General features: G+C 42.5%; 2 protein-coding genes and 1 long non-coding RNA gene across 5 annotated transcripts; 1 reads left to right on the top strand and 2 right to left on the bottom strand.

Annotated features, from left to right (window-relative positions):
• Positions 1–26,480: 26,480 nt before the first annotated feature.
• Positions 26,481–34,784, bottom strand: spata2 (spermatogenesis associated 2). 3 transcript variants are annotated; one of them, XM_086141462.1, is made up of 4 exons: positions 34,724–34,784; positions 33,335–33,764; positions 32,934–33,249; positions 26,481–31,570 (listed from the first exon to the last, which is right to left on the bottom strand). In XM_086141462.1, exons 2-4 carry the CDS (start codon positions 33,376–33,378, stop codon positions 30,215–30,217), a joined length of 1,716 nt encoding a protein of 571 aa, XP_085997588.1. In that variant the 5' UTR covers positions 33,379–33,764; positions 34,724–34,784; the 3' UTR covers positions 26,481–30,214. The 3 variants fall into 3 exon arrangements, with proteins under 3 accessions (XP_085997588.1, XP_085997587.1, XP_085997589.1); XM_086141461.1 differs by having other exon boundaries at positions 33,512–33,764; XM_086141463.1 differs by having other exon boundaries at positions 32,934–33,764.
• Positions 34,785–34,832: 48 nt separating this feature from the next.
• LOC147214458 (uncharacterized) lies at positions 34,833–46,051 on the bottom strand. The gene is made up of 3 exons (XR_015104385.1): positions 45,994–46,051; positions 44,919–45,008; positions 34,833–34,854 (listed from the first exon to the last, which is right to left on the bottom strand). It is a non-coding gene; the product is annotated as an uncharacterized LOC147214458 (long non-coding RNA).
• Positions 38,982–44,397, top strand: rnf114 (ring finger protein 114). The gene is made up of 6 exons (XM_086141893.1): positions 38,982–39,161; positions 40,163–40,313; positions 40,539–40,645; positions 43,187–43,301; positions 43,431–43,538; positions 43,660–44,397. The coding sequence occupies exons 1-6, from the start codon at positions 39,025–39,027 to the stop codon at positions 43,723–43,725; spliced, it is 684 nt and encodes a 227-aa protein (XP_085998019.1). The 5' UTR covers positions 38,982–39,024; the 3' UTR covers positions 43,726–44,397.
• Positions 46,052–72,089: the final 26,038 nt, after the last annotated feature.

Here is a 72,089-nt window from a genome sequence, read left to right as displayed (position 1 = left end):
TGCGGTTGGTCTTGTCTTACTTTTAGATAATGTTTCCCTTCCCGTAGCACACCGGTGATATGCTCACTTCTCCTCCGGTGAAAATGATGGAAAAATTCACGAAAGATCCGATTGTCCGACAACCAAATATCACTGAATTGGCCGTATAAGTAAACAAATTCTTTTTTTTTTTTTTTTTTAATTTCTTTACAAACAACAAGGAAAACCATCTGGCGTTCAAAGTGAAGTCATTCACATCCCAGACATAAAAGCATTAATGTGCCGTCCACGAACTCAGGATATTAGACTAATTTAATTTTCTGCTTGACAGTGTGTGTTGAATTGGATTAAATAAATTCCAATAAACTACCCTATCCCATCACAACACAAGAGCTTATTTTCAGAAATACAGTATGAATAAAGACATGTTGAAAATAAGTAAATATCACCGCTCGTCAGTCTTTAATAAAACCATGCTTCTTTTCCAGTTAGTTACAGGGGGGAAAATAAACAAAACATGATGAAATGTAAAAATAGCCAAATAACACGGTTCGGTATGAAAACACAATTCCGTGAAATGCCAGCGGGGTTTCGCTCAGGAAACCGAAGGGAAATATAAATTTAGCCCTCGCATCATGTTCTGCTTGTCATATGAGCCGAAGCTTTTGGCTCCCTGTGAAAACACAGAAGCATTCTGACGCTGATATCAAACCAAAATCGGGACCTTGTTGAACCATGAAAATTTTTAATCAAGCCTGCAGTTCATCATAATCTCCCGTCTGTTATTTCTGCATATGGACGGCGCTGAGGAGGTTCGAGCTGTGCTTTCCTTTGTGCCGATGACAGTGGAACCTGGAACGATACCAATGTCTGTGAAATGCGGATATTAAAACATCAGGAGAAGAAAAGAATAATATCACGAGTGCCAAACTGCCCTCTGTGCAGGACCTTTACTCTCCCCAAGCGAGACAGCGTTAAGCACTTCCACCTCACAACAAGAAGGTCCCTGATTCGATCGCGGTTTGCTTTGTGAAGTTTGCATGTCCTCCTTCGATTTCTTCGATTTCCTCCCGCAAAAACATGCAGGAGGCTCATTGGAAACCCAAATAGTGCATTTGTTTGGCGCATTTCACAAATTTGGTGCATCCCAAGTGGCATAAAGACAATATTAGTTTCAAGATATCGGAACAGCTTTTTCCCACACGCCGCCAAAGTCCTTGTAGGTTTGAACACACACAAAAAAAAAAGCTGATTCTGATTCTAATCCTGAATATAATCGTTCAATAATTACATGTGTTGATGTTCGGTCGGCCACATCTGTTAGATTCAAAATATCAGATTCAGCTTCAGATGAAAACATCAATATTGTCGGCATCCAAATTTTTTTTTTTGTTTTGAGATATCCGGCATGTATCTGTGTCGTTCACGAGCCATTTCTTCTAATCATATTCCATCCTCAAAACTTGCGCCAGAGGTCTTCTTATCATAATCTAATGAAATCAGTAACTGAGATAAAATGATAAACTTTGGGTTTCACTTTCTGTTTGAGATCAAACGTGTGCAGTCAGTTTGCTGTGTATGCCCGCACATATTGTGTGTACCAAACCTGTACTGTGTGTGTGTGTGACAGTCAGGCCTGCCGCTTGTCCGTGCGCGGCTGCTGTCCGAACAGTTTCACCTTCTCAATCATCGTAGACGCCTCCAAATGTTCTTGTCATTTCAGCATTTTGGCATGTTTGTGTTTCCTATGCATTTTTTCCAGCCATTGTGCATTTTGGTGTCATCACCATGTGATGCGTGATGAGATTTGAATGATGCTTGTATGTGCGCACAATAAAGTGGAAACGCTTTATTGTCATTGTAAAGTCAAAATACTACCATGTGTGTGTGTGTGTGTGTGTGTGTGTGTGCAAGCTCTCTCGGCTGTACCACTGAAATCGACTCATCACGTCCTCACGCGTCAAACAGAATTCTGAAGTAACGTATGTTACGTCTGACCACGTGATCGGGCTTTTATGCAACTGTTTTCGTCGAGTATTGTTTACGCTTTGCTAATTTTGAACAAACCCAATGAAACCCCAAAGGTCAGCGGAGGTTAAGTGCATTACGCTGGAGATGCTTTGGCTTCACCGACATAATTGCACAACTATTTGACAAATGAACAGAACAGAGGGCCGCGGCGGGTTTAATGAGAAGTTGTTTGTTTTGCCAATACCGAAGCAAATTAAAATATTCTCCCCACACATGGTGTTCAATAACCTCCCGTGGTTCACATTAGAAACTGTGATTTGATGTTATTACTTCAGACATATCAACACACAGGAAGGAGTTTTGTCTTTGTCTCCTCAAGCAATATTTAGTTTTAGTTGACTGGGCTGCATGTGATTTATGGTAACTCAGTTATTCTCAGTTTGTCTTCCTAAATATACATCTAAATTATATTAAATTTAAGTCGAGGATACGACTAGTGGGTGGGAACCCGTCGCCGCTTGAAGATTCTCGCAGCAAATCCGAAAAGGGGAGGACAACGAAAGAGAAAATAAGTTTGATTTGGAGATAGTGCCGGCTGCATAACAATGCTCTTATTCTCAGGATGTTTTCCCAGGCTAATATAATCAAAATTGTTATGGTTTGAAACTGCAAATGGAGGTCGACTCTGCAGGAGGGAGCTCCGGCTTTGTGTTTCCTGTCTGCAGACATCGACGCCGCAAGCCAGCGCTACGTATTCGTCCGCGTATGTTTGCGAAAAAACATCAGTGGAGAGACGGTATGCAAATAAGTCGGCACACGCAGCGACATTTTTTGGGGGGACTGAATAAATGAGTCCAGATTAGGGGAGACTACATGAATGTTATAATTAAAAAAGCAAACAAAAAAAAAAATTTAGAAAAAAGAAATGATCCATAAAAATTATACAAAAATTACATATATAAATTATAACTTTATATACATTTAAATCTAAATTAAAATGTGAAGAATAACTCAAGGGAAGATTGGCACAACACAAGGATAAGTCATTATAACGCATAGAATTTAGATTATTCCACTCAGTACACAGATATGACTGAAAGTCATTGTGTGTGTGTGTGTGTGTGTGTGTGTGTGTGTGTGTGTGTGTGTGTGTGTGTGCGTGTGTGTGCGTGTGTGTGCGTGTGTGTGCGTGTGTGTGTGTGTGTGTGTCTTAGATGCTGTACTTATAAGCTTTTGAGCAAATCTCGATCCCGCTGCTTGTCTGCAATGTGTTTATTTTTCTCTAAATACACTCTGTTGTATTAATTGATTATATCATTCCAAATGATATTGATGACATTCAATTATTATGTAAGTAGTCACGACAAAGAAAGTCGTCATTGATTTCGGTAGAGCTTTCAGACACATAATTATCACTTTTTACACGCTGACCTTCTACACTCAGCTGACATTCCTCAGAGTGGATTCAATAATCTGAAAAGTACAGATTTGATCCAATTAAACAGTTAAACAGGAACATCTCATTATAGGGACCTCTTAACACTGAGCGTCGTTCCAGGAGTCTGTGAGACGTCTGTGGCTCGATTCCTCCCCATATCCGGGTCATCGCGGCCTGCTGCTTTTTTTAGTCCTCCCTTTGACGGTCCAGAGCGTCCGACAAACTTTTTCTCCGAGACCTGTGCCATCAGGAAACTTCACGAAGACAAATTAACTCTAAATTACTTTTATATCTTATCGTGCTGAATGTAAGCGTTGACATAAAACATATCCTTCCAATCATTCATTTATTCTTGATAATGCTTATCGGAGCCGATCGCAGCTGTCATTTTGGACTCATTAAGCAGTTTTTGATTTGTTCTTGCAATGCCAGACCAATTTCAGGTTTAGAGTTAGTAATATTATACACATGTAAAGTCTTCCGCCTGCTTAAATTGCACTTTCGCTAATGTGAGTTGCACACTGAGCTGCACTCAAGTGTCATATTGCACTGCCACTGTTCATTTCCATATCTATAATCATATTCATAATAATGTTTATACAAAGTTGGAATATCACTGTACAAGGAAACACGTTTCTACACCTGTCAAAAAATGCTTTTAATCTTGACTTTATATGAATCGTTGGGATAAAATTGAGGATCGGGGCTGAGAGTTGGACGTTTGGGTTCAAGCGGCGGTGAAATGATCCTACAGGGGATCCACTGTGCAGGAAGAGACCCTGTTTGGCTATTTTGTAAATATTTCTTTGACACGAGACCCACGCCGGAGGGTGTCTGTCCGTATGTGTCACATACTGTGTGCACAAGATGGAAATGTGTCATGGGAACAGGCTGGATTTGTTTGACAGCGGCTCAAATGTCACAGACGTCGTCCCTCTTACCGGTAGAACAGTAAAACCCGCAACTGACTGTGTCACTGGGAAGTCAGGGAATGGAATATATTGCAAAATGTGATCGAGACGTGTAAAGGAACGAGCGGAATGAAGTGATGTTGTAAAATCAGTTAAATGCAATAAAATCCTATCGCCACCAGGCTATCAGGAAACAAGTAGGATGAACGAACACTGTCTCAAACAGTAAAAAGTGGAACACCTTGAATAATGAAATATCGGAAGAGTAATTTAAGTGACGGTGACAACGGGAGTGTGATTTAATGTGATGGTCCGGGGTCGGATGGAGAGACGGGAGAGGAATCTTTAGTAGTTTCTCAAATTCATGTCTTTATACAGTACGAGCAAAAGAGAATGAAGGGTTGTCTGTCTGTATACAGGGCTGTCTCAGAAAATTGGAATATTGTGATAAAGTTCTTTATCTTCTGTAATGCCATTACAAAAACAAAAATGTCATACATTCTGGATTCATTACAAATCAACTGAAATATTGCAAGGTTTTTATTATTTTGATATTGCTGATTATGGCTTACATATTAAGAAAACTCAAAAATCCTATCTCAAAATATTAGAGTATCATGAAAAAGTCATTTTTGTTTTTTTTAATTGCATAACAGAAGATAAAGAACTTTATCGCAATGCTCTAATTTTCTGAGACGGTCCTGTTTGTGGCTCTGTGATTGGCCGGTCCAGAGTGAGCCCTGTGATTGGCCGGTTCAGGGTGAACCCCGCCTCTTGTGATTGGCTCCACACGTTGAGCGCAGGGTACGCGGAATAGATGACGAATAAGTGGATGAATTAGTGAATGTTCTTGAAAAAAAAGGAAGTTGTTATACTTTGCGTTCACTCCCTCACATATAGCAAACTTTTTTGCACCAGGGATCAGTTTTATGCATGAAAATGTTTCCGTGTTAGAAGTCGTTTCCTCCAGAAAAAGCTTTTGTTTCTGGCTGGTGTTTGTCACGGGTTAGCTTGTGGTAGCTGATGTGTGAGATGGAGTTAAGCGTGGCAGTAAGGCGAAGGCGGAAACAGCCTTTTTTCAAAATAAGATCCGGAAAGTCTAATGAAAAAACTAATTTGTACCAAGCCAGATGGGGTTTGGGTTTTGGATCCATGACATCTAGAGACAAACCGACAGGCGTGCTGAGCATCAGGGCCTGGAGGAAATCCACATGTTCAGCCAAACTCCACACAGAGAGACCCTACTTGAAACTGCTACTTTCTGTTTTTTAAAGGAAATACATTTATTCGTTTCAGCTGCACAGCGACCGACCAAAGGGTATAATCCGAGCTAATGTTTTTTTTTTTTTTCCTCTTTTTGAGCGAGCGTTTCTGCGGAGTAGCCCGAGGGTCGGAGAGCGGAAATTCTCATCGGTCGGTTTCGTTCACATGCTCCGAATCAGATGAGAAGCCGCTTGATGCTCCGGCCAGCGTGCGAGCAGATGACCGGTCTTATCAATATATTCATAGTGATTCCTGTGAGAATATTAAGTTGTGCACGCTGCGGCCGAGTGCAAATCAAATTCAGCTCGCAGGCCCCTGTGTTCCCCACACGGCTCAGGGCAAGGATTTGTGGTATTGATGGTCTTAGCTAAGATTTGAGTTCCCGGGTTTGATTTCTTGTGCCCCGTGGTCAGTTTTGGCCGAGCAAAAAATAATTTGACCTCTGAGAACGGCTTTCGGAAAAAATATCGGTGTTAATAGGGTAACAAGTTTGTCCTGAACTTTACCACCTGAGGTCCCAGAGCAGAAGGTAACGCATACCAGAACGCTTTATCGTTCATTCCAGTTTTAGGAAATAAAAAGGAGGAGACAATAAGATAAACTATGGATTAAAAAGAGACTTTTAGAGAAAACAGCCAACGCTGATCTGACTGACCACTTCTTAAGGACAACTCCTGGTATCTGCAATTACAAAGCAATTCCGCAGCACGTTTTATTCTTTGCATATTAATTGCTATTAGAATAATCCTATTTAAAACATTTTGTATAATCGTGAATAATAAAAAAAAAACAAGCCCTTTTACTCACATCTTACCTACCAAGAGGTACAAGGTGGTATTTATTTCAAGTTTTCCAAAACAGTCAGTCATTCCCTGTGAGTAATATGTACAAAACATCACATTTTAAACAAATTCATTTTAATTATTAAATTCATTTATTTAATTAATCCATTCATTCAATTAATGAATAAATAAACAACATCAAATAATCCCAGTCTCAACTCATACTTGAAATTTAAATCCTGAAAAAAATAATGAATAAAAATGAAAAAGTAAATAATCAAGGATTCAAGGATCCAAGACTTTTATTGTCATTACACAGAGTGCAACGAAATTTAGAGAAATTTATCTCTATATATTTATCCAACCATCCATCCACCTTCCATCACAGGGGATAAATACAGCAGCACAACCATTTATTTTTAGAATATACAAATGAATACAGTTGTTGTGAGGGGATAAAGGTTTTACAACATCCCTGCTGTGTAAAAGATACAACTAAATAAAAACTTGAGAGTTGAGGGGGAGGAGCAGCAGTCTTGGGGGTTAAATAATCACCCCTTTGTAGTAGAAATGTTTTTAAGCCGACTGGGACACACTGTCCATTTCCTGGGTGTGAGACTCCAGCGAGACTCCCCCGAGGACGTCTTTGTCTCTGTTCAGCATCTTTTTTGGACCAATTAGATCGTCCCCTATCCGCCCGCCCGTGCAATCGCCAGGCCGTCGTGGCGCGCAAGACTCTCCGTCTCGTTTCATCTCGCCTCTTACCAGAAAAGCCGCAGACTATCAGAGGCAAGGGTGTTGAAAACACACACACACACACATGAGGAGAGAGCTTCTTATAAGAAGCCACTGGGCGTTTTCTATATCTTGCCACAGGAACCAGTGGCTCTTCACATGGCACAATGTGTTGCAGTCAGTAAGTCCAAGATAGAGTGTTAGGTAATTGCTGAAAACCTGCTGTGATCTGTGGAAGGAGTTGTAAAGTCCACTTTTATACTTGTAATTGTTTCACTTGATCATCAGTCCTGCCGGAGTGTTTTGAGTCAGCGGTACGTCGGGGTTTACAGGCTATCTTTGACACATCCAGCTCACGGAGGGGGCGGGGGGATGATTCTCGGTATCTGCGAGTCCCAGTTTCTCTCTTTGATTTGGAGGTTTTTGGAGCTCCACTTTCAAATTCTTGCCCAGTCTTTTTTTTTTTGTTTGTTTTGTTTTTTTTTTGGTATTTCAAATAGATTTTCTCTCCAGCCAGGGGAATCACCATGTGTATAAACAAATGACGAAAAGCAACACGTTCATATTACAGTCACCGCAGATTTTCTGCGCGGCCAATTTCTGTTGACTGCCTCCAAACAGACACAACCGGGCATGATTGGATTTTTCTTTTTTTTTCTTTTTTTTTTTTCAAAATCAAGTTCCTCTTTCTTTCTGTTCAAGCCTCATGGGCCCTCTCATGTTGGCAGACCCGAGAGCTCGAGCCTCCGTAATCTTCTGTATTAAAACAGCAGTGCCTGCTCACACAGATAAGCACTCATTTATGGTAACTCCTCTTCTTCTTCTTTTCTAAATTTGATATTGCATTGTTTTTGTTGCTGTTTTTTTTTTTTTTTAACATTGCATTCTTGTAATTATAATGTGATGCAATATATGATTAAATAATGCACACTTACATTTCTAGTCCATCATCGTGATCTAAACACCATGTATGAATTATTCACTGACAGCAATGTATCACCAAGAAATTTGCTTTTCAACATTCTGGTGAGGTGATTGGAAGTAGAAAAAATATATGTATTGTCACATTTATACATATAGAACACACCCTCTGCAAAGGTTGACTGCTACATTTAAACCATCATGGGCAGAAGGCAGCCAGGTATCTTGCTCAACAACATTTGAAACAGTAGTAGCTCGGAACTTTTGGTAACAATGAACTAAATTTGTTCCCACACCGGGAGTTGACCACACTCAGCGGTAACCAGGGACAACAAAACTGTCGCTGGTTAGATTCCGCATCTCTGTGTTTTCCCCGTGTCTGCATGAGTTCCCCCGGTTTCCTCCTACAGCCCACAAACTGTCATTTTGTCATTGCTAATGTCACTTAGACAATGTTCTTATACTTGTTGCTGTTGTCCTTTCCTTCGTCTATTCTCACCCATGTTGTTGTTGTTGTTGTTGTTGTTGTTGTTGTTCACTATGCTGTCTTTTGAGATCTTTTGCTATTTTCTAATTGCCTTCTATTTTCTCTCTATTTATATTTATATTCATATTTATTGACACTATAACTGTTACGTTACTGCGACAAAAGAATTTCCTCTATGGGGGGAGGGAGTATATCCCCTAAAGCAGGGGCGGACACATTTTGTATTTAATTATTTTTCTTAATTACTTTTTTTGAATTTTTTTATATCTAATTATGTGCGGCTAACTAGGTAAAAAATTCAAATTTTGGTATTTGAATTTTTTTCTTAATTTTATTTCAACTTTAAAATCATTAATGATCATATTAATGGACTGACATTACTTTGAGTGTGATCATCCCTACAAAATCAAACAAAAGGAAAAAAAAAAAAAGGAGTTTCTAAATTCAATATTGATTGAAAATACTTGTTAAAACATTTAAAGAAAATTGTTTGGTGGGCCAGATAAAAAAGCAAAACGGGCCAGCTGTGGCCGGCGGGCTGTAAAATGCCCAGGTCTGCCCTGAAGTATATCTTATCTTATCTTATCTTATCTTATCTTATCTTATCTTATCTTATCTTATCTTATCTTATCTTATCATAAACATGCAGTAGGTTCATTGGAGGTCCTAGGTTGCCTAGACATTTAAATGACAGAGCGAATAGTTGATTGACTGCCCATCAGTCCACAGTGAATGACTTAACTTATTGCATGATTTGGGAACCGTTGTAGAAAACCCCAACAAAAGATTCAAGATTCAAAGATTCAAAGCGTTTATTGTCACATCTACAGTGTAGAAACTAATTTCCTGTACAGTGAAATGTGCATTTGGATATGTGCTGATAGGAAGAGTGTAAACATTATTACAAATATGATTATAGATATGGATATGAACAATGCAGTAGAGCAGTGGCAGTGCAATATTTGAACGCAGTTTGATGTGCAACTTACAAAGTGCAAGGATGAGTGCAATTTCAGAGGATATTAAACTTTCATAAAGATGGGAATACGTCTGTCAGGGTCTAATCGTAGGACCAACATGATGCCGCTCGTGAGCAGGTATTTGCCACACACCTCGTTTTCTGGTTCCACGTCCTTGCGCCTTGTGTCTGTAAACATTGTAAGTTGCAGATTTTACTTTTCTGCAGGATGTCACTGGATAGAAGGGACAAAAGGAGCGTTTCTCTCCATGAGTCACTGATGATAGAAGAGCTCTGCGGAACACACAGGCGCGAAATCTTTTAATTGGCCAGACATCTGAAGACTCCAAAATCCCTGGCACTGGATTCCTTCTTTTCATACTCATCTAAACATTTTAGTCAACTCCCATCCTTTCAAAGGTTTATTTTTATTCATTTTTTCTTTTTGGCAGTTTTTCGTCAACCGCTTTGATATCCTCATTTCCGACGTGGGCTCTTTTGCTCACGTTGTTCACGATGTCTCGAGGTGCTTATTCAATACATCAGACACAAAACACACACAAAAATGAGGACAAAAAAAAAGACCACTTTTTTTTTCCCCAAAAGTTATCACAGGCTGAAGAATCTCCCCATTATCATGTGATAGTGAGCTTCCAGCTGTCACACCCTTACCAGTCATCCTCCGTACAGGGATTTTGTTTCCTCAAGGCTGATATGTAGTTCCATCCCCGTGGTGGATGATTTCGGGTCCTAATCTTTTCACTCCGTTCGTGTCTTTATCTTGATTCTCCGTACTCGTCTGGAACGTCTGTCTTAACTTTCATCTGTGTTCATCTCATTCACATCCTTGTGGCATGAAACAGTGGTAGATGATGACAAATGATGGAAAGAAAGAGCCAGGAGGAGAAGAAACCAACGGTAAATGTGTTGATTTATTGCAAAAAAAAAGACAAATATAGTGAGAATGTTGATGATACGTGTGAATGTAGATTATGTGTGTCAAACTCGAGGGCCGCGGGCCAAATGTGGCCCGCTATGTCAATTTATGTGGCTCGCGAAAACGTCTTAAAAGGTCAGATTGTTTTGAAATAAATAAGTCAGACATGTGCGTTGACTATAACCTACATTTCTCGCAATTCATGCCGATCATGTTTCCCGCAGAGTGACGACATCCCGCCTTTGGATCGCAGTGGATCCACATCAATGCCATTTTCAACACGTGCAATTGAGAAATACAAATGATCCCTAAATGTCCAGGAGGAGAAAAGTTGATGCAGATGGAAGGCTGTTTCAAGAAAGATGGGAAGGTCACTACATGTTTGTGCTTCAAGGAGAAAAAGCGGTATGTCTTTTGTGTTATGAGGCAGCATCGGCTGTCAAAGAGAACAATCTGCTTCTGCATTTTGACACCAAGCACGGAACTAAGTATGCCAAAGTTAGCCTTCCAGAAAAACAACAGATTAATATTAATAAAAATAAAAGAAAATGATATTTTTCTTTCTTCCCTTGGACAGTTTGATCACTGATTGCTGGAATAATGTGACTTTCTCAACCTGGCAATATAAAAGGATTTATGTTGCATTAATGCAACATTAATGCAAATGTATATGTTAACACTTTGGATTTGAATGAGTAATAAATTCAGAGATATTTAACATTAACATCAACCATTATGCTGATGTGGCCCTCGGTGAAATGATGTCGATGATTAAATACAGTATGTGCATAATTATATCATATATGCATTTCTCTTAAAGATTATCCTTGGCCATTCTATGTTTGAGGTTTTCAGTTATCCAGATCATATTTCAGGATTTTTGAATAGAATCAGTGCTTCTGCCTCCCTGGTAGGGTTCCCGTAGGCCTTTTCGTGTGGAGTCTCTATGTTCTTTGCCCAGTGTGGCTAATGATTGAATAGAATAAAATAAAAAAGAATAGTCTTTATTGTCACTGCAGAGCACCAGTTGTGCAGTGCAACAGGATTTATTTTCCACCATATTTCCAGAACATGCTCTGTTTGAAAATAAAGACGGCGGATCCGAGGAAACGGTTGACGTCAAAAAGTCAAAAGTCAATGTTGCCGATATATCTTCAGTTACCAAGGTCCAAGTGAACTGCTCAGGGGGGAATCGGACCTAGCCTTGATGTTTTTTTATCCCTCCGAACAATATTGATAATATAAGTACAGAGGAGGGGATCTTCAATTAATCGAGCAGGTTGAAGCTACGGTTCGGTGGCTTCGAGTACGACCGCCTTGCGTCTGATGACCGCGTACCTGGACGGGTCTCTAACTCTGGAGGCGAGGACCGTCCTGCAGGTCCCACTTACTGAATATCCAAGCACCGCCGCCGCCATGAGGCATCGTTGCCATTACAATCAATTATAGCTGCTCTAGTGTGACTGCTCCATGGTACCTCATCCATTTAAATCATGTTTTTTTGTTTTTTTTTCTCCCAGCCTGCTCGTAAAAAGGAAAAGCTCCGAGGGAAAATTTAGATTGAGGGAAAAATGCAACATGGAAAGAATGTGCTTTTATTTTTAAGTAGCGACCACCTTAAAAATGTATTTAAAATGAAGAGAGTTGGCAGGATTTTAATAACATTGTTGTCCTGGAGTTTGGCCCAGAGGGATAGCCTGAGGAGTTGATCATAATGGTGTTGATATATCAAAATATTTCTCTTTTGACATTTCATTTCAGGTAGTATTTGCATGAAATCACAAAAAAGACGCCGGCATAGTGTGAAAAATCTGAATGTTATATTTTTTATTCAAAAGCTCTGATGCAGTGGAAAAACAGCTCGGCTTTCAGAGAGCGTGTGTTGCATTCGTAATAGTGCTCAAGGGCACATGGTCACAAAAGTGCCATCTCCAGTGACACGGGAACGGTTGACTCCTCATGACTCTCAACTCTCCGTGCATCGAGTTGAGAAATAAACTTCAACATGGCAGTGTCAAATCCCATCGGCAGAACTCCGCCGCGATTATTGTCGCTAGCGAGGCTGCTGTTGTTGAATGGAACGGCGTTTTCTGAGCGAGGCTTCTTCGCTACGACAACGGGCGCGGGGTAAGATTGATGCACTCCATTGATGTCGAGAACGCATCACACCAAGGTTTTGTTATTTCGGTTTTTTTTTTTTTTATTTCGACCATACTGACTCTAGCTGCTTCTTTGTCTTCCTTGGTGGGTTTTCAAAATAATAAGTTCACACGGGGGGTGCATCGCGTCTCTCATCAACTTTTATTCTCCCTCCTTTGTCTCTCTCAGCCCATCAAACTCTTTCAAGAGCTACTGTCCCAAAAAATATAAATATACTTGTATGTACATGAACACAGCCATCTAGAACCACAATATGATTTGAACAAGTTGGAGGGATCATTTCTGCTGAGGGTCGTCGCCATCGCCATCACTGAGGTGTTTGACTTTCAGTCAATACAGTAAGTAAGTGGAAGCTCAAACTAAAAATAAGATATTTGCACTCTTTGGCTGTTCTTTCTGACTACATATCTCTCATAGGAACAGCTTGCTGACTTTATTTCCTTGTCCATGGGGTGTCATTTAACATCCATTTATTATTATCATTACTATTATTATCATTATTATTATTATTATTATATTATTATTATTGTTGTTGTTCTTGTTGTTGTTGTTGTTGTTGCTGCTGTTATTATTATCATTGTTGTTGTTGTTGTTGTTGTTATCAAAATATAAGAAATATAGGAAAATATAAAAGTTAAAAGAAAAAATTCTCAGCGGGTTGAAACAGTTCATGATCATCTTTACAAGTGGAATTAATATTAATAATAATATTGATTAATAATAATAATAATAAGTATTTCATTATTGTTGTTATTATTATGACAAGATACAATATATACTTCATTGATCCCCATTGTAGAAATTATATTATATACACAATTTTACAATTACAATTTTTGTAACAATTACATGATCAATATAGAGTGTAAATATAAATAGAGAGACAGTTAAAAGATAGCAAGGCTTTCACAAATAAAGAGACAGCGGTGTGAATAACAACAACAACAACAACAACTACAACAAGGATAAGATACATACAATACAATAGATACAATAGATACAATATAAAACAGAATTGAAGGTAAAAAGACAAAAAAAAGCAAGGGTGAGAATAGACAACCAAAATGACAACAACAAGGCTAAAAACAAACAGAGACAATAGCAAATAGCAATGACAGAGAGACAATAATAATTATTATTTTTATCATTGTTGATGTTGCTGTTGTTATTATTGTTGTTGTTGCTGTTTTTGTTGTTGTTATAATTATCCTTATTATTATAAACATTATGACATTATTTGTGTGTGTTATGGATATTACAAATATTATTGGTGTGGCTGTTGTAAATATAAATACAGTTATTATTATTATCATTACTATTAACAGCCCTGCACAAGAAAATTAGGAATGTTGTTGTTGATATTGCAGTTGTTATTTTGTATGTTGTTGGAACTATAAATACAATTCTATTCTGTGTAGGTTCCCAGTCATCCAGGTCAAGAGGAATTTTTGTCGAAAGCTTCTTGTCTAAGGAGAAGTAAAGAAGCTTCTGGATAAGGGGTGAAGTCCAGTTGCCAAGACAAGAAGATTTCAACAACGATTCTACAAGTACTATTGTTATCATTATTATTACTAACAGCCCTGTTCAAGAAAAACAGGAATCTCCATACAGAGTGAAATCCCTCCTGTTGTACATTATACACTAATTATATCAATATTGGCCCCTGATACAGATATCAGATTGCAAATTGCAATTACATCCAGTCTCACAATTAACGTGTCCAATTGGTTGGCATAACAAGGCTACAGGGTGCCTTGGAAAGTAATGTATCGGATCCCCGGTGCTTTTTTTAATACGTGAAGAAAATCCAGGGAGAATATAGTTTTTCACTCCAAAACATGATGGCCTCTGTCGTGACCTTCACCAAGTGTGCTGGAGGAAGGGGCCTTTTTTTTCCAAGGAGTTTGAAGGAGTTGAGTTTGTTTTGTGTCCTTTAAAAGCGAATAGCAAATTATTTCATGGTGAAAACATCGTCCGACGATGACGTTGCGGCAAGAGTTTGAAAAGGAAGCAGCGGGAACATCATCGTCTCGGTGTCAACCGGGAGCGCCGATAGAGACGAAGGAAGATCCAGGCTATCGCTTATCTGCTTTCATGCTCCATAACTCGGCTGCAAGTCCAAAGCAGAGAAAGCCACAAGGTTGATCCCCCTCCCCCATCAGACCGCTTTATTTCCTCCCTACCCTCATTCTCTCAAGTCACATTTCCGATCTCCTTCTCCCCGTTTCCGCCGTCAGTCTTTGTCTCTCTGGCTGCCGACACATCTGTCCGTCTCTCCGTCCGTCCTTGTGAATCAAGTCGCCCCTTTTAACTTGTCTCCATTGATCTTCATTATCAGCCCGTTCCTCGTTTTCCAGCATATCCCTCAAATCCCATTTCCTCCATTGCATCAGTGCACTTCATCCTTCCCATCGCTTCATTTTATCTGCGAGCCGTGTCCCAGTGGCTACTCAACCTCCCCTCAAGGAACCCGCAACCCTCTCGCAAACAAGCGCGCACTCGTTCTCGCGTTCACATCGACTGATCCTTTAACACCTCCGGGCTTCTCATCCTGCCGCGTCTTTCGGCGGGGACGACTAACATATAGCATCGCGTGCTCTGTGTTAACGCTTGCAGAATTCTGAAGTTATATAACCGCTTCTTCTTCCTTTTTTTTTTTTTTTTTTTGAGCTCGCTGCCCCTATTTCGATGTCAAATTAACTAAAGTTTGGTTGCGTCCCAATGACTACATGCGCGCACAACGACCTGTTTAGCCTCAAATCAAGGAAACATATGGTTGATGACTGGTTTATTATGCGAAATGCATGAAAGGAGAAAGGTGAACCACCAAACATACTCTGTTGTGTATAATATACACAACACATTGTCACTGTTGCGCTTCTGCGACAAAAGAATTTGCCCTTTGGGAATCCATAAAGTATATCTTATCTTATACCACCATCCCACAGGGGACAGCAACTGCCGTGAGTGTCTTACTCTGTCCGTTTATAGCTTGATTAAATGTTTACATGTTTGTTTGTTTTCCCAGCTCGTAAAAGGGTCGCCCAGGTTTGTGGTTCCTCAGCCGGGTATCTCCATCCTCCCTCCCCTCTGACCTCCGACCCGGACCAGACATCTCCTGGATCGGTTCTTTGTTAACACGGAATGAAATGGTGAGGAAAAAAAAAGATGCTAACATCTATTAATTTTCCGTGCAGCTATTTCTTGTTCTTTAAGGATGTGTGGCAGAGAGAAGGGATAATTTAGAATTGAACACGCTTACTATAGACATTTTACATTCACAAGCGCTATATGCTTTTTTAAAAAAAAAATAGTAATCAAAATATAATAATAATGTAATTCTGATGGTGATGATAATAATTGTATTATCATTACTGTTGTTGTTTACGGTTTTGTGTTGTTATTATTCATATCATTATTTATTAGCGTTATTATCATTATTTTCAGCATTGCAATATATGTTATCATCATGGTCATTAAAATCATTATCATTATTGGTGTTGATGACATTGGTGTTATCATTATCATCATTATTGTTGTCGTTGTTGTTAAGGATATTGCTCGTAATATCATTATTTTTATCATTTTATTTTGTTTTGTGTCGCACTACAATAAAAAAAAAAATCTTCAGAAATACACTCAGTTCAATATGCAAAATATAGCTCGACAGCAATATTCAGATCCCTGGAGTTGTACACACGAACCATTTCTAAAGAGAGAAAGAGGGAAATTAATTAAAATGTAAAACGTGTTTGTAGTCCTTTGATAGAATCCTCCTTTGTGAATGAATCCTCCTTTCAATCCGTTTGAGTCCTTGTGACATTCTTAAGCAATGAAACAAGTAAATCTCAAGTTTCTGACCTGAGACACTCAATAAATGTATTGTGACATTTCATAAGGACTAACTATTATCTGCTTTGCATTATGTAAAAGACCACCAGTGAGCGCGTAGACATTCATAGATTTGTTCCTTCCATAGCCTTGTTTTTGGTTGTTTTATCTTTAATGTCTATAGCAAACCGTGGGTGAAGGAAACATGTCATAATGTAGAAGTTAAACGGAAGATATTATTTCTGCCTTCAGCTCGAATTCTTCCTTTGTGTTGTTTGGTTCCTCAGTTCTCTTTTCTCTGGCTCATCAGAGGGTCATCGGTGAGCAGAAAGAAGAGGACAGATGAGAACCAAAGGAAATACATGCAAGGATGCAAGCGTACATGCACACACACACACACACACACACACACACACACACACACACACACACACACACACGCACACATCAATCCAAACCTTTCAGCATCACCGGTTTCCACAATAAATCAATAGCTCTTGTGAGTTCATATGTATCTACGGTGATATGAATCCATGTATTCCACACGAGGTCACAGCATGGAAGCCGGCAGGGAGGAATCAAATAATTGTTTGACATTCTTTGTGTCAATACTGTTGCGGAATTTTGTTAGAAAGCGGGTATTTGATCAGTAAACAGCGACATGAAATTAACACGACCGTTGACAAGCCGCTTGATGATGAAATCTTGAGAGGTTTCCGACACGTGGGAGGTCACAGCGTTAATTACAGATCCAGTCAATAGTCTGGTCCAAAAACTTCACGCATTCAGTGGAGATGCTGGAAGGTACCACATAGATTCAGATGGCTCAGATGGTACAGTAGCCATCTCATTATTGAAGGATTACTGCTTCAATCCCGTCATACTAATCTCCAGATAAGAGCATCCTCTGACATTGCGACATTTGAAGGCTTCGTCCTTGGAGCTCAAGCGCAAATGAGTCCGACTTCGGAAATAAACAAAGCGAAATGCGGGAACCGTCGTCACCTGCTCGCAATCGTCCAACAACCAAACAAACCGAACGAAATTAAGGGTTAGAGGCAAAAGCTTGAGGATCACAAGTCAAAGGAAATGATTTCTTGAAGCGGTAGCACAAAACTGATATCAAGAAAAACAAAATTGTTTATGACATTTTTGCTGTATCACTTAGGTTACAGTACAGTGCCGGCAAACATCTCATTCTGATCCAAGTCATGATTTCCTTCACAGTGCCTTCTGTGGCCATAACTATAATTTAAGTTGCCGTCAGTTGCCGGCAATAATCCAGAGCTTCTTGCGAGTTGGTAACACGGACGTATTGGGAATCAATATTAAAGCAGATGAAGCCATTACTCATTTTTAGTCGATATTTATTTCATAACGGCGAATGCAAAACTTGCGTTTTGTCGATGTGAATCAAAGGGATATCATTGTCAGCTATCATCACCTGTTACCGCGCAACGCGGCATCGGCTCCAACAGAAAAAGAATTGTTTAATCGCGGCCGTTGGAGGTCAATCGGGTTTTGAGGGACGAACTTGAGCCTAAAACACAGTGCTATTCGCTCAATCTTCTTACAAAACCTCAATAGCTCTCCGCAAAAGTCCCAATTTTCTTTTCAACAACAACAAATCGAACCGTTTAAATAAATCAAACCGACAAAGCAATGTGTGTTTTTCATGAATTTCCCTCTTGAACATTTTGATTATAACTGTAATAATAGTTAGGAGGAAAACGTGAAGAGGTCATTTGACAACTTAGATATGTGAAACAATGAATTCTTCCCATTAACAAATGTGTTATAAAATATATATAACTAAAGACTATTGGCTTTCTATTATCAATCCCGGATGGTAAAAAAGGAATCGTGTGAATTTTGTGTCTCACACAGGACTGGTCTCTGCACAGGCACCGGATTTTCGCTGCACTAAGTAAATTCACTGGTGTTTAACATGCAGAAGAAGAAAGAAATGTTTTTTTGTAAAGTTGCATCTTCGCTTTATTTCTTTCAATTGATCATGATTCTCGTCCAACTTTGAGGTCCGAGGGAGCGACACGGACCGTGCTGCACATCCGACATCTCCTGCTTTCCATAGCAACATACCAACCATTATTCATATTGGCGCTTCATAACATTCCTTCAGAATGGTCAGTTTAATCCCAGGAACTTAATCTCAACATTCTTTACATAGAAAAGGCATTGCATCCGTCTTATCCTGGTCATATGTACATTCAAACATCTCATCCTGTATATGTGTACATATATACACGTGTATTTATATATGTGTGCATATGCATGGTTGTATATATACACACACATATATACGTATGTATATTTATATTTAGGTGTGTGTGTGTTTGTGTGTGTGTGTGTGTGTGTATGTCTGTGTGTCTGTGTGTCTGTGTGTCTGTGGATGTACCTGGTTGCCATGACAAGCTCATTTCCCTTTGGGATGAAGTCCATCCATCTATCTATCCATCCGTCCCTTCCTCCCTTCCTCCGTCCGTCTGTCTTTCCGTCTGTCACCCCCCAATCCATCCATCCATTTATCATCCATCTACATGTCCCTCCTTCCCTCCCTGTATCTATCTATCTATCTATCTATCTATCTATCTATCTATCTATCTATCTATCTATCTATCTATCTATCTATCTATCCATATTGTGTTGTATTGCAGCCCTTCCCTACCTGCTGTGTTGAATCAGATAAAAGTGTGAGATCTGTTGCAGGGTTACACATTTTCTTATGGTTTAGTCACTTAAGTTGCAATCATGAATATATGATTAGATGATTAGCGTTGCTTCATATCCAAGAATGTGATTGGAAGATGTGGGTGGGACGCCTGCTGGCAAGGTCCTTCTTCGGTATGAAGCTTTCAAACTGTACTTGCAAGTTTAATCCATATTCATGAAAACACACGTTAACAGATTCAACCTGTTTCTGTCATTTTATGCAGCGATTAAATGCATCTGAATTGAGATTTCTTCATATTTTAACATGTGTCTATTTCTCCAGGACCGTCGCGGAGCACGACTTCAAATATCAGTTGAAACTTTGCCGTGCATGAACACCCTGACGATCGCTCATCTCTTTTTTTTCTTCCCCTGAGGTGACGCGAGCCATTCGCATTCACAGTTACACATTCATTTCTCTGAGAAATGAATTTCTACTGTAAGGGATTAATAAAGCACAAGTGTATTTTATATAATGAATGAGTCGATCCAATATATTACTGTGGCATTAGAAAAGATCATTGCCGACGGTGTGTTAATTCCTTTGACTAAGAGGAAGTAAAAAGAAGACGTTGTTCAAAACAAAATATTCCTGTAAAAATTCACGAGCTGGATAATTAAAGCTCTTCTTCGTTTTAATCCGTAAATTACTACAATGTATAAAATTTCAGGGTGAAACTCAAGGTAATCCTTCTGTCTAACAGGACAATGAATTGCATACATTTCTGATAAATTTGCCATTATTATATTCTTTATTTTTAAGATGCAGATGTTTGGAGGAAATATATAACTTTTTCATGCTTTTCCCCATGTTTTGCACTTGATATGTAGTTTACTGTAGTTTTGCCAATCACACACACACACACACATACACACACACAGACCAGCATTCCTAAATGACCTTGTATGTAATTGTATAACAGTTCCATACGCATCTAATTTATTTGCGCTGGAGGCTGGCAAAATACTGGAATAAAATCGCAGCTTTCAAAAAAAACACATTATTTGTTGTGTTGAAAGAGTGTTTTATTTTGTTATTTTGAGCTTTGGCTTCTTCCCTCCACAAAGCCAAACACAACTGAATTCCTTTTATTATTTTTTTTCCATGTGGGCAAACGTTCCCCGTGCTTATCTGCCTCCGTCTTGAATGCTTTCTTTGTCCCATTACTGCGATTCAGAATGAATATTTGTGTTTGTGTGTTTTCTATAAACAACAATGCAAGCTTTTAATGTTTATGCTTTATTTTTTGTTTGTTTTTTTTTTAAGATAGAAAAATCCGTGGGATATTGTATGTGTGAGAAAAAGTTGTGGACCTGTCTTCGTACTCAGCTTTCATTGCAGCTGAGTTTTAGTTGCAGGACTTTGTGACAAGAATGTGAGCATCTGAAAATCGCCTCTGCTTCACTGCTGTGATCTTTTCCTGCTTCCTGCGGTCACAATAGTAGCTGTGGAAAGAGACGCCAATAAGAAGAGAAGCAGGGATGGGTGTTGAATGGAAGTATTGTTCGGAGAAATCAGAGAAACGGCACAGAAGAGAGTATAAACAATATATTATGCTGTTTCGCCAGATATGAAGCAGCTCAGGAGAGCTAGTTTGTTTTTATTATTCATTTCTCATTTAATAACTTGCTCTCAGGGTTGCACGAATAGAGATATCCAACCGTTCATTCACTCATTCAAACATCATATCGAGACATCCGACATTTCGCTCTCTCATATAGAGACATATCATTCACACATTTCATAGAAACATAAAACCATTCACTGTCATTGACAAACAACAATTAACTCATTCAAGTCATACAAAAACAAGACTCTCTTATTCGCACATCATATTATTCACGCGCTATGTAAATATTTACGCTCTCGTTCACAATTTAACGTTCCCAACAATTAACTAATTCACTCTCTCATATAAAAACATTCAGACTTATTCACACGTTATATAGATCCATACAAACGTTCACTCTCTCTTCCACAATTAGGAACAATTCGATGCTTCCAATTAACATTTTGCTTTTTTTTTTTTTTTTTTTTTTTTTACAATGCTTGCAAAAATCTGAGAAGTAACATTCCCGACAATAGACTCATTCCCATCATACAAAAGCAGATGACAATTCACTCACTCATTCGCACATCATATTATTCCCACAAGCCGTCCACCACGGATCCATACAAACACTCACAACTATGAACAATGAACATTTTACTTTTTTTTTTTTGTTGCAAAAATCTGAGGAACAATGTTCACAAAATACACTTTTGAAAAGGATTCATTCAGCGACTGATATCAAAAATGCACTTTCTGGGAACTTTTCCTCACTTCAGAGGATGTCTGCCCGCCTTCGTTTCTCTCACCGCCGGTATAACGGCACTTTGATGTTTTTGCTTTCAAGCAAAGCAAAGGCCCAAATGAGGAGCACGTTGGTGATAAGGTGTTCAAAAGTAAACCGTCTAAACACTAGAACAGACTGGAAACTGACTCAGATGTCAGATGGAGTTCTGTGTTGATTCATAATTAAAACTATGCTCGGGTTCTGTACGAAAAAAAAAGTTAAATTCCACTTGTAAAGCGATTGTGCTTTCCAAAGTTGGGTAAACACACCCGTGCATCTGGCCTTAAGCCAGTCTTGTAAATAAACTCCAAAACAGTAAAAGTCACACTGCCTCTCATTAATCAACTGTTCTTGCTTTTAGGAATCTTCAAAAGATGCAAAACGCGCAGAAGGCTCATCAGAGCGTCAAACTTGTCCAGAAAGTGTATATCAGTATCTGACACCTGAATGAGAAGCGAATGTTTGTATGTTTCTACGCATGACTTGAGTGGGATGGCTTTATGTCTTTATATGTGACCAATAATCAAGCGGTATCGATAATAAATCAACGAATATCATTATCTTACAATGCATTATGACCCGTTTTTGAAATAAGCGTGTCTCTTAGATGTACATATGAGCTTTGCACTTGCATGAGTCACAGCTGGTGGTTGTTAATAAACACATTTCATAACGTTTTAAGTCGGTGACTCGTCAATAGTTGGTGTTTGAAACTATCCAAGGGACCTTTATCAAGTTGCGTGTCGTTTTTCGGGTTGGCTTCGTATATCATATTGGCACCGCTAAACGGGACAGCTTTTCGTTTGTTAACTCTCATTTTCAGAATTGCTCGGTCACTGTTTGAATTTTAAGCGGATGATAATGAGGACTACTTAAAATTGTTTATGAGATTCTTGTATTTCATCGTACATTTTGGGAACAGACAAGAAATGATGACAACAACAAAAACACTGACTAAAGAGCTAATTTAGTTAAACATGACAATATGATAGTTTTAAAATTCTGCCTAATAAAACAAACAAGAAACAAAACTAATGAAAAAATGCACACACGCGTCCCCAAACACAAACACAAAGCTATTTTTTGATAAGAAATGAACTGTGAAAAAAAAAGTCTAAATAAAATCCCGACAGCTCATTTCATTGAGCTGACAATTTCTAAAGCCAGCATTGTTCCATTTCCATTTTGTTTTCTAAAATATTTCAAAAGTAGCAAAACCTGAGAAATCTCTGCACGACATCAATATTTTAACTTGCAGTAAAGACAAATATTGGTCCCGCCTAATCTGCACCTCTCCGGGTTTTGTCTCGGATCAGGCAAACAGCCCAATTCCACTTGGCCTAAATCAATACTGTGAATATTCACTCAATTTGACGACTCGAGCTTGTCAATTAAGTAGCGAATGCCGTAAATGCTCTGAGACACGAAGGTCTCTCAAGTCATCTGGCATTTGGCTCCTCTACAAGAGCTGATTACAAACACACAGCAACTCGCATGTAGTTCTTACACCACTTGTAACCAAAATGACCTTGTTTGTGACTCTGTTTGTGTAGAAGTGTTACTCGGTTACACTGTGACAATATATACATATATATAAATATATTTAAGATTTCAAAGTGTTCACTGTCATACGTCCAGTGTGGAAACGTGTTTCCCTGTTCAATGATATTCTTACTTTGCTTGTATTTGTATTGACAATAAATAGGTATTGTAAACATTATAGCTCACATTATAATGCAGCTCACAAAGTTAAGGTGTCTGAATCTGAATGAGATCTGAATGAATGAAATATTCTTATTAAATACTTTGTTCTTTACATAGTTGAATGTGCCCTCAGCAAAATCACACCAAAAATATCAATGGAAATCTAATGTATGAACCCATGGAGGTCTGGATTTGGAGTCACACTCCAAATTGAAGCATAAAAATGCATTACAGGCTGATCCAACTTGGATGTAATGTCCTTAAAACAAGTCAAAATGAATCAGTGTTGCTTCCCGAGTGGACAGTTTGATTTCACAGAAGTGTGATTGACTTGGAGTTACATTGTTTTGTTTAAGTGTTCCCTTTATTTTTTTGACCAGTATATATATATATATATATATATAATCAGCTACAAATGTATGCACATATACATGTGTATACAAATGTATGCACACATGCATATACACATATATACATATGTGGGTATACAGTATGTATATATACTTTAACATACATACACACATATATAAACAAACATGTATATACATACAAATACATATGTATGTGTGTGTGTGTGTGTGTGTGTGTGTGTGTGTGTGTGGATATAATGATGTGATGATATCAATATATGTTCATTCTTTAACCCATCAGTTATATCCCTTATCCTGCACTTCATATGAAGAAATACATCCCTTCAGTCCCTCATTCACGCGTCATATGGAAACATGCACGCACTCACCCTCTCATTCATAACTCTGGACAACTTACAGTCTCCAATGAACCCCCTGCATGTTTTTGGACTGTGGGAGGAAACCCACGTTGACGCACGCTGAAAGCCCCAAGAGATGTTAAAGGTTAGATGACCAAAATATGCATATGCAAAATATGCCAAAAAATATGCAGGATAATTGAGAAAAGTTGCCTAGCCATGTGAATGAATGTTTGTTTTTCTCTATATGCGGCCACAGCTGGGATCAGCTCCTCCATCCCCATGACCCCAAGTGTAGGATAAGAGGTCAATAATGCATGAATTTGTGTGTGTGTGTATATATATATATATATATAAACAGTAAATGGCATATCCAGAGACATGGAACAACTCACTAAATCAAACCTACAGACAATCTGGATCCTCAGAGCCACCATAACTCCACTCCAAACAGGGCTTCTGTTGTATCCTTTCTATCACTCGTTTCTTTAATTCAGGTTGTTTGAAACCCCACAACCCCGTTTTGCAAAGCACAAAGTTACTCTTGTTTCACATTTAAATCAGCCAGTGGCCTTGTGACTTCTGGCTTTAGGCAACTATGGTGATTACATGTTCACTAAAGGGAGAAACAATCAACTTCCTTAATACTAAAAAGTAGTTTCCTTATTTCAAAGGTTTTGATTCAGTTTAATTTTTAGCTATTAAATTGTATGCCTGGTTGAAAAAAACCCTGCAGGGACTAACAGCAGATCTTCAAAAGGTGGAAAAAGAAAACCAGTGCTTGTTGCATGCCCCCCCCCCTCCACTAGCAATAGGCAAAAAGCTCACTTAATGCACAATTTCCTGCCATAGCTGCACTAAGTACCCCCAAATTTACACAGGGTTTGTGCAGATGTGCATGCTTTAGTATCCAAAATACACAGTAGACAACGTTCTTGGTTACAACTGTCTGTTCAGGTGGAATCAGAGCAAGTACATTACAAATGCTGATTATAGGTTCTTCTCCTCTTCCTCTGCTGCGCTCTTCAGCGGTCGGCACGGCGATTCGCATGCCTGCCATCTAATCCTCTCCTCAGCATCCCCATCTATCATCTGTATCCTCAAATGCCGATTATACGTGATGGGCTTCTAGGATTGTAATCACATCTCGACGCAATTCCTTGCAGGGATTAATGTTGAAAAAATTGTGAAATACAAGAACATGAAAAATAGTTGTGTTCTGCTCACCGCTTTGCTTTTTTTGTCCCCCAGGGATAATTTACGATACTGGTGGTGGATTTATCGTGCTAATATATGCTTGAGTTATAAAGCACTCACAAGATAAAAAAAAATATCGTTTTCGGCATCGCTTCGACTTATATTGGGGATTTTTTATTTAGTACATGCGCATGCGCTACCCGTCTACCAAATTAGGTGAAAATAGGTTCAATGGTTTTAGAATAATCCTGTTGAAGGACAAAGAGCTTTTAAAATATAGCTCTTTGGCCACAATCCACAGGCAGGAGGTGGGCACTGATCCAGAAAGGGATCCCATTAATATGGAGGCTTAAAAAAAAAAAAAAAGATGACGAGTCACAGGCTTCTGACTCTTATTTAATAAACCAACGTGCAACAAAACAAGTCTGGAAGTTTGTCCACGCCCCGTCTCCGCTCCGAATGAATCTGAGCCTGGGTGGAAATTACATTTAAAAGGGATGTTGATGTAAAAAGCATCACCGCGGGACAAAAAAAAAGGCTAATTTATTGCCAGTACGGCAACTTTTACATAATAAAACATGGCAAAAAAGATAAACTGAAGTCCAAATTTGTAGCAAATCAACAGTCAGCAGTGCATAACTATTGTTCTACTCGTGTGTCCTCCATGTGTTTAAACGCATCAGGTCAGATTGTTCTCATTTTGACCCTATTTTTCACTGTATTAAAGTTTACAATGATAAATTTGAACCACTTCAATATGCAACAGACACTCTACGGTCGAGTAATTTAAACAGATTTTAAAAAGAACTGATTTCCCTCATTTAGGTGAAAGGCAACATGTTGCACGGCCCAACTTTGATTATCTTGGACGCTACAGTACAAAACATTGTCATATGACAGGATATGGTGTCCAGTGCCAATATTTCCATTTTCATTATACTTTGAGCCTTGGCTATTTTGAGTACACTGGATTATGCAAGAGGTAATATCAGAAGGGGTTGCTTTCAGTGCGTACAGACTTTGTCCCGTTGTCCATATATCACTCAGATAAATAGTGGCAAAGTGAAATATTTGGCACATTTGAAGGTGTGAACTCATGTCCAGCATGTCTATCGATCAAAAGTAATAATGCCAGTAACACAAGGCATTCCAATTAATAACCTTTCCTGATGCACCTTGAAAGAAGAGTAGTTTTCCGAAACAGTCGGTGTCCCACGTATTCATGGGCTGATATCGCCACCTACTGGCCGAACGGGGGGGGAACGGACCATTCATGTCAAAAGCCTGTTTTAAGCAGGTTTAAGTCCAAATGTAAGCGAAAAGAGGGTTCGAAATAAAGTGTTTCACATAAAGCGTAAATTCTGTTTTCACTCAGCCATTCAGAATACTTTCATACAGTCACCCACAAAGTTGACACAGACCACGTGCTTGCTTGTTTTGTTTTTTTTTTTTTTCCAGAATTTTATTCTTTAAATTATTTTATAAAATCTCATTTATGTTTCAATATATATATATTTATATAATTATATATTTTTCACTGATTGACAATTTTGGCTATTTTCCCTTTCTGCCCCCATGTATGCCCACATATTGATCATAATGTCCATACCCCTTCACATTGACATTGTGCAGTGATCTTCAGTGCCGAGGGGGAGGAGAGAGGGGAGAGGGCACATGGAGGGTTTCTGGGAAAAGAGGTATGGGTTTGGGCCTTGTACAGAGCATGCCAAGAAAGGGTCAGGGTAATAGGGAATGATAAGACTTCCTAACTACACCACCACTGTTAATATCAGCAAGATAACCACACAAAGAGGTTAAGGGAGTATTGACTTCCACAATGATTTGAGTGCGTCCGGCAATGGGTTAAAACCAATGTTGTTCAAATGGCTCAATGTATTCCATGATAGAAAATAAAATAGCTCTTTTGTTATTTCTAAACACCAACAATTCATATCCACTGATGACTGTAAAGTAAGCTCCACAGCAGATATTCACCATTATTACCATTGACAAGTCACTAAAAGATTACAACAGTGCCCAAAAACTTAGCAGCAGCCCTGAAGACTGTTTAGCCCTTTATAGTGACCTGCACAAATGATCAGTCCACTGTTTAGACTCCCAATCCACATCCCACGGTGTGCAGGGTAGGTATCGCTGTCCATGTTTTTACTTTCTAGGCTTTGAAAAAAGGCCAACACTTACAGACAAGTCTAAACTTTAGCAAACCCACATATTGATTTAACATTGACTATACATCCGGGAAAACTACAAGATTTCGCTCGCTACTCCGGTAACATTTGTTCTTCATTTGGCAACGCGAACACTCTTGCAACATGGCTCAATACTTCTAAAAGTCATCTTTGTTGCTGGTATGATATACAATTAACAGAGTTGAGAAAGTAAAATCTATGATAAATATTTAAAGTATTTAAAACACCAAAAAATTGCACACCTCCCGAAGGTCACTCGAGACTACAGTGATACTCAAATTGCGCCCCCTCATGTTGATGTGTGGACCAAGAGGCCTTCACTACTGCAACATCCCAGCACTTTGAAGACGTCCCTTTGTTTTAAGCATGAAAAAGAAAAACAAAACAAACAAAAAAAAAAAAAGCAAACCCATTAATCACAAGTGAAGAATCAAACACAATGGCAAGGATGAGATAAGACATCACTCCCCAAAACCGAGTCTGTGTGTTAAGAACATTTCAGCAAGGAAAACAACATATATACTATATTAATTCCAGGTAAATCATTGTTTACTTCATTATTCATTTTAAGTATATGGATTCTTCTAACGTGAATTGTTGCGTAAGCATCGTAGGAAGTGTTGATAAATTCATTCTTAAAGGAAGTTCTGTTTCTGTCCCTACCTTGACAGGTTACATGATAAGCTGCAGTGAGAAGCCGCCGAAAACATAAAATATTGCAGTATAATAATATGGATGAGTGAGATTAAGGCATTCGGGTTTTATCTGACAAAACACAGTGGCTAAAGTAGCCAAAGCAGTCAGGTAAAAAAAAAAAATTAGAAAAAAAAAAAAAAGACAGACTCCTTCACGAAGGAAATGAAATGATCCCTTTAGCTTCAGTAAACTACACTATTTCACACTAATGATAGAGATTTATGACCATTTATGTTAAATATCACATTTTATTTACCTGTAACCTCCATAGTCCTTTCGCAGCAAATGGCAATGACTTGCTTAAGGAAATTCAAGCTTACCACACACACCTGATCAACAGCCTGAGAGGGATATTAGAGATGTTTTGAAAACTACCTGGGATATTCTCTCCCGCGCTTGCATTCACTGCACTGCCAGGTGGACACAAAATGAATCCCAAAACCCAAAAATACTGTATATTGTCATACAAACGTGGCCCTTGTGAATCTCATACTACACCTTAATCCAGGTGATTCTCTATCATTTGGGAATATGTCGTCCGTGTTGGTGAACAGCGCTTCGTCTTGAGGGAATTGCGGTTTGTGAATTACCAAACAACTAGCGGTAGAAATCAATCGATTTAAACCATCAACACGGCGCGATGATGGCTCTTCACTGTCATCTCACCGTGAGTTGTAATGACAATTTAGATGTCACACAAAGCTGCCATACAGAGCTTTTGAAGCCAATTTCACAATTATCAAGTCTAAGTTTAAACCAACTGAATTCATAGTGAGCAGCGAATAGGATTAAAAACTAGTGGGAATTTCATAACGTAACTGCTTGGGTGAAATAAAAAACCCCCGCGCCATTGTCAAACAGCGATGCTAATGAATCTCAGGGTTATGTCAAAACATAATAAAGCTAAGCTAAGCTAAACTCGAAAGACGTGACCAAAACTCTGGCGTGGGATGTTGCGTTTTAAACCAAAACGCGATTGGCAAACTGAGATAACACGCAACAAAGGGTTTTGCGGGTTGCTGATTCAAAAGCCAAAACGTCAAATCGGCTGGAGCTGTTTGAGGTAGACAGAAACGGTGTCGGACTTTGTCGGAATTAATACTGCCTCAAAGAAAACCCATGGGCTCGTATGCTCTTAAAACACTGTATCCGTTGGATTTGTGGCCACGTGTGAGATTCGCTATACCTCCACATGGGTCTGGTAATGGGGCACTACGGCAACCCGGACCGTGGAGGCTTATTGATGGCGGTGAAAATGAGACGGATGGGCTTGAGAGTGACAGAACTCCAACAGGCCATTTACGAAAAAAAAAAAAAAAAAATGAAGTCAATACCACACATCGTCAGAGTCTTAATTCAACAGCAGCACTGACACCTCAGCTGTGTTAAGAAAAACAGTTAAGGGTTAATTTACAAGGCATACTCTTTTAAATAGACTATAACATCTGATCGTTCACTTTCCTTTTTTTTTAAGATACAGTGCTTCCCCTCTTTTCTTTACCACCGAAAGTCCCAATGCCAGACATCATGCCTTTAACAGTCACATACTTTTGTGAGTAGATTAAAAATATATAATATTGACTTCGACTTCCAGTGTATGTTCTTCTTTTCCCCCCATTTTTTCCAAGTTTAAAAAGAGCTCCGATTTCACAATGAAAGCTCTCTTATACCTACACTTACAATGGCCTCCTGCCAGAGGCGCATATATAATTATACATATATGTGTATCAATTTACATATATGTATATATAAATTGGATGAGAAGTTAGACAAAGTATATATGTTCATTTGGACGGAATTCACTTAAAACGAGAAGGGTTATTTCTCCAGTTTCCCTTTTGACAGAAGGACAAAAAAAAATAAAATAATCCTAAAAAATAAATTATAAAAAAAAAAAAAATCAAAACCCGGGGGGATTTGGTAAGCGCTACAACATCACATAACTACTCAAGAGCAGGTCGCAAGGTAAAAAGGAAGAATTAGTAGGTAAAAGGCCTGAACGTGTACAAGGCAGAGAGATGGCGGGATGATATGGCTCTCTGTGGCATGTGCATTCTAGGGCCCTACTGCGAGTAAGATAAAATATACATAGGTTCAAGAGAGGAATACAGAGAGCAAAAATACCAGCCCGTATAAGCGGAGAGAGGGCGGGTGGGTTGTTTTTAAGTGGGGAACAGAGCTAAAGCAACAGGGCAAGACTACTCCGCGGATTAAACGAGGGGACTAAAAGGGAGAAACGTATATTCTGTCTGCCTGGATCATCGGTACACCAGGTGGGATATGGTGCCGGATTTGAAATTGAGCTGATGGTTGGGCACAAAACTGTGTTGGGGATTCTTTCGCGTGCACACATCCTTGGCGTACAACCCCATGCATGAGTCACAGGACACCTTGGAGCAGTTCACGCAGGTGTGCGATGCACCTGGCTTGTTGCAGAACCCGCAGCGCGATCCCCCCATGCTTACTCGCTCGCTGTTGCCTCCCTTTGGCGCTGTCAAGCCGACGGACTTGCTCGGAAACAGCTTCGTAGACAACAGGGGTTTCTCGACCATCTGGGGGTGAGGGTGGGGGTGAGAGTGTGAGTGGGTCAGTGTTAAAGGGTGAGGGTGTAGATGCGAGTGGGAGTGAGTGTTTGAGTAAACTGAGAGCTTTTCCTTCACAGGAATATATCCATCGAGCGGGCGCGGGGATTTGGGGTGATAATCCTGGAGGCTACAGCAAGGGGAAGGGTCCACATCGTGGCAGGCGGAACAGATGATCATGTCGCACCTCTGGCAGGAGGCCATCGTGGAGCAGCCCAGCCCGCAACCCTGGCACTTCACGCTGCCGTGGGCTTTGAGCAGCCACCCGTCCCTGGCCTCGCGAGGCTCTCTGGACGGGGGTCGAGAGGGGGTCTGCCTTCCGCCCGTCCCCGCGCCGCCCCTCTCCGTGTACAAGTCGATCTCATCCAAAGACGACAAATGGTATGAAGTGTAAGCGTCGGCCGGGGGGGGCGACTGAATGGGGAAGAAATCGGCGACGGGGCTGTACGACGGCGGTGCCGCCACAGAGAAGAGAGACGCCGAGGTGCTGGGCCTGATGATCTCATCCTTCATATCCTCCTCTGCGTCCACAAAAAGAGGCTCCTTCCTCAGACTCAACGAAGCTTTCAAGACAGGTTTGTTAACCGCCGCGTGCCAGTGACCGGCCCCGTCTGTAACATCCACAGATTTGGACGGTCGGCTGCCTCGCCTCAGATGGTGACCGTGGGGCCTCTCGATATCCAGTGGCTGCACAGACAGCCGGGTCATGTCTACCCCGAGGCTATCGCGTCTGCGGAGGGCCTCGGCACAGCCGGCTGCGTCATCCCTGCAACCCCGGCGGAGTTCCAGGGCCTCCAACTCAGATGCCGAACCTCTTGCCAGAGCCACTACTTCTCCCAGAAGACGACACTCCGCTTGGGCCAGGAAGAGCTCGAACGCTAACTGGCGGAGATGATTCGGGCCCCCCGGGTGCTCCTGCAGATAGAACTGCGAATCGTGGTCGCTGGAATAGCCGATAGTGCGCATTAGAGATCGTAGTTCAGGATCGGGAATCGCAGATTTCAGATGGTATACATATGGGCCTGTGAAGGTCTGCGGGGGAGAAAAAAAAAAAGGTTAACCGCAAATAAGTATGAATCAGTGTAATCAGTGTGAATCAGTGACAGAAAAATCAATACCGGTAGCATGAATATTTTGGGACAATAATGTTCACGTTGAATAGTACCTTTTAGATCTTAATGATAAACCATTAAGCTTTCCCCGAGTCACGGTGGGTTTTGGGGACTCAACTGTGCCACAACCAATTTCACACAGGAATGGCAGATTGTTATTCAAAGTCATTTTAAAAAAACAATCCACTTCGACTCAACTACTAATCATGAATGATGATTATTCTTGTACTTTTATTTTTGAATATATTTTCTGAATTTGAATTCTATTTAGCTTGCGACATCCTTAACGGCAGCCAAATTGTATTTAAACCACGAATGTGTCATCATTTATTAAGCAGTAGCTGCGGGGGATGATGCCCATTTGTTAACTCAGCATCCAAACTCCTTTGAAACTACACTGCCTTGAGAAAACAGCATAGGGTTAGTTAAACCGGATGGCAGCAGGAAAAACATGATTAATCACCATAGGCAGGAAGAGGTGGGCTAGAGGTTCTGAATGTTCATTTCAATAGCTTTTCAGTTGATTTAGCAACTCTTGTGCAACGGCCCACATAAAGTTGCCAAGGGGAGATCTAAAGCTTGAATCAGAATCAGGGAATGCTGTTGGTACATGGATTATCTTTGCAAAACAATTTGCCAGCAAGCGAGTTGTTTACAACTTAAGATCCCCGATTATTGCCATAAAAACACAAATGCCTAAATGGGATATTTATGTTTTGGATCATTCGTTTAGAACGAAGCAAACAAGATACAGGTAGGAATAAATGAAAGGCTGGAGAAAGTGCATGTGCACCCCTCAGCAGGGTAATTAAATCTATACCCAGATAAAATGAGATAAATGAGTGAGGACACTAAAATAAAACACGGTGATAACACAATTGAATCCGTCTAACATGTAAAAGCAGAACAATCCTATACAGTGTGACTGAAGATTAATGAGTAATAGCTTTTTATCATTTTCCAGTCTTATTGATAATGCAGCATTCTTTGTAGAAGAAATCAATTCAGAATTAATGCTCTTTTCTATAGATAATAAAGCTTGTGCATTACCCGTGTCTGAGACAAGACATATGACTTTTTAAAGGCAAAAGCAAACAATAATGATACTCACAAATTTTTAAAAAGAGAGTTATGTCAATGGTGGTGCACAGCACCTTTTAGAACAACTGCTACCAATAGGCTCATATTGTTATCAGTGACAGTTTTATGTCCCAAACAATGTTTGAAGTGAGCTCTAAAGACACTTCGGTGAGACGCCATAACAATCCAGATAATAAACTTACCTTTATACATTTGAATTCCTTCTTCCATGGAAACAGTAAGAGGTTGGTACAGATGGTTTCCAGGGTGTGGAAGGCCCTCTCAAGACTCTTGAGGCTGGCCCCTCTCTGGCAGCGAAGGGAGCACTCCACCACCTCGTAAAACGGAAACATTCGGAAACGTTGTCCCGGATCTGGCTGATAGGCCCCGAGTAGAGCTGTGGCGGTCGAGAGTAAAGCCTCACTGTCCTTGTGTTTCCCTCTGTCCCCGTCCTGTGCATTACCAATCCGTGGCTTTTCCCCTCCATTTTCCAGATGTCTCTCCAGTGCTCCCACATACCTGCGGAACAGGTCCTCTTTTAACTTGGCATCCATTATGTGGAGCAGATGACCAGTCAGCTGTTGTACTTTTCCAAGAGCCTCACCCCTTTTGCATATTCTCCAAAGCGATGCCACATTCAAGCACCATTTTTGGCCAACATAATGCAATGTACCCACTGGCACAGGCTCAACATTAATCAAGTTTTATATAAGTGTGGAGGAGGGATGGGACTGCATATAATCAGCAGAACATCCCTATCAGTAAGAGATGGTGCTCTCACTTGGTGTAGCAAGGCTGCAGCCTGCAGGGATGCCTTCTTATGGGCATCTCTGGTCCTGGCTCAAAGCCGGATTTGTTTGCAGACAAACAGGCCTATGTCATGAGAGATGAGGTCAGGGGGGAGCACTTGCTTCATGCTCTGTTAAAGCAGCATTGTATCTGATCCACTCCTGGTTTGACGGCATGTGAGTCCAAGGTCAATCACACATCAAGACAGTTTCACGGTGGTGCGAGTCTCCAGAGCCGCCTCCAAACTATAATGAGAAAAAGGTGTGTTACGAGATGGGAAAGAAGTGATTTTCAGTGCACAAAAAGACACGAGATAATTTAAATTGAAAGGAAACGGGTGTTGAATTGATACACGGTGCACATGCTACGTGCAATACTTTTTATTTTGATTGTGTTTTCAAGGGATGCTGCATGATAAACATTATTCTTCAGTTGTCTGCGCTTGCGGGGGATTCACGTGGAACTGATAGTTGTTTGGAGAGTCTCAATTCAAACGAGACATGCGGAAATTCAGTGTCAAAATACACTGAAACCAACGACAGAGTCGATTTTGTCTTTCGCTTGTCTGCACCAGTGTGAGCCATCAGCATTATCAGCGACACATGCATGCGAGTCAACCCGTAGCCTGCGTTGAAACCGCATTCATCGGAATCAAAAAAAGCAAACTGGAGGTGACAGTTTTTCCCACAGACGACTGCGAAGAAGCCTAAAATACAGCAGAACACTGGCTCCCGAGCTACTTGGCTGTCCGTTCCAGTTACCTCACAAACCAAATCTCTCGAGCATCCATTTAGCGAGTTAGCATGCAACAAAATAGCTAACAACATCACCATGCCCCACTGTTGCGCAACGAACGCAGCGGCAAATGCCAGCCGATTGAAAAAAAAATAAAAAAAACAACCTCGAGATGATAATTTTGAGTACGTGCACTTTATATTCTTATTCAATCCCAAACCTGACATGACCCTTTAGTCTCCCTAGCAAGGCCCCCCAAATGAGCAAATGTAGTGAACGCCCATTTCAGCGCAGCTGCTCAGCTTTAAATATGGGTCCTAAATTTCAAAAAATCCAGCCGAAAAACAATCACACATTTAAATCAAAAGCTTTACTATGCTTGACTTATTAGTGGTCATGATTCAACTCTGATTCGGGTGCGGTTTAACACCGTTTTACGAAGGCTAACACCAGCATCCGCACACCTTACCTTTGACAAGTGCTAGCACTGGCTAGCGACGCCTCCTCAGCTGTTGGAAATTCCCATCGTCACAGTGCGCATGCGTACGATTCCAAACGTTTCATCGGCTCCAGAGGTCCGTGATTGTTTTTCTTCTTCGTCTTACAATAAAAATCACAAAAAAGCACATTACTGCCATCTATCGATGTGGAGTGACGCTCGTCATGTAAAAACGAAACTAACCTAACATGCCAGAAACAACAATATTGGATTGATCTTTTTTTTTTCCTCACACGTTTATATATATGAAAAAAAAATCAATAGCTTTCCGTTATTTTTCTTGATCAATTCCAGTCTCATCTGTATTTTTCCAGTTTTTCTTCTTTATCACTGCTATCATTTACACAGTTGAGCTGGGCTTGTTCTACAGCAGGGGTGGGTAATTATTTTTGGCTGGCGGGACACATTTCTTATTTCATTTTTATGCGTGGGCCAACAAGATATCATCTAAATTGAATAAAATGAAAATTATAATTGAAATATTTAAATTTTGGGGCATTTTATTTCAACTTTAAAATCATTAATGATCATATAAATGTATAGACATTATTATGTATGTAATCATCCATACCAAATTAAACAAAAGGAAAAAATAAGGAGTTTCTACATTCAATATTGGTTGAAAATATCCATCCAAATCATGCATTTTACACCTAGGCCTCAGTAGTGCTCCGAATCAACCCAACCCCCAATAATTAGTTTATGGCTATAAAAAAACATCTTAGTATGCAGAAATGCAGTATAAAGAGAGGTGCATTGCAGATAGATAACTCATGTTGCCACAATAAATGCCTTTATAGCAAACATGCAAACATGTTATGTGAAACATGAAAAGCACCAATAATAACCTTATAAACTTGCAGTATAATTTCGGAAAATTGCAGCATTTTACTCACCAAAAATTCTCATCATTTGTAGACAAAACCCATCCTCCTTTTTTTTCCCTCAAAAAGAGTTCAATTATTCTATCGCACAGATTATCCGTGCACTTCAGCTCCAAGCACGCCCAGTAATATAATTTGCTGTGTACCTCGGAGCCTGTGAGCCAGGGGTACCAGTCGTAGTTCGTGGCTTGAAAATGCCGAACAAATCTTTTTCCTGTTTGTCACAGGTTCGGGAGTTGCCCGACCTTTCTTTACTATGTCCAGCTTTTCTTCAAAACTACATCTATATATCTAACGATATATTAGCAACTAAATCTGTTTTTTCACCTCCTGCGGCCATTGTGGGTTGACAAAATCGGTATTAAACAAACACAACTATATTTCTGTTCACAGCTCGCTCGTCGTTTCTCCTCGCTAGTACACTAGTCCACTCTGACTATCCAATCAGAGGGTGTGAATACGCTAACCTTGCTGTAGCCTGCAAGAAGGCTTTGGATGTCGCCAACTCAAAATCTGACTTGTTGAAGCAACAGCGTCATCAACGCTCTTTTCTTTTTTTTTGCGTAAAGGCCTTGTAGAACTGATTGTGCAGGGCCTCCACCCCCAGGCAGATTTCTTTGACTTTGACCCTGCCTGGCAACAGATGATGGCTGAATGTGATTGGTTAAAGCTTTAACGTGAAAATGCATGTCTGGAGGCAGCACAACCAGGGGAAAAGCTATGAAAGGAAATGAACAGACCATTTGGAACTATTCAATAAATATTCATGGACAAAATATAATTAACATCTGTGATAAAGATATTTTTTTAAGCCAGCAGGGAGGGCCTTGCAGGCCCTTACGGCCCACCACTGATCAAAATATTCAAAGAAAATAGTTTGGCGGGCCGGATAAAAAAGCAAAATTGGCCGGAAGTAAAATTCCCAGGTCTGTTCTATAGTCTCTTCTCGGTTGCAGCATTCTGCTTCTTTATTTCTCCTCCATGTTATACAACATAACTTAATCCCGTGTGCCCTAAATATCAATTTGAAATAACTGACGGATGATTTTTCTGGTTCACATTTTCCCGTCCTCTCCTCCTTCCACCACTGCAGCTACCTTTTCCTCTAATTTGGTGATCGTAAATTAGTTTTATGTCAGTCAAAGATACTGCGTCCATGCAGTAAAACCTATAAAACTGGCCAAAAAATGCAGCAGTAATGCTACTGCATTGCTTCCAGCCGCTGTAAAACATCACTGAAATAGAAGAACGCCATCAGCAGATGACCCCTGCTGGATGCATCAATGGGTGGATCTGTGACGTTGCGTCACAGAAATAAAGTATAAGGCTACGATTTGGGGATTTCACAAGATGTATACATCTTTTCTATGAATCAAATTAAAATACTAATTGCATGAAATTCGTATATGTAATAACCGCGACTGGAGTAGGAACTGCACTAGCTCCCAGCTACCCAATAACCCATACTCAGGTACACACTCCCTTCCACCACAGGACTGAAAGTTGCATCTCTCTGTCCCCTTTCAAATCCCTTTCTTCATTTTGTTGTATCCTGAGAAAAAAATGTTGCCTGTGCTGCATGAACAATCTGAAGAAGAGCCTATTTTTTGCTCCAAACGTCATGTATGCAAGAACAAGTGTTTTGTGTTATATGTAAAATAAATCATCTTTTCTTTTTGGAGCCTTTTTTGGTGCCAATTTTGTTTTTGATCCAGCACCAATTCCTAACTGGGCAATAGATGTGCGTGTTTTTCTTTTTTTACTCTGTGCTGCATGAACTGTCAAATGCATGGTGCTGTGCTTATATTGTGTACTTAATTGATTTGTTTATATCTTGGGAAACTTTGTGACTCTAGAGTGTAGAGCAATCTATTCGTTTTTGTCATTGAAGAACAGGTTCTGTTTATATTGCCACAGTAATTAAAATAAGATATTCCTTTATTATGCAAATGTCTCCACTGTGGGACTAATAAAGGAATATCTTCCCTTAAAAGTGTCTAAATCAGTGTTGACAACAGGGGAACTTAATGAAACTACTAAATTTACAGTTGTCTCCTTCCAGCACCTTTGCATTTCTCTTCTTCCCATATTTTTTAATGATGCAGAAACAGCTTCACCATTCCTCCTTGACTTTCTTGGCTGTGACACGGCATGTTTCATCATCATAGTTAGAGTCAGCTTCATTGTCAATTTCTCCACATGTGCCAGCCATACAAAGAAATAGAGAAGGCATTTCTCCCTATCCCACGGTGACAGAATAAATAGGCACGGCACAAAGACAAGACATTTCCTAACAAATCTACGTAAACAATAAAGTGCACAGCAGATTCGAGCATTTACTAAAAATAAGAATAGCAGCAGAGTTTTCTGAAGAGGTTACGCAGAGAAAAGTCAGTCAGTAATAGCAGCATGAGGCCGTAAATCTGAAGGGCAGGGTTCAGTATCCGGAGTGGAGGGAGCAGGGGAGTGGTGTATCATTTCTCTAATCCCCCACTCCAAATGAAACATCTCCCAAGGCCTCCATGATTTTAAGATGTGTCATTCTTCTTTATCGCCCACACTTCGTTGTTGAATAATTGAAGCAGTGCGCTAAACCGATACTGCTTAACACATTTCTCCTTTGTCCTGTTACAGTCACTTGAATCGCTGCACCATTTCCTGTCGTTATCTAAATGCTTTTAGTCCCCCTTATCACTGCCCTGCATCTCCACGCTGACTCCCAGCTTCACGATAATGAACCTCCTCCATGTTCCCACTCCCTCAAATCCTCTTCCTCGTCTCAACACCATGGGGAGCGGAGCATTCAGCTGCTCTGCTCCCCTTCTCTGGTATTCATTACCAGAAACATCACAACACAATTTTAAATCACAATTCAAAACACATTAAAACCAGCCTTTTCCATCTAATGCCAACAACTCTATCATTTTTTATTTTGTTTACACTGTCACTTTTATCAGGCCTTTTTTTAATTGTTTCTTTAGAACCATATTTTGTTTATATTTATATATGTCTTGCACTTTATATAAATTGTATTATTGTTATTCCGAAAGCGTCCTATGCCATCTGAGAGTAATTTCTCTGTCATTTCTATTTTCTTACTTTTACCACTTTGTCACTTTTTATTTTTTATATTTTGTTTTTATTTTTACTGTTTCTATTAACCCATATTTTGTATATGTGTATACGTCTGGTGCCTTAAATATAATTTATCACTATTATTATTATTGTTGTTATTATTATTATTGTTATTATTGTTATTATTATCTCAGCTTGCCTGTCGCCATCTTGAGCAGGGCGCGAGGACTGTTTAGCCCCGCCCACTCGCGTGGACGATATGATGACGTCGTTACGCGAACGAGGAAACTGACAGAGAGCAAAGAAAAAGAAATGGCGATGCTCGGAGGCTTTAGCTCTACACAACACAAGAAAAACATCCCTGACATGAGCAGCGACGTGTCAGAATTTGTTTGTCCCGTTTGCCTCGAAATTTTCGACTGTCCAGTCACGACGCAGTGCGGACATACGTGAGTAGCGTGTCTTTTGTGTCGCTAAGAGCCGCCTTTCACCAACTAACGTCTAGCATTAGCAAAGCAATGATACGAGTAATGGTTGAGTGAAAATAGTAAGGGAAGGGATTTTTATTTACATTATATTGTCGTGCATACACGGGCCTTTTTGTGCCGTGACTCCGTGTGTTCAAGGCAGTGCATGGACCTACGTGCAAGTCTAACATTAGCCTTTTCGATCGTCCTTTTAGCCCCTTGTGATCCATCAGTGTTTCAACAGAAGCCTCTTCCAAACATTGTTTATTACATTTTCTGAACCTTTACAAGTAGAAACAGAGAGTGTGTGCGTTTTTTGCTTTAGTCGTAACTAAATTAAAGTCTACATATCATGTCTGTAGGATGCCAAACCAATTCCAGTTTGCTAGTTTCAGTTTTGTTTACACCGGGGGTGATGAGGCCCCTGCCCTGGGAAATGTAGTTCAGCTGCCAGCTGAGCGTGGTGTTTAAATGTTCGCTAAAAACTACAAGTCTCTCACCCCGCCTCCCAAGGTTGGGACTTTCCAGCAGTGGGTGCATAGGAAACACCGCAGCTTTTAATAAATCATTTCAGGCATTTCATGTAAATAATCTTCCAAAACAAACATTGTAACTTCCGAAACACAAACGCACGAATGCATCTGATTGTCCATGTATTCACTAGCCAGGACTACCCTGCATCTTCACATGAGGTTTTAAAAATGAACTTTATAAATGTGTAGTTATCCACAGCCATATCAGAGATGGATCAATGATCACAGGGATCCGTATGGTCTTTCAAAAATGATAAATTAGCAGTCACATATGAATAAGCCCTTTGCTATTAATAAATATTAAGGTGATCTTTGCACATCACTGATCAGTGAATATGACCCCTAAACAAACCTGTTTGCTTAAACATGTGCATTGCATGTGGAATATCAATAGAACTACTTGTTTATCCTCCCTTTTCCTTATCATTTATTTCCCTTATTTCACTTCAGGTTCTGCCAGAGTTGTTTGCAGGAATGTTTGCGTCCACATAAACCCGTTTGTGCTGTATGTCGGGCCACACTTGGACGTTGCACTAAAGCTGTGGAGCTGGAGGCTCTCATTCAGTCATCGGTGGCACCTTGCAAGGGATGCGGCGTTCAGGTATGTTGAATGTTATAATTGACTAATAGCCACAAAAGTAACGTTGGTCTTCTGAGTTTCACGTTGGAGCAGATACTGCTTTTAAGCTGGTCGTAACCGCAGCATTGCTTGCTCATTGTAATGTTACTCTTTAAAATGAGTTGTGGAGGAGTCCACTTTGTATCACTAGATTTTTTTTTTCCTATGGCTGATGTACGGATTTATGTCTTCTCTGCCAATATTCAGATTGGCCTTTCTCAGATGAGAAGCCACACAGCTGCTTGCTCAAAATACCAGGAGTACATTGAGGAGGGAGTAAGGACCACTGCCCAGAGCCAGCCCGCCATCATCAGGTGAAACGGGGGGGGCAATAAGGAAAGCCAGGACAGCGAGAAATCCCTCTCCTCTTCCTGTGTAACTTAAGACTAAACCCATAATACAACACATGATGTAGATAGTTGAAGGTAGTGAAATCTTGTTTTTGGTTTGTCCATGCAATGCGCCTGGTCTTGTGAGAAATCTGTATATCGAGATGATTGACATCTGACATCTGGTTTTGAAAATTGTATTTATGTATTTATTCAGCATTTCAAAGTACTACATGCAGGGATGCCGCACCTTTCTAACTGTATGGAATGATCATGTGGTGATATTTTAAAGCTCCAAAGTCAAATTTAAAGCAATATCATTTTCCGCATAAGAGCTGAAGACCATTGCCAATGTGTCTGCAGATTGTGTGACTGAGAAAGGCGAGCATTCCCCAGGATCTAGTTACCAATACAGTCAAGCAGGTCTAAGATTTGCCCTTGTCAATATTGCAGACAAAAGACAATGGTTTTCCTAATTTCTTTACATGATGCATATACATTACAGCGTTTAAGACAAAATAGACAAATGCCAAGTAAAGGGGGAAAAAATTTGACTTTTGCTTTTTAACTACGAAAGGCTTACTATTAGTTCCGTCTGGGCTGCAGAGAGTTCTGATCCTGATTTGTTGTTTTTGCTTTGTTTTACTGGGTTCCGCGTCTCTGCCCTGGATAAGAACATTTGTGCGATTCAGTAGTTTCTCTTTTTTAAGGTATTTTTGCCATTTCTTTCTTTGATCCACTGCAACAAATACTTCATATCGTAAAGGTCCACATTCAGATGACACTTGTTTTATTTTGATAATCGGCTGGAATAACGGCTCACTGTCTCGATTACTCGCCAGGAGAAAAGCACAGGAGGTTCAGAACAAGATGGGGTGTTAATTTAGCGCGATTGATTTTTGCCGTTAACCTTTTAAGGAAACGGATATCGTCAAACAGCGGAACCCAAACGTCCTTTATTGCGATTCAGTCCAGCCAAATCTTAAAGGTTGTTTTTATAACGTCAGGACATTTTGACTGGAAACTGTCAATTTGGCTTTGGATCATGCAGTTTGGCACAATCTGTGTGCGAATCATTAGAGAATGAGTTAACGGGCAATGACATTCCATACAAAGGTCCTGTTCACCAAACGTGGAAGAAGCCGTGGTCAAATCTCCACTTACTAACAACAAGTTGGGCAGAAAAGTTATGAACAGAACGCCATTAATAGATACATGATACAAAGGCCCGCTGCTTTTGCAGGAAAATCAGGTAGTTTCCGAGTTTATTTTTGTTGTGTTTTTAATCCAAATGATTGAAGCCAATCCTTCTTATAACCGTTAACTTAATCGGCAATTTGAGCAGCAGCGGCTTACGAGTGCCACGAGTATTAGAGGATCCATTAGTACGTTAGACGTTCACGAAGGCCCGGTGGTCTCGCAATAACCCCTCAGGGTGAGGGTTTGGGAGGCTGGGATAGGAGGTGATTTTATAAGAACGAGAGAGGATTATTTTCTTCTCTTCCCCTCAGGCGAGACAACCGGCCTGAAATGAGCGCCGATTGTAGTCTTCGACTTCTGTGATGTGCTTTTCGAGCATTTTCAAGTCCTCTCAAAACGGTGGATGGTGCCAACGTGACTGCGAATCTCTGGCTCTAAAACATCTGTCGGAGGGAGAGCGTGACCACGTTGAAAGATTCAGCGATAGCTCCCGGAAAGCACGGTTTAGTTTTGAAGTCCACTTCTTATTACGGCTCTTCGACTGAAGCCTTGTTAGAAGTATCTTTGCAGTAAATATTGAAGTTTTCCAAGGTTGGCGCAGGGGAGATTGTATTCAGATGAATTTGTCTTCTATGTAGATACATCAAAGTTGATTTTGTTTCCAGCTGTCTCTGTTGTTTGAATTATAGTTAGATAAAGGTGGAAGAAACTGAACCTTTAAGAGTTGAGGCTCATAAAACAAGGCCAAACATAGCCTTAACATGCCGTGATGTCCAAAACCTTCTCGTACGCTGAATCAAGCATCTGTTTTTGGGAGTCCATGACGGCTGTTATTCGATTCATCCAAAGTATTTGACGTGTCCCATCTGCATAGCCAACATGATCCACAGGTCTCCCCCATAAACCAAGTAGGTAAGCGCCGGGATTTCATCTTATCTCATCGAAACTTTTTATTAGCAGAAACAGGTCTTGTCGCGCTGTGGCCAGTGAGGGAACTTTTACCGTAGACACACGTGTTATATTTCAAGATACTCAAGTCTCGAATAACCAATTTATCGGGAAAAAAAAGAACTGCGGAGTCAGCAGAAAACCCAATGCTTGAGAGAGATAAAACCGATGGCGGGTAATTTCAAATACCTGTTCTGAAATTCATAGTTGACCAAAAAGCCATTGTGTTTAAGACCGAATCGCGTCGCTCCTGTTACGATCACCACGGAGATCATGGGGTGCGAGCTCAGATGACATTTGTCCTGTTAGCAACCAACTGAAATCCCATTCCATAAAAATTCACAGTGTCGCTCGTCTTCCCCCCTGTCTTTCCCGCAGCCCCGTGCCAAATCGTTACACTTTCACCTGCCCTTACTGCAACTGCCAGAACCTCGATCGGGACAGCCTGGTTGAACATTGCACTACTCAGCACGCTCGAGACGCTCGCCAAGTGGTGAGCAGCGCACCGTGATTCAATGAGCTGACCTTTAAGGATACAGTTCTTTGGAAGCGGTTGATAATGAATTGATTTTTTTTTTTTTTTTTTTTTTTTTTTTTTCCTTCTTTCTTTGTGTCTGTGCAGGTTTGCCCCATCTGTGCCTCGATGCCTTGGGGGGACCCCAACTACAGGAGTACTGATTTTTTTCAGCACCTAAAGATCAGACACACGTTTTCATACGACACCTTTGTTGTGAGTTGAATTTCTGAACACAGTTTATGTTTTTTGTTTTTTTTTTTTTCAAGGATTATGTTACTTTGTTTTATAACTGCTGTTTCCTTTTTTTTTTTTTTTTTTTTTTTTCAAAATTCAGGATTTCTCCACAGATGAGCACACAATGATCCAGGAAGCTCTACAGCGCTCCCTTTTGGACAACTGAAGTGCAAAGAACGATCCACTCGAGAAGAGAGCCGCTAAATGGGAGAACACAAGTGTATCAACGTTAATCTAACGCAAGAATGGTGACGCTGTCTTATTATGGGCAATCAGTTTTACAGGGAATTAGTAATGTAACAATGAATCCATAGGTCTATTATAAAAAAAAAAATAAATAATGCAATATTGTTGAAAATAATTCCGTGCTGTCTGATTTAGGAGTGTTAATGTAATTCTGGTGTGATAATCTCTAATCTTTCCCCAGTTCATCCTATAGACTTGATAGTATTTGAATATCTATTTAAACATGGTTGTTGTTGTCTGTTAATTAATGACATGGTCTCATATAGCCAAAAATGTCCAAAGCTGTAAGTCAAAAGTCCCTGTTTTCAACACTTGATGTAATAAGAGGGTTTTACCACTAGGTGGCTAATTGTTGCCAGGAACCGATGCACTTCATCCCGTGAGGTAGTCAAGTAACATTAACAATAACAATAACTCATTATAATCTACGTGGATGTCAGAGGAAGGATGGCGTTTGTCTTAGTATCAGTCTAACTGCAAATGAAACCGCCGCCTTTTTTTAATGCTCTTTTGTTTGGCTTGTACAAGAGAGGGTGTGCTCATTCTCTTTTCCAAGATCTACTAGAAAGAATAAATAATATGAGGGTCAAACAAAGCCAGACACAGCTGCCTGCTTTATTGAAATGTTCCTCCCTTATGTCTGTGTGCCCGCTGGTAGATCTGGTTCCTGATTTCCAAAACACACAGGGCCGTTGTTTATCCCTTAAAGCAGAAGATACCAGCAGGACACACACACACACACACACACACACACACCAGTAATTGGTCAGTAAAGTGATTTTCAGAGTGGAAGAATTTGTTTTCGAGGCCGTGGCCATGGGAGGGCGGTAGAGTTCCACCAAAGCGTGGCAGCCGCTGACGCCGCCTTGCTGTGTTGCAAGAATTAATTCGACTCAGATCTTCCTCTCCAAATGTGTTTTACTCAGTGTGTTCCTCATCTTAGCTGTTAACTGCTTTTTTGTTCAAATAAAGCATCCGAACGTGTTAAGCGTTGAAATCCTTAAAAGCTGATGTTTGTTTCGGGTTATGTACGCCCATTCGAGACAAGTATCGCAACTTCAACTCAGACTCTTGATGACGCATCACCGCAATTAGACTGTAAATGTTACTCACTGTTTGTGTTTTTAATTTTCTGTGACTGCCTTCTTTCTGGGCCTCCGCTTCGCAGCTGACAGCTTTCGGATTCCTTATCATCACCGCCAGCTGTTGTGGGAAACAATTGCACGTAGCTATTATTTTTTAATGCTTCCAGGAAAAGGGGAGCATCTGAGGTTACCTAAACAGTTGGTTTTTCTATTGTTGCCTAACTGTTTTAAATGTGCATTTGTGTAATTAATGTGTCTGGCGTTCGCGTGTCACTGTCACCAATCAGTCAGAAGTGTGCAAATCTGGAAAATATATTCATTTGTCTACTCAAATATCTCCAGATTAAGTAGCTGTAGAGCAGGATCTTAATGCCTTGTCACATAATATTTGGTGCCACTTAGAACTAGATGTTCATCTTTCCAATGAAATGTACAAATACTTTTGTATCTGTTTCCTGCATAATGTTTTTGTATTTTTTTTTGTTTTTTTTTTTTTCTTTCTCAAAATATCTCATTCTCTTTTGTCAGCCGTACTGTCAGGAGGTGCTAAATCCTGATAAATTAAAGCTGTTTAATTATTTAAACCCTGGCCCCCTGAAATCAGGCACAGTGATTTATACCTGTGTGTATGAGGCATGTGGGGGGAAGAAACAACACACTCTGCTTTGATGGATGACCACCTTGCGTACATGTGTGTGAGTGCGTGCATATATGTGTGTGTATATATATATATATATATTGTATATATATATATATATATGTAACAGTTACCACATTGTGCAGACTGAGGCATTCAAAACTCTGGATTTCCTCAACTGCTACAGTTAGAGGAAAGGTGTCGTGAAGAGGCAACCTCTCTGCAAACCTTTGTTCATGTATTAGAAATCAGGGCAATGCAATGTCACACCAACCATGATGTTGCAATATGTTTTTGCATGTAGTTGTGTCTGCTAAGTTTATGATGAAACTCAGGCCCTTTGGTGTATATTGTCCACAGGGAGAGAAAAGTCTCTTATCTATTCTTTCCTGTTTCTTGTATCAGTAATTACCAAGCTAAATGATGCTACAATCTCTCACCTAGCTCTCCAAAGAGTCTCACCCACCAAAGTTCTTGATGTTGTCCCCCCCCATTCTCTTTTCTTCTCTTCATTTCCCCTCCCCGATTAGGTTTTTGCTCCTGGCAGATAGAGAGGAGACGTTAGCTGTGAGAGAACTAACGAGATACTCCAGCGCTTCTGGGCAGGAAGGAAGTGGAGCCGAAAAACATGGCAGGGAGAAGTCTTTCTTGTCTGTTTGGTGGTGGAGCAAAAAGGGAGAGGAGGGGGGCCAAGGTGGGGAATAGGAAGAAAGAGAGGAAAAAGGGAAGCAAAGTGAACACATTGAATAAAAATTTCATAAAGTTCAGTGTGTGGTTTCTTTGATGCAAGCAATAGATAGTACGTGGAGTCTGGAGGCTCTGTGGAGGCAGCAATTAATGCTACACGTGCCCACGGGCGCTCGGCGAGAGGCACGGGCACGCTGGCTTTTTAAGTGTGTCGCACCGTCACTCGAGACGCCCCTCAACCAGCCGTTTGTTTTCCTTCGCTGCGCTGTAGATTTGCACAATTTTTACAAACGCCTCGGACATTCGGCATCCTTGAACTCGCCGGCCACCGTTGGACGTTTTTAAACGAGTTACCGCCGAGATCTCGCGCGAGCTGAGTCAATTGTGTTGTTTGCAAAGGTTGCATGTTCTAATCTTCGCTCCGCGGGATGATCGCTCCGAGGCTTTTTTCATTCGTCGATCAAATAACGTGTAATGTTTTTCTTGCGCTCGCCGGAAAATATCGATGTAACGGATGGCGTGCAAGCATGAGGTGTGACGTCACGTTCGGTCGTAGAGCAGAAACGTAAAGTGAAAACCGAGGCCTCCAGGATGAACTTAATGGTAAAAGCAAGAAGTCTCTTATGCGTCAAATGTGTTATATTAGCAAGGGAGATAAATTATCCAAATACATTGTAATTTTTCTTCAAAAGCAATGTCAGGTTGGCAATTCCAGTGTGATAATGAATTTGTTTTTTGTTTTTTTGGGTATTTGAATAATAATGCATGTCTGAGTGCAAATATGGAATACATATAAAACACTCACCTTGAAGAAGAAGAAGAAGAAGACCTCAAGGGGTGGTGGTTTTCCCAGAAGTCCATTGTTAAAAGTCAATATATAAGGATAGGAAATGACCTAGAATTGAAAGACGATATTAAAATGTAACAGGGTGTTGGCGTACATCGATCAATTGTATAATTATATATGGACCCACTGCATCACACACACCATGCTGTGATGCAGTGGGTTAACTGAAACCTTTAAATGGTTCTTAGGTATGAATGCCACTGGGAACTGCCGTACATCTGTGGACGTCAGCAATGTGATCATGGGGCGTCTGTTCAGGATGTCCCCGACTTCTTCCCCCGAATCAGCTGGGATTGCACGCACCCATTCATCCATTGGAGTCAGAGGAACATGTGGATTGATCAATAAGTGTGTGTGTGTGTGTGTGTGTGTGGGGGGGGGGGGGGGGGGTCTTTTAAGGGCCCTGTCAAACCCACTCTATTTTCCCAAATCTGATTTAAGATTTGATGAAATGCATGTTTTTGGACTGTGGGAGGAAACCCATGCAGACACGGGTTCCACACATGGAGACTAATATTTGAATGAGAAACCTTTTCCGCCAGTGTAAAATCCAGAGAAACTGACCTTGGGAAGTGTCTGCTCACCTGCTGCAAGTGAAAACCTGGCCGTATCACCGATATTTCAATTTGTTTTTCAAATTTTCCCGATGATAAATAAAAAAAAAAAAAAAAAAAAGAAAAGAAAAAATAACAGTGACGAGGTAGAATCTCCTCAAATGCCAGAAAAAGTTCTGTCTTGAACTGTTTTGCTGAGGCAGGTATCTGGCGGTGAGGTGCGGGGCTTGTGAGAGGAGCGCTGGGAGTTCGTTCACCGCAAAATTCCTCAAAGTCAGGAGAAACAGGAAGAGCGGGGAATCCTGCCACTCGGGTGCTGCAGCTCGGCAGGTTGGTCCTCTCAAATGTTTGAACAGAAAGCGCCAGTGGGCTTCCCCAACATCAATAGTGAATCTCCACCAACTCTTTTTCCGCTTTTAAACTCTTAACAACCGACCCCCTCCGTCAGCCGCACACACACACACATACACACTAGCACACACACCTCATGTTGTTAGCCTAGGAGCAACGAGTCTTAACTTTGATTTAATAAGGCCTGCAACCAAATTGGCTCTGTATCAGCTGAAGTGCAACTTGCAAACGGTGTGTGTTTGCATATGTTTCCGTGCCCTTTAAAACCCGACTCCCGCCCGTATTGCGCCAGAGGTAGTCGGAGCGGCTACGCAATTTATTTTTTATGTCATGAAAAGCCACCTTATGATCCAAATGTTTTGGGATACGAAGATTCTTATTTGGCCGTTGGGTGTGTGTGTCCAGAACAAAAAAAAACAAAAAAAAAAAACAGAGTGGATTTAGGTGCCTCTTTAAAACCTGGAAAGTTCTCGAAACCCCTGTTTCGGCAAAAAAAAAAAAAAAAAAAAAAAAAAAAAAAGAAGAAGTCTCCTCGAAGTGAAAATGATCATGAAACATTCATAGAACTATCAGGAGAATTGCTAATCATTGCTCCCTCACTTATTTATTTATTTGAAATCCACACAGCCACTGTGCTAATATTTGAAACTGTGGGGGTGAATGAGAGGCGGGGCGGCGTTCCCCCGCGAATGTGTGCGCGCGTGCACGTGCCGGAGCCCGCGCCACGATGGATTAGCGGGGCCAAAGGAGGCGATCGGGGCTAAATTTTTCTCCCCAGCTGCACCCCAGTAGACCCACCGAGACGTACGCGCGCGGACGCGAGCGAAGCCCAGAGCTATTATTCTTCCCATTAATTTTTCCATTTGAAATCAAACCTCGGCGGATGGGAGCGAGGGTACGAAGGAGGAGGAAAAACGTGCGCCCTTAGCGTCAGGGGGGGCAATAGGGGAGCGGGCGATTTCCCCTTTCTCAAAGAGTCCAAAGTCTTGCACGGCGAGCCAGAACTGTCATAACTCTTTCGTAATCTTCACCTTCGAGACCGGCGGGATACGTTTGCGAGCGGTCCTCTGGTTTCACCTCTCCGTTCCCGCTTCTGCTATAAATAAAGTGCGGCAGCAGACGTCTTGCATATTCCTTGACACTTGTACAATAGAGGAGACCCGTTCACCTCCATCGCTGCACCTCCTCTCCTTCCCACCTCCTCATCCAGTCTACCTTCAATTCCAATCAGCGCTCTCCACCCCAATTTCCCTGTCTTTCTTTGAAAAAGCGCCGGGGTTTGCTAATCTGTCAATCAGCCGGGGATGACGGGGGTCCGTGACGGAGGCCCAAACACCTCCAGCGGCTCGGAGCGGCTCGATGATTAACCAGGCAGGTAGTGAGTCAAATTGCTGACGGTAGAAATACACTGACAGCTGATTTGGAAGACAATGGTCCCCATTCCCTCTACTTAACTTGTCACGGCAGTCAAAGCATCCTTTCCTTTAACTTCACATGCATTCGGAAAGATGGGAGGAAACACTTAACCGCCGCTCCTTGTACAGTTTTGGACGCTGTCGCACGAGCTTAGACACTACCTACACTCTCAGAGGTGTTTTCTACGCGGCGATATCCAAATGACGGATATTCAAATACAGGACTGTCTCAGAAAATTAGAATATTGTGATAAAGTTCTTTATCTTCTGTAATGCAATTAAAAAAACAAAAATTACTTTTTCATGATATTCTAATATTTCGAGATGGGACTTTTGAGTTTTCTCAAGATGCAAGCCATAATCAGCAACACTAAGATAATAAAAGGCTTGCAATATTTCAGTTGATTTGTAATAAATCCAGAATGTATGATATTTTTGTTCTTGTAATTGCATTACAGAAGATAAAGAACTTTATCACAATTCTCTAATTTTCTGAGACAGTCTTGTAGAAATGTAGGAATCATTAGAGACTCATCACAAAGCGGATCAAGTGTCACGATGACTTGTTATTGCAATGGTGCGATTTCTGTTCAATACAATGGAAAAACTACAGCGACGGTTGAAAAAATAAAAATAAAAACCCTTATCGGCTCGTCCCCCCGTATGACTAGTCCAACACTTCCCAATTATTAACCGCCCCTGCAGTGTAGCATTCGTATTTAACACTCTTTACCTCCCTTCACTTCCTGTGCTTTGTGTTGTGTGGCTTTACAGGAGGGAACGGACGATGCGGGCAGATCTGTCAGTCAAAGAGAAGCGCCGACCAACGGCTGATGCCCACAGACATCCATCCATCCATCCATCCGCCCGTCCATACACCTCCGCTCGGTCTCGGCCCCTCCTCGGCTCAATGAGTAACAAACCAGCAGGTACTGAATCAAACCGCTGACAAGCAAGTGTCGGGGTGGGCTGCATGTAGGTGGAGAGACAGAGGGGCCTCGGAGGGCTGGAATGATGGAGATCACAAAAGCATCATTGCATTGCTCGCTTAGGTGACGTAACCTTTAGCTTGGCGGAAAAAAGATGGGTCACTTTCTTGTCTGACCGTCTTTATATCTAAATCTTTTTTCCTCCCTCATTCCTTCCACCCCCCCACCTTTAAGTGTCACCCTTTGATGGGCTATCCTTCTCCCTCATCTCACCTCCTCAGACCGATGAGTGCTGTCACTCCCGCCATCGCCGGCCAGCTAAACATTAATGATTCCCCCGGCTTGACAAGTGTTGGTGGGACACGGGAGAGGTGAAAGGGGGACGCCTCTGGACAAAACCGGGGATGAAAAGGAGAAGTGATGGCTTTATCTGCTTGACAGATTGTCTTTTGTCTCTGTGAACTTGCTTATATGTATGTGTGCCATCAGCAGATTCTTGGCTCAACATGACAGTTTTATTGGCCTGTTTTTCCTCCCCTCTGAGGAGATGGACCTCTTTGTACTCCCATTGCCCCTCATCCTTCCTACTAGCATTTCTGACATTCCTTCAAGTATCTGTGAACGCGTGTGTGAGTTTGTGAGTTTCTTTGTTTGTTTGTTTGTTTGTTTTCTTTCGAGCGTCGACGGTTCGCGCGTTTTCACTTTGCTCGGACGGAGGGGCGACGTAGAATTTGACGGGAGGTCACATTTCGGGTTTTCAACGCGATATCTTATGGAATATCACCGTTCTGCCCTGTCGCCAACCGGGACTGCGGACACTTTTTCCAGCGTCGGACTCTCTATCCTCTATGTGGTGTCGGTCAGGCACAGAGCCTCTCGCTCGCTCCTCAGTTCTCTTTTTGAATTATTAACTCCCCCAGCTCAGGGGAGTCAATGGGTACTGCTGAGTAGACACGCACACGCAGTTCCGGCTTCACACCGCCCACATTGTGGAAGTCTGTCAATTTGAGAGGATTGCACTGCTGGTCCCATCAGCTCTCTGCATGCACAAACACACACACACATACACACACACACACATACGCGGCCGACTGACTGCATGAGTATCCCATTTACAGATGCTTTTGTTATTATGACCCTCTTATAACCGGACGCTGATGTAAACTGTCAAGTGTTTATGTCTTCCAGCGAGCATTCCTTTACTGTAGAGCTGCAGGCCTCCCGTGGTGAAGCCGCCCACTCGCTCGGCTTACTTCTCCCCAGGCAGCCTCTATCTTCCCCAGGTTCCCAGAGCAATGATTAACCCTGGTTCTGATCAATGCTTTTGCTGACTCTGATTCATCACTGGCGCCTTGCAGCTGCCATGTAAAGGAAGCGTCAGTTCTGTGCAACTCATGACAGCGCATCCCCACTCCATCACTTGCGCGGGACTGCGTGTGCACGTACGTGCGCCACATACACACATGTGCATGCCACACACACACACACACACACACATGCACACAGGGTGGGCAAAATAATGAAAATACCTTCCTAATGCGATGCTCTTCAATTCATTTCTATTACTGATGTGATTGCTTGAATGGATTTCTTTAAATTTTCACATTATATTTTATACTTATATTATATCATATTATATTATATTATATTATATACTGATGTTCCATGTATCATGGGATTTTAAAATAATTATTAAAAAATACATTTATTTTTTTTGCTTTTTCAGATGGTCACAGAGAAAATGTGGTAAACACAACCGACACAATAAAAGGGAGGGAACACAGAAAAAGACGGGCATCGCTCATCATCCAGCGGAGCTTTACCTTGACAGCCGGGGGAAGCCCTGATTTCCTGAAGATGACAGAAAGCACAATAGCAGAGTGTTCTGTCAGCACATCCTTCTCACAGAGGAAGGTTAATGATTCTGGAGCCACAGCTGAGCTGGAGAGAGGGATGAGAAGTGGGAGGAACGGGGAGGAAAGGGAGGTGGAGAGACATTTAGGCCATCATTAAAGCAGCATTAGGAATAATGGTATGTTTTTGTCATTTTAATTACCTTTAATCTGATCTCTTCATACTTGCGCAATTCATTAATGAGGCAGAACAAAAACTACACGTCACACACGTTTTAGCATCCGTGCGCACAATCATTCATAGAGCTAACATGGCACAGTATGTGAGTAATAGCCTCGATGTGAATGGCAGTAATTACTTTCCCCTGATGAACTTTTTTTCTTTTCGTATCATTCCCTCTGTGATTAAACATAACGTTTCAAAATGTGAGTTCCACTATGTTAAGTGCAGCAGTAACATTTCATGATACTCCATAGGTATCATGATGGCTATCCGTATTATTAGTTGCTGTTTTACGTTTGTTTTCATTTCGGGTCCTGTCCGAACCAACCCGGGCTGACTTTACCTCCAAACAAGGCGTTATTCGTTTAGTTATGATACATCTGTAAGTTTTAACATCATTATCTTTAATTCTTCCTGCGATTCTCGGGAAATGGCCGGACATCGCCCGTGATGTGTTGCACCCTGAGTGCATTCATCCCTCTGTCGTGCACCGATCACGCTGAGCAGACGTGTTGATGATAGCGTTTTTGAGGGGGGGGGTTTACTAAGAGGATGCACGTATCTTTTATTTTATTTTATGTAATCCTGTATTATCACTCAAGCTCCAACACCGAAGTTGTAATTTCAAGTGGTGACAATGAGTGATTTGAGTTGTGCATTGCACCAGTAAAAGAGAAATTCTAAAAAATAAAGAGTGGGAAAAGAGGGGGCCCGTCTTTTCCTTTGCATCGGGACTCGGTGGAAGTAATCCTCCTCTCGGCGCCATCTAACTCTGGGCAAAATCCCCGTCCTCCTTTGCTCCTCATCAGACTCACTCCTCTCCATGCTCCCTATCTTCTCGATGAACCCCGTAACTCATCATCCCCTCATGCGTGTATGAAATAATCATTAATATTCACCGTAAACTAGTCTGTTTTCCCTCCTTTCACTCCGCACTTCCTCTCACGGCTGTCCGTCCATCTCCCCGTCTGTCACCTGGCAGAGTAATCACATCTACATTTGATAAGGCTGGTTAGGTGGGTCATAAAAAGTTTATGCTTGTGATGCTACGGTCTCATTTATTATCCCTGCTAATGTAGCGGTTGCGAGTGCGAGGAAAGGGGGAAACAGGAGTGCAAGAGGTTGAGGGAAAGAGGCCACCGCATTAAGAGATCATTTCTCCTCTATATGTTCTGTCACAAGCTTGCAATGCAAGAGAAGTCCTCTTTATGCTTTATGGCCTCGCTCAAGCCAATGCTCTCTGTATTTAAGTGTTCTATAGCCACTAAGTGTTCAAGATGCACACAGCCCGGGAGGTATGTGCCTTCCTTTAACCACAGGACTGCTGCCTTAAGCCCTCGCGCTTACATCTATTTACCCTACATTTACTCCCACAATAGATGTGCTCGCTTTCAGTGGTTCTGGTGGTCTCTCCCTCACGGACTAACAACTGGGGGTAATTCAAGATCAACACAACAGTAAAAATAAGGCAAAGTAAAACAAAATGAAATAAAATAAAATGAAATAAAGTACAGATGACATGGATGAATAAGGCTGGCAGTTTGTGGTAAATCAGTGAGTCTTTCACCGGGACTTTTCGGTTGCTGGCCGTCCAAAAAGTTCCGTCAATCTCCGATCAAATCATGCTGTTGTCCCGAATCATATTGGATAATAAGCATTGTTATTAATTGTACAGAAAATAACATGCAAAACTGGCTTCTTTGTCCTAATTTTGGTGCGGAGTGTTTTTGAGCCGATCTCTCTGACAGCGTCATGCAAAATTTTTAAACACTGATAATAAAGCCATCAAACCTGCCTTTGGCTCTTTTTTCCGGATCAATCGATAAGAAAATGTCATGGCCAGTTGTATTAGAAAATGATTTATTAATGATTAATTGTTTTAGAATATCTAACATTACTTGAGGAGACTTGGGTTGACAAACACTAACAAGGTCTTTATGTTAGTAATAATTAGGAAATGAGGTGTTGGTTCCCAAATGAGACATACTGACAAAGGGAGAATCAAAATTACAGCTTCTTAATTGCAGCAAAAAAAATTAATGGAATTATGTTGACGAGTTAATTCCAGGGGATCCTTTACTGCCGTTTGACACACTGATCATTATTCAACGGTTCATTTCCATGAATGGAATTGCCGTTTTAAAGATTCTAATTAAAATGAGAAAATCAATCAATAAATGATTTATGAAAATGATTTTACATTGCCTTGTGATGCAAATAGGAATTAGAGGGGCCAAAAAAAAAAAAAAAAAAAAAAAGGGAATCATCAATCAAGCGCATTTCTAATTCTTCCGTAACGTGCGAAAGCCGGTAATGAAATTGAAAACAAATTGTTACCAATTGGCAAACGCTCATACAGAACAAGGCCGGTCTTATCGTCAAAAGATCAATAACCTTGTTTGCGATGACGCGTTTCCAAAAGTGCTCCGGCGTCGAACAGCAGAATAAATGGTTTCGCAAAAAGACAGGAATGACTGGAACGCGCAGATGGGACAGGGAGGTATGTGTGTGTTAGTGCTGGGGGAGGCTACCCAGAGACGTAGATAGTGATAGATTGGCCTGGGAGAACTGTGATGCAGATCCACTCATCAAGATTGATGTTCTGCCATTTTGCTTTAAGTGCAATTAAATTGGCCCCTGTGTTAAAAAGCCCAGCTGATAACGTGCCCGAGAATGAGATTACACTACATTTCCCTCGCGCTTTCATCCACCTGCATCCCCGCCACACCTACAGAGAGGATTGACTTTACATCCGAAGCCTCCGTTAGATGCAAACTTTCCCGGCATCCCGGCCCTGCTCTTTTACCTGATTTACAACCGTGCGTGATGTCGGCCTGTCCTCCTCTTCTTCTTCTTCTTCTTCTTCTTCTTCTTCTTCTTCTTTTTGTTTTTTCCACACGTTGCCCGCAAAGTAGTTTTAAATCAATGCACCCTAAAAGTTTTTAATCACTTTCTGGTTGTTGTCTTACCACAAAATTGATCACTTGTACATTAGTGCATGTTTAATGTGTAATAATGCACGGTGATTACTGAGCGGAAGGAAGTTTAATGTCTTCATGAACAATCCCAACATAACTCATCTCTGGCAGCCACCTTGACAAGACGGTATATTTGGTCATAAAGCTAATCCTCGGTGCACGACAAGACGAAGCCGCGCTTGTTTTCACTTCTACCGCGTGAAATCTACACCGGGCACGTTCGCCTATCGGAAATGAACTCGTGCTTGATAATGCGGGAGCTAAATGGAAATATTTACAAAAATTCAAATTGAGTGTCGATCACGGTCCAATCCATCCCTCTCTCCCGGTTGTGCCGCGGGCTTCGCCCACCTCCGTCAGTGTCAAGTTGTTAACCTCGTGTCAACAGTGGCGCAGGGCGTATTTGGACCCGCTTGATGGATGGGTCTTGGTGGACTTGTCCCACGCAAACATATTCTCCGAGTCAGCTGAGTGAGGCGCGAGCACGCGCGTGTGTCGACCCCTCCACCCACGAGCGCATTTGCAAGCGCGCACGCACGTGTTCATCCGCGACCGGGATCACCTACTTCCACCGCACGTCTCCGCTCTGACCCCCAAACCGGGGAAAACAATACCGAGTTTGTTTTATTTATTTTTTTCATGCAATCGGGTAAACGTGACCCTTGTCCTCCGGGAGGAGTCCGACTCCCCGCTCCCATAACCAACGGGTAAAATGTACCTTGCCAGCTCACCAGCTCAACCCCCGCGGGGAAACACAAGGGGCAAATTAGCACCAGTTTCTTTCTTTTTGCCATTTCCTGATCAGACGTGACGTTTCCATTCATTCATTTACATTTTTGTTTGTTGCTGTTGAGGGATGTTGGGTATCTATCTATCTATCTATCTATCTATCTATCTATCTATCTATCTATCTATCTATCTATCTATCTATCTATATGTCCGTCCATCCATCTTTCCATTTATCCATCTATCTATCCACCTATCCATGTCCCTACCTACTTAGCCACCTGGTCATTATCCATCCATCTGTCTGTCCATCCATCTATACCTCTATCTATCTATCCATCTATACATCTATCCATCTATTCATCCATCCATCTGCCCGTCCATCCGTCCATCATCTATCTATCCACCTACCTACCTACCTATGTCCCTATGTACTTAGCAGCCTATCCATCATCGCTCCATCTTTCTCTCTCTCTCTATATCTATCTATCTATCTATCTATCTATCTATCTATCTATCTATCTATCTATCTATCTATCTATCTATCTATCTATCTATCTATCTATCTATCTATCTATCTATCTATCTATCTATCCATCCATCCATCCATCCATCCATCCATCCATCCATCCATCCATCCATCCATCCATCCATCCATCCATCCATCCATCCATCCATCTATCTATCTATCTATCTATCAGAAATTGAAAGATTTCTTTCTACTTGTTATTTTCCAATTAAGTCAGAAAAGCAGCAGCATTTGTGCTCCCCGTCCGAGTGATGGCATTGTTTGTCGCCGAGATGGCATCGGCGCATGACTGATCACTCGTCAATATCCCGAGTTCATTCGGGCCCATTCGTCAATTGCGTTGCGTTTTGTCACGCGGCACAGCTGCTCGCCGTCCGCCTCTTCTCGTCCTTTCCGCGACTAACATTCTCCCCCCCCGTGTTCTTTTTCCCTCCTCGCCGCGCACGCTTTCTGAGGCATTTCCGTCTTGGATTGCACGGATGCTGGACGGGACGGGGGTTAAAAAACAAAAAAACAAACAAAAAAAAAAAAAAAAAGGGCGAATAAAAAGGAAACCGTCCGAGTGTTGCAGCTTGTGCGTGGGCGTGCGAGTTTAGTTACATGCCATGTGTTCCTTCTTTTTTGTTTTTAGAGGGGGGTTGTCATAATGTGTTGCGTTGTCCACTCTCACTCTGAGGGTCAGATTAACAAGAAGCCCGGGTCCCTCTTTGCAGCGGGGCCACAATGACAGGGGCGATCCATCACTTCTGTCTCTAACAGGGTGGGGGTCACCGGGACGGGGGGGCGGCCAGGCCGGGCTCAACTGGACAGGATGGGGCCGGTTAAACTTTAACCAGCTCTCTTCCTACGCACTAAAGATCACAATCGGCCGCAGCTCACCGCAGTGGAAGACGCCGATGTTTACGTCAACCCGGTTCCGTGACCCGCCGCCCACTCGGGACCCCCCCTCGCCCACTCGGAACCCCCCCCCACGCCCACCTGCTTCCATCAGAAAAGCCCCAAACTTTTGGTTTTAGCGTGGGAAGAAAGCGACTCGGACGTTTCCTTTGCGTCCCCGCGAGGCGGCCGGACGCTTTTAACCCCGGCCGTCTTCCTCGCTGTGAGTTTATAGTCAAACCCTCGCCCCTGTTTGATGTCGACACATTCTCACAATGGCTATTGCTTCACGATTGGATCAATAGCAGCTGCCTCGCCGGTGATTGTGGAGGGGTTAGTCCCGGGGCACGTCATGGTTACGGCAAGAAAAATGATGGCTGCCCTTTTGATAGTCATTTAATACACAGTTGCACACTTTGATAGAATTTGGCAAAAGCCTCTCCCCCGTGAGTTAACAATGCGTACTGGAAATCATATTTCGGCGACGGTCCGTTCAATCTCCCCCCCCCACCACCCTCGTTCTAGGAAAAACTGCGGTGACAAATGGGATGTGAGTACATTCCGGGTGGCTGGGAGTCACATCAGGTGCAGAGCAGGTTGGAGGTGTTAACCCAATGTGTTCCTGTTCACTGGTCCAATCATCTCCATTGACTGGGCGAATGATTGAGAGGGTCTTACCTTTCTTTATGACGCCAGCGGGGGCGGGGGAAAGGATGTGGAACAGAAAACAGCGAACAGAAAACCCTCTCCTCCTTTTTTTTTTTTTTTTTTTTGATATACGTGAATTTCACCAAACGTATTTCACGCCGTTTATCACATTTTCTTACCGGCTAATATTCGAGCCTCATAGTCAAATGAACTGGAGAGGCCGTTTAGGTCATCCTATGCGTGTGGAAGCGGGCCGTCACGTGACGGCGTGATTTAATTAGATTTGATTAGATGACTCGGCTCCCGCTGCACTTAATAATGCAATAATTTCTGACCATTTGACATGAGGAAAGTGAGGGAGCGACACCAAACGGAAAGGGTGAGGTCAAGACGCATGCGGAGTCGCGGGGAGGGGGGCTTAATGGCACGAAAAAAAAAAAAAAAAAAAAGGGGCGGCGGCGGAATAAGGTGGTTGCAGAGGGACGAGGTGAGAGGTTTAAAGTTAGACGGGGGGGGGGGGGAGTTAGGGAGCCGTCCATTTGTACCAACCCGAGAATCTGTCACATGTCGAGTCGTGTTTTCTCCGGCGCAGTGGCGAGGTGGTCTTGACAGCCAGGACTTTCTCTCCTTCATCCATGCTGAAAATGACATTACGGAAATTGTGTTTGCGGCGTTGCCTAGCCGAGGGACTCCTGGGGAAGCTCTCAGGGTCGCCGGGGGTCAGGCGAGAGACGGGAGGACGAGAGAGAAAAACAACCCAGCTCTTTTTTTTTTTTTAAGACGGTTTTGAAGCTTGATAACATTTCGGATGGACTGATATTTTCCATCCGCCGCGTCCAAATCGGTATAAACAAAGCTTATCCGGACCGGGATGTGCTGGGGTTACTCCTCGCAGCAGACGAACGGGGCCGCGTCCAACATCCCCCGTCTTCTCGTCTCTTAGGGGACGGACAGACTCCTAAATATTTCAGCAGGAGAAATTAACCGCCCTCTCAGGGGGGCAATCCCGCCTCTGATTGCTCTACCCCGGCATTTATAGCTCGGGAAAAATCTCAATTGTCCGTCCCGGCGCTCGTTCCTAACATTCAGGTGTAAACATCTCTAACCTGCGCTAACAAGGATCGAGGGAGCGGCAGGACCGAAAGCTCGTCCATAAAGCGCGATTGCGGGATTTTCTGTCCTTATACGTGTGATTTCCCCCTTTACCGCTAACTATCAATCTTTAATAAGCCACTGAATATTAACTGGATTTGTAAGAGCTGCGTGTCAACTCCCATGAGTGTAAGCTCAGGGCCCAAGGTTTTAGAAGAGAGTGAAGATGGAGCAAAGAGGGGGCACAGGGGGGTCTGCAGGGCGGGGGGGAGGATTGTTTTACGAAGGGGTTGTATGCAAAGCGTGGTTATAGTCAATTAGAATTACAATCATTCACCGTGGAAAGGACAACCACGGAAATTGTGGTCTCACTGCCCCCCTTGAAGCCACTGCAGTAACTGTATTACAAAGGAGTACGCACACACACACACACACACACACACACACGGGAAGAACCACCTCTGTGATTTGACTGCGTGGAAAAATGTTATACGAGATCTCACCGGCATTCGTTGTTTCCGTGAGCCGCGGGGATGCGACGGTCTCGTCCGGAGGTGAGCAGGCCCGCTCAGGCCCGGAGCCAAGCCTCGGTGTTTGCGTCAGGACCGGGGCGACTCCGCGGACTCCGGACCCCCCGGCGGGGAATCTCTTTGTCCCGCCGCGGCCCGCTACTGATTAATGGATGTAGTCTCGTGATCGGAAGGTTGGGACGAGGCTGAGGTCTCGATGGCTCCGCGTCCGAGAGCCGGGGTTTATTCTTCCGGTCCAAGACAGATTAGGCCTCGATGGCGACTCCTATAGGGACACCTCCGGGGCGGGGTAGCCCAGGGGGGCCCCGATATAATGGCACCCCTCTCACACCTTTTAAAAGAGAACATGTTTATGGCTACTTAGAGGAAATTGATTTGATTGTGCCAGAAACGCATGTGTGAACACCCCGGGCACTTTTATTGGCTATTTGTCTTTTAAGTCACAGCTGGAGAAATTTATGCGCACGTTGGGGTTCGGGAGAGTGGGTGCTTGGCCGCGCGTGTTTGCAAGTGTAAGAGAGTAAATATTAATACATGTGTGTGCGCTTATCGGCATGTGTGTGCGATGCGCGGGAGCAGGTCATGATACGTGATGTACTGAAGGTGCACTTTAACTGGGTGTCAATCATTAAGTATCACTCCCTAATGACTAAAAGTGTATAATGGAGGCACTGGAGGAAATAAAACAAGAAGATTTGTTGCAATGCATTAATTCTGTGAATTGATGTCTACGCGCGAGGTGTCTACCCCCTCAGCCCCGGCCTGCTACATCAGATGACAAATGCTCTAGCATGAATTTCAGCTGATGATTTTGATTGACAGTCGGAAGAAATAAAAAAAAAAAAAAAAAAATCACATCACAGAGACGCAGCTTTTCACGCTTCCGACTCTCAGTGAGAAGGTCCTCCGTCGGATTCCCGATGGAGGGGTAATCGGGGGGGGCCTGTGTTGATTTTGCATGGGTTTCCTCCCACAGTCCCACAGAAAACCTAAATTTCCAAGAAGGTGAATGATTGTATGTCTTTATATGGCCCTCAAATGAGAAGGTAAATGGGTGTTTGTCTAAAAATGACACCTGGGGGAAAGAAAAAAAAGCCCTACGTGGCCCCGGGATCGACTAGCGACCGGTCCGGGGTGAACCTCACCTCGCGCCCAATGACGGCGGGGAAAGGCTCCGGCCCCGACGCGACCCGACTGCAGGCGAAGCTGCAAAGGAAATGATTGAGTTAAAAAGAATTGAGTTTTTTTTTTGCATGTGATTTGACTTTAAGTTTCAGCAGGGGATTGAATTGCAAAGAAGTATTCGACAGATGTAACTAATCTAAAGACGTTACATTACTTTCAAATTTTAAGATAGCGCTGGTTAGCACTGAAAAGTTCAGGACAAATGATTATTACTTGTCGTTTTGTAAGCATTCGAGCCTTGTGAGTTCCCCCCGCCCCCGGGAAAAAGGATATGCACTGTAGCGTTGGTCATATTGGAAAATGGTTAGAGTTCAATAATATGATAGACAGAAGCAGAATTCCTCAAAGTGGCAACGCTGGTGAAGAGTCCAGTCATCTGTCTGCAGCGGGAGAAAAGGTGGGGGTTCCTCAAAACAATCTTATCCATGCAATGTGAAGAGGCGTTCTGACTGCTAATCGATTTATTCGAAGACGTGCCGTCACTGCAGACGTTAAGATGCGGCAAAGTCGCAGCCGGCCACCCTGAACCTGGCCTGAGTTTAGCTCAAATCCAATTCATCTGTCCATTCTTTGTCTTTCCGCCATCATCCATCTGCCTCATTGCATCACTGCTGACAAAACACCTGTGTGTGTGTGTGTGTGTGTGTACCTGGCTGCATGTCCATGCGGGAGTGTGTATGGATTGGGTTCCTTTGAATATGACCAGCACACGTTAAATCTGCCTTTGTTAAAATGATGGCTTGTGCCCCTGCAAAGAAGTTATTTAGTGTGTGTGTGTGTGTGTGTGTGTGTGTGTGTGTGTGTATGTGTTTGAGTGTGTGTTCCTGGCTGCATGTCCATGCAGGAGTGTGTATGGAGTAGGTTCCTTCACATCTGACCAACACACGTTAAATCTGCCTCTGTTACAATGATGGCTTGTGCCCCTGCAAAGTAGTTATGTAGTGTATGTGTGTGTGTGTGTGTGTGTTCATGTGTGTGTGTGTTCCTGGCTGCATGTCCATGCAGGAGTGTCTATGGATTAGGGGGCTTCACATCTGACCAGCACACATGTTAAATCTGCCTATGTTAAAATGATGGCTTGTGCACCTGCAAAGAAGTCATTCTGTGAGCATGTGTGCATATGTGTGTGTGTGTGTGTGTGCGTGTGTGTGTGAGAGAGAGAGAGATCTTTCTGTAACTTTACTGTGAATCTATTCATTTGCAATTTTCTCAATGCGATACTACTTTAGTGTATTGATGCTGTTACCCTGCTGGTAAACATCGGTCACACACGCCCATGTTCATCCTAATGATGGAGTGTGTGAGCTTGTGTTTGTTTCTGCAAGAGAAAGAGAGAGGGGGGGGGGGGGGGTTATTTGGCCACCCCAAGGGGACAGGACTGCTGCTTCTCTCTCTCAGGTAATGGAAGCAATGTGTTCATAATCCCAGGGAATGACTAATAAAAGAAAGTAGCGCCTTGGGCCCATTCCCTCAGCAATATTATGGTTAAGCATTAAAGTGAGTGCCTGTATAATACTGTCAAGTCACTCTTTTTGCAAACACACTCTACGTACACTTTGTTACTCCGCCTACACGAATCGAATCGCCGGGCGTCCTTCGTCACGAGAGATCATTCTCATCGAGTCGAAAGCTGTTCATAAGTCCCCGGGATGCGTGGATCATCACGTCCGCGGCGCGGCATCCGCCGAGACACCTGAGGCGTTTGCGAACGCCGCCTTAATGGAAACCAAACACAGCTTGAATACTAATAAGCCATGACACCATAACCCGCAGCCCTGCACCCGATACCCCTGTACTCTCTTTAAACGCTCTTTAATGGCCATGTTAGTGTTATACAAGACGCTCATTAGACACTTTAATTGGTTTGGCCGCTGTTGACGGCCATGTTGATTGGTTGAGCCAGGCGCCCGAGCCGGTGCGGTGGTTTGTGGGGGTCAGCGGCAGACTAATGTGGTCATAGTGGACCCCACGTCCGGGCCGGGAGCCGATTATTACAGGTGGCGGGCAGGAGGTCTCCCCGTGGCAACATGAGGTCATACTGCCCTGTTCCTAAGGAGATCGGTAGGATAAAAATCAGCAGGGGCAGGCCATTACACACACACACACACACACACACACACATACACGCATCTCGCTGTGCAGGACGGATGTTCGTCTTTTAACGTTCAGCCTTCTGTTTTGTAATAATCACACCCCCTTTTGTGGTAAATGATGTCACTTTGCCCGGATCTTTTATCATTGCGGTCGCTGCATTCTGACGGCGCTTTCTCTCATTGATTCCTTCCATTTGTCATCGAACAAATTAACCCATCGTCTCTGTCGTCGATAACCCCCCGCACATTCAAGGGACATATCTTCCCGTTATGTCACAAAAACAATTACGAAAACACGTGTCATCCGGGGGCCCGTTTTTTTACGACACACTCGCGGAAAAGAGAGGACGATTAAACAAAATAAACAAGTTTTTCCTCCTCCTGCGACCAATCTGGTCATTCCTCTGTCTGCAAACCCCACCTTCGGGTAATTATGATCGATTTGGGTACGCAACATTAATATACTGTTTGGATCCGTTCCAATCGTGCTACATCGCCCGTCGGGGCTAAATCGTTTAAAAGCATCGATTTGCCCGGATTACAGCGCGGCGGCAGACCTGTGACCTGTACCAGGCTCCACGTGTGAGGGAGACAAAACGCATCCCTGCATATCATAACACTTGGATCTTCTCCCCTTTTACCCGGCGTCCGCCCCCCCTGCACCCCCCCCCCCCTCCGCCCCGCCACACGCCCCCCATCATCTCCCTCCCATTGATTTGCCCCATAAAAGGTGTTTAATTCAATCAAGAGGAAAGTGAGTGCCTGTTTTTCAGGGTCCCTGTCGATAGCAGTATAATCAATTAGAGTGTGCCTGAACGCCCCCGACACACACACACACACACACAAACACACAGACTCGCTCTGACACTTGCTGTTTCAAAAAAAAAAACAAAAACAAAACAAAAACTCTTGCAGCCTCTAATTCTGTTCTGTGACTTGCTCTACTCTCTCTCTCTCTCTCACACACACACACACACACACACACACACACATGCGTGCACACACACACAGAGATCTGCTAAAGAAGGGATTTTGATGCCACATTATTTTGCTATAACGAGAGCAAGGCACAGTCAAAACCCTTTGTTTTTCTGGGCTTAACACACACACACACACACACACACACACACACACACACACACACACACACACACACACACACACACACACACATGCAGGGTTGTTTGCAGAGCTCCACATTGTAGTTCATTTCGCATGGGCATACGAGTATGCTCTGCACACCCGAGCACATGACACCTAACCACCAGACAATAAAGGGAATGAAGAAATAAAAGCTCTGATTCATCAAATTCACACAAGACTGTACCACCGAGTAAATTAAACAATATTTCATAATCACTCTGACAATGAGACAAGAGACAGCAATTTGGGGAGAGAACTAGAGGGCGAGCACACACACACACACACACACACACACACACACACATGCACGCACAATTATCAGAGCGGACATGCTCTGGAGGACCAAGTACCTGCCCAATCAACTGTCCAACAACAGACACCCACCCAACCTTCATTTATCTTGTCTGTGATTCTGTGTGAGTCTCTCCATGTGTGTGTGTGTGTGTGTGTGTGTGTGTGTGTATCAAGCTAATTACTGCTAAAAACCATCCCACACACAGACATAACCCAGACACTGTGGCGCTGTCCAGGGACACGGGTGGTGGGTTATTAGCCTTCCATTATTACAAAACACACACACACACAGAAACGGGCACACACAACCACACACACACACATACGATAGGTGTACACGCATGCACACACAACACAGAACCTCTTCAGGACTTCTTTTGGGGAAACTGCCTGAGGTCATAGTTGGCGATGCGGTTAGATCGGTTGCTATGAGACCAAACGCAGTCTGGATGTTTTTGTCTGGTTGCTCTTTTTGGAGTTTAACACTGAAATAATAGAGAATTGATTTAATAGAAATTAAGATTTTATGAATAACCAAGAAGAAGGTCGATTGAAGAGGTCATGTGAAATATGCGACCCTCGGAATTCATATATGCTGATATTAATGTAAAGTCTGTGTTGGTAAATGCATTCACATCCCCTTTTGCTTCCCTTTCTTCAAAATGAATGCAGAATTGAAGAGGCAGGTAAGATCTGTCATTTTGTAAAATCGCTGCCAACTAAACCCTTTTGCCAAAATACCCGCTCCATACGTGGCGTGCAGGGAGAACGTGCAGGTGGGTTGACGGTATAAAAAAAAAAAAAAAAAAAGAAAAGGAAGTAAGAGGAAGTTAATTTCAAGCTGGCCCAAAGAGAACTCCATCCCACCTCTGGCCCAGCTGTTGTCTGGGGGTGTGTAATCGTGTCAAAACCCTCCGTTCGCATCCAAGAGTGCCCCTCTAAAGCGGTTAGAAGCCTTTCCACACATGGTACTGGGCATCATCATTTTCCAGCAACCATCCATCTTCGGCCTGCGATTAATTCTCTTCATTTCCGAGCACAGGCCATAAATCCTGGCACACTTAATTAATTTCACGGCCAACACGGGGCTCCCGTAAAGCGGGGATTGTTCTTGCAAAAGCCCATATTAATTATGCTATTTTACAGCCATCTGATTGAAGGCTGTGTTTCATCTTTCATAATTACATTTTCAACAACAACAGGGGCAACAAAAGGAGTCTAATTATGGATCTGGCGGCACGCTTCCTCGCAATAAGTCAACGTTAGCGCGGAGCTCACAATGTGGCGCCGAGGCGTTACGACCGTATCCGCGTGAGCCCCTTCCGCGTTTTATTACCGTTGCTGTGGATTTTAGCGGAGAGGACAATCATAATGAGAAACATATTGAAAGCATTTGGTGGCCTCCCGGCATAAATACCGTTGATGAAGTTAGAGGGGATCATTGTCATATCGGGGTTCTGGTGATCATTACTCTTGTGATGGAGCTCACCGGGTCTCCGCGGCGGAGCTTGTCAGCCGCTCTCCTGATGTTCGCACGCCTTCTTCTTCTAATTGCAGCGCAACACGCAGCAGGTCACCGGGCCTTAATGTGCTTAAACACCACTGACAAGCATCGCAGATTGAACACGGATAACATATAGCGTTTTGTTCAGCTCATTAAACCGCCCGCAACACTTTGTTTGAAAAATTCCGCCCGCGACGGTTTTTCCATCCCGGGCCGTGTGTCGAGGTTCCCTCCGGTTGCCTCTCCCACTGATCTGTGCCACAGGTCACCACCCAGTCATGATGGTTGAGGGAGCAAGTGTCAACAGCCACCCACGCATGCTGTCCGGGATCAAGCCTTCCACCCACACACTCCTGGAACCGAGCGGTATTAATATACCCCCGCGCGCGCACACACACATGCAACACACAACCTGCCATAACCATGCTGTGATGCATGTCGCTGTCATGGCTACCTGCTCGGAGAGTCCTGATGCTCCCGCCTGTGTTTCGACGACCGTCGGCTTCTTTTGTTTTTAATGGTTAGAAGTCGTTTGGTAGGATATGTTACGATAAGATAAACTTTATCGATCCCCATAAGGGAAATTCTTTTGGCGCATCACTGTGACACTTGTAGCGTCAATAAATATGAATGTAGATATAAATAGAGACTATTCGAAGACAATCAGAGGATAGCAAAAGACGCCCGTAAATAAAAAGATAGCAAAAATAACAACATAAAAGATAAGAGTGGACAGCAGAACAGGGGAAAAAAGGCAGTAATGGTGAAAATAAACAACCAAAACTAAAGGACAATAGTGATGACCCAATATCAGCGTCGAATTGAACCAATATTAATTATTTTTCCATGTTTCTGGACAGGTCAGTGTATGCTTTTTTTCTATGGAAATGATGATTTATCCGTGATTTTTTTTTTTTTTTTTGTGCAAACGATGCTGTCAGATCCAAGATGAGTAAATGCACGTCAAAAAAAAAAAAAAAAAAAAATTGTATAAAAACATGGGGGAAGGAAAAGAAAAAAAAGAGTGGGGATTGTGATAAAATCTTTCGCTATCACCTACACCACAATCAGAAACACATAGCCTCGCACGTGTTAGCCGAAGAAAGCGACGCAAACCTCAAAAGTGAATTTGTAGGACCGGTCGCGGTAATAACGGCTGCCCGGCTGACCCGAGAGCTCGGCCGTGTCGCCTCCGATCACCGCTGTCGCAGTCCTTTCACTTCCCATTAGGCTCCTCGCATTGAGAACCTGCGCGTGGTGGCAAGCGGCAAGGGCCAGGAGTCCTTTGACAGTGACCTTGAATGTGTGTGTGTGTGTGTTTATTCATCCATGTGCATCAACCGCCTCTATATCTACCCATTTGTGTGCACATGTGTGTGTGTGTGTGTGTGTGTTGTCTATCCCTTCTTCTACTGACTTGTCAGGGCCATGGGTGATCAGTGGAGGTTAAAAGTTACAAATGCCCTCCAACCCAACTCCCCATCCTTCCCCTCCCCTCCTCACCTGTCCTTAAGTTCACCCAGACAAGGGCCTCCAGGGGCCTCATTCACATCGGGGGCCGCGGCTCCTGTTGAGGGTCTACGGGGGACGGGAGGCGGCGGAGGGCAATTACTCCTCGGCTTTAATTGGCATTATCATTTTAGCGGGCTGACAGAGATGGATCACTCGGCAGGACCCCGCTACCGTGGCTGCCGGAGCCGGGGGGAGGGGCGCGGGGAGGAGGCGGCCTGAAAGCGGTGCGAGGGAATAAGGGGAAATCACGAGATGGAGGGCAGAGGAAATTCAGCACCCCGGTCACATATGAAAGGTACGTGGAGGCGTCGTCGGGGCATGTCTGCAGACGTGTTAGCATATTCCGCTACTGTTTTATAGCCGTGCGTGCGGGGGGGGTGGGGGGGGGGTGTGTGTATTGCTGGAACCGGGTTCAGGGACTGGCGAGGGCCTGACAAGTAGCACCGCTGTGGCTCCATAAGTCAGGTCCTGTAAAACTGTCAGCGGAATTAAGAGGAACATATTATAGGTGGGCGTAAGAGCGCCTCGATGCAAAATACCAGTGTTTTCCCAAGGGCCGACACCACCGGCTTATTTTAGCTACTTAGTGCATCATCCGCAACGCGGCCGATGTCACAGACGCCGTATATTTCGGCAGAATCGCCGTAATCAAAAGCAAGGGGCCACTGATAGAAGGCGGGGAAGGTGTGATTCCCATCTCTTTCTGGAAAAAAAAAACATACTTGAAGGGACGGCTGTATATGCCCCCCCCCCCCAAACCTCCCCCCTCTCTCTCGCCCCGATATGAAAAATGAAAACTATAAGGGAGACAATAATAAAAATAGCAGTATGAGTGGACAGGCTGGAGCAGTCCATTACTCAACGCTGCTTTGGGCTGCGTGGTAAAAATGTGCTGCCCGCTGCAAAAGCATGCATCAACGCCGGCCCCAAAACAAATGGGCTGTCTCCAATGTATTTACCTCCAATTGTTCAAGCATTTGTAGGGAGAGCAACGGCCTGTCCAAACAACTCAGGCCTGTCCATCGGAGGGACGAGAGAGCGGGTTATTGGGAGACGTGATGGAAGGAATGCCAGACGCGCCGCTTGACGGGAGGAGGATAAGGACGGGGGGGGAGGGGAAGGAGTGGTAGGAGAGAGATCTTAATCCTCCAGAATCGCAGCATTTTTCGATTAAAACGTATTCAAACCGATTTGCTACTTTCACTTTTAGTATTAAAAAAAAAAACAAAAACTCTACAGTCAATTATTGTAACTCCAAACTCCAAAATGAAATATTTTTTTATGAAATGATTTGAATATTTATTATATCATTAAATTCTCTCTCATAAAATGATCCTTCTATTTCTATTTCTATGTGTAAATATTATAGTTAAAATTAAACAGGGGTTTTACTGGAGAAAAAAAAGAGGAAATTTATCAAGTAAACATGCCGTGAAGAGTGAATGGAAAACGTGCTTCCCTCGTTAATAGAACGAAATTAAATTATTATCTTGAGCGATTGTTGATTTACAACTTTAAATGCATTCTTTGATTAGCTGGAGAGAAAAAACAATCAGAGCATATTCTAACTTTTCATATCAGCGATAGCGTTTATATAAGCCGAAGAGTATCGGCATCCCAATCGGAGACGTGTTTGGCTTCTATCCGAGGGCAGGGATGGTTTTGGAAAGGGAGCGGAGGAGAAGCCGGAGTAAGTAAACATACTGAAGGAGGCAGAGGGAGCGAGGGAACCAGGAGCGGCATCCAAGTCCCCTCCCTTCTGCTATTGACTTTAGTTTGAGCGTCCCTCGGAGGCTGCGACTGGAGACATCCAGATTCGGATAATAATTTAATTTGGCCGAATGTTTCAGGCATTTATCTTTCTTGTCTCGATCGTTTCGGAATCGAAACGGCCGTTACGACATCGTCGGACCCCCGCGGAGCTCCGGGCTGTGGCCTCCGCCGGCTCCGCGTCGCAGCTTTACTGCCGAGCGTCTCCCGCTTCCCGGTGCGATACAGCTGTGCCTAATGATGGAGCTTCACTCAAACGGCCCCCCTGATTAAGATGACGCTTCCGCAACGCTCCTGTTTATCTCCGGCGGAGTCGTTAGCTGGGATAGACCCGCTAATGATGAGTAGTTTACAATATGGTGTTCCGGTGTAATCGGCCTCCTGTCATCATCCGGTGATACATAGGAAACCGCCCATTTCCAGCCTGTAGCTCTTTACATCTCACACAACAGATTTAGAGAGCGTCGGCGTGATAAACAGGAATGAGGTAACGCGTTTCCCACGACGACGACGATCTTTAAGTATGTCATATATGGGCCGGTGACGAGTAGATCAAAATAATACGCCGGCGGCAAAGAGGTAATCAGCGAAGAAAAGACTTTTATTGTCTCCGGCACATTACTGGGAAGATTTGCAATTGAGATGTATGTGGCGACTGCGTTATTACTTTATTATACTTCTGCGACATCAATACTGACTGACACGCCGGTGTGGAATGAGAAAACGCACAAAAGCGTGATCGAATGAATAAAAAAGCCAAGAGGTATTATCCGAAGGGTGTTGGCGAGCGCCGCGGCTCGGATGTGGGAAAGTGAGAAATATAAAAGAAGGAGAAAAACAGAGAAGCGGTTATTTAATTTATGTGGGTAGCAGAAGAGAGTGGCAGTGATACATGGGTTTGTTAGTCAATTGATAAAGGAGAGGAAATTTCTAAAAAAACATTCATCACCGAGAGATATGGCGACCATACATCACCTATTTGCAAACAACGACGGCTAATATTTATCCCTGGGAGAGACGGAGTGACCCCCCGACTCACACACACACGGACACACACACACACACACACACACACACACACACACACACATGTGTCCTAATTAAACTCACAGAATAGGCATTAATTGAAAATGTGAGGCCGGATCCCGAAGTAAGGAGGGAGGAAACAACAAAACGGCAATCAGTTGCTCCTTTTTCACCGCGTTAAATGTTAATGCTGTTATTTCCTTTTTGCAAGCGGGGTCATGAGTCGCCACGTGCGCGGGACGCGCTCGCGCTGAAGCGTCCGGGGCTAATGGAGCGTTTGGGAGAAAAGGCCCTGGAGAGGATGATGCAGATTAAAAGTGGGCGGATGTGTTTACTATTATCTGTATGTACAAAAAAAAAAAAAGACAGAGGATTTCGTGTATGTAAATCTATGAGCGCGCTCTCTCACACACACACACACACACACACACACACACTTACATGCACACAGCGCTTTCTGGTGTAATCTTTTAGATGCTGAAGCCCTCTGATATATCGCCACAGGCAGAATCTTTCATCTCTCCCTCTTTCCTAATTCAATCTGCCACATGTGGAAAGACCTTAAACCGTGAGTGCAGAAATGCAGTTATTACAACACCCGTTAATCGTGATAAATTAAAACACCTGATCCTGTCGCAACCATCAACGCCATTAAGACACGGACACCCATTTAGCTTCATCGGCGGAGGGGAGGAATTAATGCGGGAATGGAAAAATATAAAGAATCCCGCCTCCCAATCCCCCCCCCCCTCCGGTAGTTTCCACTTAATTCAACAAACAAACAAACAAATAAATAAATGTGTAAATAAATATAGCATCGGAGTAGGATGGCTGTTGGGTGAATGCGTGTGTGATGGGGATATATTGGGGGCGTCTTTGTTGCGACTCATAGTCCAGATGGATGACTTGTACGGGGGAGTGTATTTATTTTGTGGCGAGGCGACATCAGGAGATTTGTTATTCCCAGGCGTTGCTGAGTTTTTCACATTGCTCCACATCCCTGGTTCCATATTTCATCCCCACACCCCCAATCCCCAAACAGATTTATTTACAGGCTCCCCCTCCTGCACACACACACACACACACATACACTTCCAACACATGCATATATACCGCCACAGACACATATACTCATGCATATATGCTATAAACAGCAGATGCGTTCAAGCACAGAAAACCACAAACACACCTTATCTGAAATCAGATGTATGAGCACACACACACACACACACGCATATATACGGACAACACACTCTACCGAGAGTCACATTTAAATTCCACACAGCAGTGCTCAATGAGGATATTCAGCCATATTGCCATCCTACCGGTCTGTTTAGGTCCCCGGCCCCCTTTCATGATGGGGCTGTAATTGCTCCCATTTATTCCACAAATCAGAAACTGTTGCTCAACCTGGGAAGAAATGCAAAAAGAGAAAAGACACAGCGGCCGAGAACTTTGGCGATGTCTACAAATGGTTTATTATATACATATACGGGGCCAAGGATGCTGTTGTTGATACTAGTCGGTGCTTCTATTTATAGATTATCCTCTTTCCAAATCACTTCTTTAAGCGTCCGACCTTCTTATGTGCGCTCTGTGGCTTTTAAATAAAGATCGGGAAAAAAAGGGAGGATAAGGGATGGAAATGAAATATAAAGAAAAATGACGAGGGATTGCGCGAGAGGGAAGGGTGCAAACAAAGAGTAGGAGACCCAATCGAAAACCATCCCTCATCCCCCCCCCCTCGCCGCCCGTCTCTGAGAGGAAACCCGCAGGTTCGGTCTCTTAATAAAGGGG

This window comes from Fistularia commersonii, chromosome 34 (assembly GCF_037954325.1).
Source record: "Fistularia commersonii isolate RoL2024-O1a breed Wild chromosome 34, RoL_Fcom_v1.0, whole genome shotgun sequence".
Classification (NCBI taxonomy): Eukaryota; Metazoa; Chordata; class Actinopteri; order Syngnathiformes; family Fistulariidae; genus Fistularia; species Fistularia commersonii.
Note: the sequence above shows the minus strand (reverse complement) of the source record. Positions and strands in the feature narration are given on the sequence as shown.

Coding starts and splice junctions, on each gene's coding strand:
- spata2 (XM_086141461.1), bottom strand. CDS start 33,558: ATGCCCATAAGAAGGCATCCCTGCAGGCTGCAGCCTTGCTACACCAA. Junction 33,250..33,511: donor CTGCAGCCTTGCTACACCAA/GTGAGAGCACCA, acceptor CCTGTTCCGCAG/GTATGTGGGAGCACTGGAGA. Junction 31,571..32,933: donor AGGAATTCAAATGTATAAAG/GTAAGTTTATTA, acceptor TCTCCCCCGCAG/ACCTTCACAGGCCCATATGT.
- rnf114 (XM_086141893.1), top strand. CDS start 39,025: ATGGCGATGCTCGGAGGCTTTAGCTCTACACAACACAAGAAAAACATC. Junction 40,646..43,186: donor AGCCAGCCCGCCATCATCAG/GTGAAACGGGGG, acceptor TCTTTCCCGCAG/CCCCGTGCCAAATCGTTACA. Junction 43,302..43,430: donor CTCGAGACGCTCGCCAAGTG/GTGAGCAGCGCA, acceptor GTGTCTGTGCAG/GTTTGCCCCATCTGTGCCTC.